Genomic DNA, 72,089 nt, shown 5'->3' on the forward strand with positions numbered 1-72,089 from the left:
GGTATTCCCAACAAGGGCAGGGCCAGGAAGCTCTGGGTTGTTTTCATTAGATGCAAAGTGAGGGCATTTCTTCATATGTAATCACCTAACCTTGCATCTTGAAGGCATGTGGCAATTTGGAAGACACTGAGATGGGCAAAAGAACTCACAATGATCATGTTAGTTAGGGGCTGTTAAAAAAAACATTATGCTTTGCACTGCCTTGGTCAACATGTAGTAACCAATTCCATTGCCTTGGTCGACATGACTACGCCCAGTTAAAGGGCATGATTCCAAATGCTCTTTAGAGCCGGGAGGCAGACGGTTTATAAAGAAGGGATAATCTCACCAAATATGCTACCCACTGTTACATCCAATGAGGAAGTTACAAGGTATAAACTCATGGTAAACACCCACAAGACTCTATATTTATCAGGTGTATTATTCATAGCTAAAACCAGAATTATTCGTTGAGGGAAATGCAAGGTATAGGCTCAAGGTAATCACCCACAAAACAAGATAAGCATTTGCTACATCAGTCGCTCAAGTGTATGGGTGTGTAGCTGGATGAAGCAATCATAGTCAGATGAAGTGACCAAGTGTGAGTGCGTGCGTCTATATACACGCATGTGCATGTGTGTGTTTCATTAGTGCAATTGGATAGGTATCAGAACAGAATGACATCCACGAATGTGGGCGATACTAGTTAAATAATATGAAATCAATGTTAGATCATGTTGACAAAAGTGAAGCATCATAAATACATTCATAATTTAGTTGTAATGCTCAATGATCATATGATAGAAAGCTTCAATTCACGCATTTTTCTTTTCTTTTTTTGCCTTCTTGCTTTGCGCGAGCTATTTCAAGCTATGTGCATGTTGAAACAGAGCTATGATGTTTTTTCTTAAATCATAGCTCTGTTTCAACATGCACAAAGCTTGAAATAGCTAATTGCCTTTGGAAGAAAAAAAAGTGAAGCATGATAGAACCTTTCAAAATGACAAGGTGGAGTCATTGTCAAGCTTGTCTAGAGCAAAGGCAAGCGGCTGACAAGGGAAAATCGATGCACGATGAAATAACAAAGCTTTAGAAGAAATGGAATTGTTTGAAGATGAGGAGCTTACACCAAAATAGATTCATCACATAGACTATAAGCAAACCAAGATAAATCATTGAGTGAACCTGTAGTAGAAGAAGAGATTAACAAGTAGAAAGGGATATCCACAGGGCTAAAAGAATACTTAATTTAAAGAACAAGAATCAAAAATGGCCAGCACGCTCAAAATTCCACTAGTATCATCTGTTAATATTTTTATTTGCATAAACTCAAATCTTCTATTAAATTAAGACATCAACTTTACTTTCTCGTGTACAATTGAGAACATTGTACATAAATGGTAGCTATAAATACCACATTGAGTGATATATCCTTGCACTCAATAGTTTCCACCTTGATCATTTTGAAATTTTTCGGGAAGATATTCCTCGATGCAAAATTATATAACTTCTATTCTAAGCTCTGACTTTGTTGTATTACTTACTTGATAGATTCAGAGAAGTTTAGCTTCACTTTCTATTAATATTAATTGTTGTATATTAGGAGACTGCATTCTATGGAGAGAGAGAGAGAGAGAGAGAGAGAGAGAGAGATGTCTATATCTCTTAATACATCAATGTGGATCAAGGGGCTATTATACATGTTTTGAAGGCCTCATTCAAGTATCCCTCTATGAAATTGTTGAGAATAAAATTGAATAATAAAGTTCTAATGCTTTATCATGCATTTAACATATACAGTTGTTAGATCTGCTTTGCAATCGATATCATTTAAGTCCAACCCTTTTTTTAAAAAACTTTTGTTAAGCTGTCTTTTCCACTAGGAAAAGTTTGTCATATTTCACGCTATAAGAAATGATAAAAAGAGAATGCTTTTCATCTGAAAACATGTAGAGAACAAATTTCAAATCCCAAGAAAACATCCAACCAATTTGCCATTTGCGTGGGATGGCACTTCTCGGGACCCCACATGAAGTCACTTTCAAATCTCTTGGAAATCGGTCTTCTAACTATCATTCAAAGCCTTTGTGAATTGGCAATTCATGATCGGTGGAATGTATATCAATTGGACATAAGACTAGGATTTTTAACGGTGATTTTCACGAGGAAGTGTGTAACAACACCTCATGGTTTTGTTCAAAAAGTGCAAGAAACAAAGTGTGCATGCTTAAGAAGCCTCTCAAGTGTATGTACGACAACGAATGCTCAAGCCCATCCCCTTGAGTCTAATATGCACTACCACCTCCATGAGCTCTCATTCCATGCGATGTGAAACAAGGCGTTCGGCATCGACTAGAAGTCTCATCGACTCCGCACTTGCTGTCCCCAAAGGTTTGCAAGTCCCAAGTGTCTCAGCCTACTTTGATGCTCACCTTCGGATCACATTAGAGCTCGATTTCTCCACATTTTCAGCCATGAACTCTTACTCATTTCCACAATCCTTGAGCATCGAGTCACCTCCATCACCCCGCATGATATTTTCTTATGATCCCATAGGTCAGGACAGTTAATGAAATCTCTCTCTCTCTCTCTCTCTCTCTCTCTCTCTCGGGGAACCGCATGTACGACAAGGGTGCACAAGCACATGGAAGCATGAATACATGTACACACACCCTACACTCACCTTTACAAGATGCCAATGAAAGCCACATCAACTTTTTCATATAATTTTTGGCACAGTGATACGCACAAGTCACCCACTTGTTCTGAAAAGCTCTACTCGCCTTTCACTGGCTTTAAATGGCAAGATTTGCACAAAAAGAGATTACAATGAGGTTCACTTTCGATGAAAACTTGACATTCATTGCATTCGTTGATCCTAATCCATTTTCCTCTCATTCGGAAGGCACAGAAATTCATTCTTCACATTAACAAAGCCTTGTGTATCTAGTCGATCCGTCAGTTATACTCCGTCATTCCTCTGATTTAAAAGCCACAGGGGTTCAAGCAAATGAGACAGATGCACACAAATGAATGGTCTGAGCCTTCAGAGAGAGAGAGAGAGAGAGAGAGAGAGATTTTACAAGGCAAATGGAAATAACTGGTTCCTGTTTACGCTGTATAGAGACTATATAACCTTTACAAAGAAAAGCCCAGGCGGACACTTCCAATTAAAAGAAGATCCTGTGCTTTTGACATATAAGGTGCTCCTATCCTTTATGAATACAAGTAAGGTGGTAAAGCAGACCAGCTCCATTGTAACGAGTGTTAATTTTTTCAGAACTTTTTAACAGCTGCTCAGATGCAGCTTGAAAAGTGTACATTTAACCACAATAGTTAGAAAGGTTAGGAAAGAAGGCTTTGGGGGTGCAGAAGAGCATAGAACCCCTAGCACTTCTTTCGATAGAATCATCAGAGAACCGTGCATATTACAACTTCTGTTCCATGTGTATATTTGTAACCAGTAACGTACCTTGAGCATGCGAGTGGCAGTCGTACATAGGTGAACTGAAAAAATAATTGAGCTCATATAGGCAGCCTTTCCGGCAGCATTGAATAGCTGAAGATGGGATTTGCAGTGTGGCCAGCTCTCCTTCGTCTTCAGAAGTATCGCAGTACTTTTCAAAGCACCTTGTCTTCTTGAAAGCAGGTTACATAGCCACCAGAGTCTCGTCCCCTCCCCCACTCCTTTTCCCCAAGGCCATTTACCCCTCGTTAGATTAGAGAAACCGACTGACCTTGCAGCCTTATCAGCCGAGGGCTCGATAGTAACAAGCCAAGATAATATGCCTTATGCATGGACTTGGTCTGCTGGCCCACTAGTTAGCAAGGCTAACATGGGGAGATGGTTCGACATTGCTTAGAGCAGCAGCGTCCAAGCTCAGGGTAGATTTGGAAAAGCTGCTAGCATTGCAGCTACTATCTGAGGATGACCTGTCAAGAGCCGCTTTTGTTTGCAGAATTTCCATCGGTAGCGTTGAGCTGGTGATAGTCCTTCCGAGATCGAGATTATCAGGTTGGCACTCAACCTCAACAACTAGAATAGGGCTATTTATGTCCAGATTGGCACAGCCCTCAAGTTCATCGACCCTCTTCTTCATTAAAATGGCGCTGCTGGTATCTGGACTTTCTGAGCCTCCACGTTGATCTGGGCTCTTCTCCACCAAACTGGGAAGAAACCCCTCTGATTTGCCTGATGAGTCACAGGAATCCAAGCTCCCTTCCACTAAGAGGAGGCTTCCTGACTCCGATTTGGGAGAAGTTTCTTGGTGATTTGAAACTATTTTTATCAAACTTGGGCTACTCTCTTGTTCAATCAAACTTCTATGAAAACCCCCTTCTGCCTGAGCGGAGCTGTTTATGTCCAATGTAGCTGACAGTTTCTGACAGTTTGAACCTTCAACAGATTTGGAGTCACCATCTGCCAAACTGGTGGCATCTTTTGTTAACTCACCTGCACTTTGATTTCTCCCTTCCATCAGATTTAAACAGGTCTTCTCTAAATTAATAGGGCTTCCAGAACAGTTATGGCTCTCATTTACCAGGAGGGGTAGTTTGGACTGGCTACCATTGGCAAGTTCTGAAGTGCGGCAAACCACGCTAGCAAGGTGACTTGCACAACCTTCCACTGAGTTAGATACTGGTCCTTTTGAATCCTCTCTTGCAGAAGAATAGAGACCATCCCCCTCTGTACGTCTTTGTAATGAAGTTGTATTTAGCTTGTGAAGATCAAGCGCCCCTTCTTCTCCCTCACACTTCACCTTAAAGAGCTTTAGGGGCATTGTCTCCTCCTTCGCATGTGGCATCAACAAGCCAACAGAGCTAGGCACATTGGGTGTATGCTGTTTATTTCGTTTTTGTGCTGCTTGCTCATCAGACCATGTCAAAGATAGCAGTGTTCCACTATATCCTATGCCAGGTAATTTCTTGCCAGGTGGGCAGCAGTTGGCAGGTACAACACTATTTTTAGTCACATTTGGAGACTGATGTTGGAGGATGGAGGTAGTATTGGTCCTGGCGCTAGTGGTAGTGCCAGGGTCCACCATTTTTAGTATGTCCATCAGACTTGGTGGCTTCTTCGGCAGGGTATTCAGATTTCGTATATGTGCCACGTTCAACAAATCTGCTACATTTGGTACCTGCTTTTGTATGTTTGCAGAGCTCCTTGATCGCATGCTGCAAGGGGCATTCTCAAGAAGCCGCTTTAAGCCTTGCACATCTAAGTTGAACACATCATTAGGATCATCTGTGTGCACCCTGTAAGAAAACAGAGATTCGTGAGTGACCCTGTACTACTTTAGATGCTTACGAGGATGACGTGTCGAATAACTTCTACATTGTTCACACCATTTAATGTATCAAGCATCTGACAAAGCAATTCAAGATGCATCTTAACATCCCAATTTTTGCTAGCATGCATGCCACATCAAATTGATATCGCAACACAACAGAAATTAAGTGTATTGGATAATTCGCTCCAATTCACTTGCTCTGACCACAGGAACTACTCTTCCTTAAAGAAAAGCACGCATCCATAGCCATTCCAGTGAGAGAGGCACTCATCAAAATACAGCATATGCAAAGCTAAATCCTCAATGCAAGAGTTCATTGAAACCGATAGGCCATTGATTAAGCAAAAAGTTTTGTTAAAACTTGATTAGCCCACATATACGCTGCTTTGAAACTAATAAGAAGCAAACTTCAAAGCAACTCTCAAAAACCTGCAGACCACCCACCAACTTCAAAAACCGACTTAAACTACAATGATCTGTTCAAATTCACAAGGTGATCTAGATAGGCTCCTGGAGCCAAAAATGAAACAAATAGCAAGTAGAAAAAGAAGCCACTATATACCTGCTTGCTTCAGCGATTACTGATCCATTGGTACGACCAGGCCTGATCTTGACTTCAGAAACTGCACTCATGGGGATGGCTTGTGCTAGAATAGGGGGTCTACCATTGGATTGCCCAAGATTAAGGGGTTCAGCTTGCATAGGGGACTGACTAATGGCCCAATCAAGGGGTTTGGATTGGATGGGAATCTGGCTAAGTGGTTCTGCAAGAAGGGGTTGAGCTAGGTACGGAAGATGGGCATGTGGCTGTTGGAATGTTTGTGCTGATCTTTGAAGCCACTTCAGGGGCTGGGCTGGAGCTGAAGGCTGTTGCACTGCATCAGGAGGTTGGCTAGGAGGTTGGACTGGAACAGTGAGGTGGTTAAGAAGCTGAATAAGGGGCTGATTAAGTGGTCTCCCTGAGCTGTGGGGCTGGTTTGTATCAACAGTAGGAACCTTGGCTAACTTAGCTGCTTTGGAGCGGCCCCGTCCTCTATGCATGTGCCTCTCGCAATACTTTTGTTCAGGCACCACTGCCCTTCCACACCTCCACTTTTTACCATCTGTCCTCCTGCACCTTCCGGGCTGCGGATCAGCCAGACCCAGATAAAAACTACCTATATTTTCAAAAAAGAAGTTCCATTTTCATCTCAAGATATCACTGTAACCGAGTTAGAGACTTATTATGCTTATTCTTTAGTCAAAGTCAGGGATGGAAACACACGCGCAAATCGCTATATAATTCAAAGGCAATTCCTTTTCACTTCAGGCAATCTGAGCAAGTTGTAACTAGAGACTTGATGTGATTATCCGAAGTCCTTAAAACTGGCAGACGTCGTATCAGCCCTTAATTGAAAATTCAAGTAAAAGAGGTAGCAGATGAGCATAATTCAAATTTTCATTCTAATCTTTAAACCACTAAGGCAATATGTGCTTGAAAGTCAGTAAAATTTAATATCTGAAAGAGTTGGGACCGACTTTAATCAGGAAATTAAAACAATGTGATTCATGAACTTGACTAGAAACTAGTGGTTCATGGAAGAAGGCTAAACGATAAGAATTAAACGTCAACAAGGGGAGCCAATTAGCTAATCAATTCAAAGTCAAAAGCCCCATTGCTTTTGGAACTGAGCCCCTTCTGATGCCCATCCATTGCCACATCAATTTCATCCTGCATTAATGCTAGATCTGCTGTGTTTTCAGCATCTGAGATCTGCATTTTTGCAGCCACCATTCACCCTTGAATACTCTCAAATCGGCAGCCCTTGATCTACCCCCCGTGGTGGCCATTCGCAACCACCATCAAGCCAGAATCCCTTGGAGTATTAAATTAGCCCCAGAGATGCTTCATTCTGAAGAGTTACAGCGGCTACATCATCCATACAGTCCAGAACAGTCTTGCATTGCCATTGGATATGTATACCACGTGACATCGGTAACGGTGTGGAGGGTCCTTAACAAGGTTGGTTGGGGCCCCATCGGTGCGATGCGCGATGAAGTATGGGTAGGAGTGGCTAATAAGTCCGGTAAAATTCCAATAGCTTTGTCTGCTCTTTTGTAGGACCGGTATGCTTTCAGAAAAGCACACGCTTGATGCTCTGATACCACTGTCACAAGACGGGCACCACGTGCCAATAGAAAAGAACAGACTAAACAAACTTTTAGCACTTCAATAACGACTGAACTGAAAGAGAGAGAGACGACACGCGACACGGAGTGGTGGAATTCCACCCCAGAGAGTATTGGCCCCAAACCTTGGCGCCCCTTTCGGTATTTCTTTATATTACTGCTGATTCACAAAGTACAACAGCCGGGGAGCACCTGCTCTGCAATTTGCGCGCTAAAAAGTGCCAGAGAGGGCCCCCAAGGTTCATATTTAAAGGCCCAAAGCCTAAAAGCATCAAATATGAAAAGATGACCCCAAAAAATCACTTTCCTAAAATTTCGGGATTTTCCTAAAAATCTGCCGCGAATTCCGGGACGTTTGTACAGGTGCCAAATCATCATATTTTGATGTGCAAAGTCTTTTGAGTGTGTTCTGCTTTATTTTTAATGCCTTTATGTCACTTTGGGCCCCATCGGACAGGGTCCCCATAAGTTGGTAGGACTTCTTCTTCTGTTACTTGTTCTTCTTAGGGTTTCTAGAATTAGGGTTTGCAGGTTTTAGGGTTAGGGTTTCCAAAATTAGGGTTTCAACAATTAGGGTTTTTGGCAAAAATTAGGGTTAGGGTTTTTGCTCTCGAGCAGCCACATCATCTGTAAGTTGGCTCCATTCTTTAGGCTTTGACATGTCAACATTTTGTTATAGGGCAGCTAGCTCTGCTTGAATAATGTCGTGGTAGTGAAGCCTTGGCTCTTATAAGCTGCGAGATCATAGAGATTAGAGGCTTCTCCATGTCTCCGCATCCATCAGTCCGACCCGACCTCCGGTGATGATCCAATGAAGGCCCCCATATGTGAATTCCATAGAGCAATGCGGAAGCCACCAAAGTGTCAAAAAGCCAGAGCTTCGTTCGAGTCTCCTGAAACTGAATCTGTGAACACATTCTCTCCAATCCACCCAATGTTGCATGTGCTCTAGTCAGTCTAGTGTCTGTTGCTCTCCTCAATAAATGGCTGGTCCACTAAAGACCACCCCAAGGTAGGTGTAAGCATCTGTATACTCCATTGTCTCATGGTCGTATGTGAATGTGGGTGTTGATCTTCTAGTCTATTGTGGGGTGGTGTTAAACAACATAACCTTGGTTTTACCAAGGTTGACAGACAAACCACTGTTGTGAGCAAACCTATGCAAAGCATCCGAGTGACTTTGCTTCCCCTTCGGAGAGTCGGAGATCAACACAATATCATCAGCATATAACAATAATGGAATCCATGTCCCTGCCAAGGTTTCTGACTATATTGAGAGAGAGGGTGATAGAGGTGCACATCCACATACATACCTAATAGAGTAGGAGAGAGCGGGCAACCCTGCTTCACCCCGATAGTGGAGTGCAGGGTAGTTCTCCTTCGACATATGGGACGTCTTGTTCCATCCGGTAGATTCCGTCCCGTACCATTCCTTGTGCTCGTTCCGTACAAGTGTTTTTTTGCAACCATTTGTAGCTGTTAGGATTTTTTGAACTGTTGACCACTGACCATTTGGGACAGATTTGGGGCCGTTTTGGAGCGCAATAGGATTGTTGTCGCCTTTGTACATAGTAGGACCTTCATGGATTGTATTAACTCTTGTACATACTATGGTTCTCATTGGTATGCTATAAGCAATTTTATTTATGGTTTGGCAATTGTCTTCATTTTGTGTGCAAATTTTTTTGAGTATGAGATAAGTTTAAAGCATAAGTTAAGAGAGATTTCATTTGGTACTAAATTCCACTAATACTCGTGTAAATAGCGTTTACACTGTTGCTCAAGAGAAAAAAATACTATTAAAGCAAGTTCAACTCCCTACTTTCAAGGGAGAGGGACCCAATTTAGAGCGAGATGCCGAAGGATGGTTAGATGCTATGGACGACTATTTTAAAAATTGCAAGAATTGCTCAGGAAAACCAAACAATGTTGGGTATGTTCCGTCTCAGCGGAGATGCCAAAGTTTGGTGGAAGCAACACTGCAGAGATAATCCCACGAGTAGTCCGTCTTGGGAGAAAATGAAGCATGCAATCAAAGAACGCTATCTCCCTCCTGCACATCAGGTTATCAAGATGAACAAATTCTTTGGTCTAGGTCAGCTAGGACTTTCATTACAAGAGTACCACACCAAGTTTGTGTCTTTACGATGCGATGCTCCTCAGATGACCATGGAGCAACAAATTGCCCGTTTCTGTCAAGGCTTCAATAAACCCCTGAGTACACGTCTCGAAGCCATGAGGCCTACATCAATACAGGATGCCCTTCTCAGGGCTAAGCCTCTTGAAGCCAAAGGAACCAACTCTACAAGGAACTATAATGGATTTAATAACTTTAGGGGAAGAGCCAGAAGAACTTTCAACCAAGGATATCAACAACGTGGAGTAGCTGCAACAGTGAACTTGGAGCAGACCTTCTTTCTGACATCTTCCTTCGGAGTGCAACTTCTGGCAGAGTGGGGTATCCTAAAATGCTTGCCATGGAAACCCTAGCAGATTATATCTTGAAATTTCTCGACATCTCTCAGTAGATGTCTCTTCACGAGCAGATGACCCTGGAGGTTTAGTGCGATTGCTATCTTGGGACTACCATCGCCGCCAAAGAAACACTGTCTGTCCAAGAGCTAATGGACCATGCTATGCTCGGCTACGACCTCATGGAAGGAACCTAACCCTAATTTTTGGTGCAAGTTTCAAGATGGAAAGTCAATCGACTTTTCGAGCTCGACTGATGTCGAGATTGCTTTTTAAGTTTGAGTTCTGTTTGATCTTGTTTGGTGATCCTGTTTAGAATCTGTTTGAAATGGATGGTATCTGTTTTGAACCTGTTTTGGTGCCGATTTGAATTGTTTGACTTTGGTTTGATACTCGTTTCATTGATTGGTGATTTTCACTCCCGGGTGGAGAAGTGGGAAATACTGTTTTGGTATTGTTTGAACCTCGGAACGACGCAGGCCGATGCCTGGGGAGCGGGAGCATTTCGTTGTATGCTAGAAAACCTCCGAACGACGCAGGCCAATGCCTGGGGAGCGTTTGGTTGTATACTTGAACCTCCAATCGACGCAGACTGCGGTCTGGTGAGCGTTTGGTTGTACAGTCCTCTGAGCTCATGGCCCGGACCTTTTTAGGTTATTTGCAAAGGGAGTGACGAAGTAGTCGTTGAGTAGCTTCATACCGCAGACCGTTTGTCTCGGGGGTGTGCTCAACGGCGCTGTTTGTTGTGTCTTGTAACATGCATATGTGAGCATTTGTGTTGCATTGTGATGTGTCAATTATTGAATATTCCTAATTGGATGAGATTGCCTAGGTATGTAATTTTAGTGCATCAAGACACTCGTGGAAGATCAGTACGGTCTGGGTGTGATGGCTAATTTTACTACGCCGGAATATCAAGAGTTCCGATAAGGACGAATGGAGAAGCTAACTCCTTGATCAAAACAGCCGAAAGGAGAAGCTAACTCCTTAATAAAAAGAGCAAATTGATTGTCCCTCGGAATGTCCCTCGGAAATTTTTGAGCTAATTTGAGTTGTTTTGCAGATATGCTGTAATCGTGGACGATTACTCTCTTTCAAGAAGGGGAGATGTAACAAAATGCTGAGGTGTCAAAGCCTAAAGACTGGAGCCAACTTACAGATGATGTGGCTGCTCGAGAGCAAAAACCCTAACCCTAATTTCTGCCAAAAACCCTAACTGTTGAAACCCTAGTTTTGGAAACCCTAACCCTAAAACCTGCAAAGCCTAATTCTAGAAACCCTAAGAAGAACAAGTAACAGAAGAAGAAGTCCTACCAACTTATGGGGGCCTCGTCCGATGGGGCCCCAAGTGACATAAAGTCATTAAAAATAAAGCAGAACACACTCAAAAGACTTTGCACATCAAAATATGATGATGTGGCACCTGTACGGACGTCTCGGAATTCGAGGCGGATTTTTAGGGAAATCCCGAAATTTTAGGAAAGTGATTTTTTGGGGTCAGCTTTTCATATTTGATGCTTTTAGGCTTTGGGCCTTTAAATATGAGCCTTGGGGGCCCTCTCTTGCACTTTTTAGCGCACAGATTGCAGAGCAGGTGCTCCCCGGCTATTGTACTTTGTGAATCAGCAGTAATATAAAGAAATACCGAAAGGGACGCCAAGGTTTGGGGCCAATACTCTCTGGGGTCGAATTCCTCCACTCCGTGTCGCGTGTCATCTCTCTCTCTTTCAGTTGTTATTGAAGTGCTAAAAGTTTGTTTAGTCTGTTCTTTTCTATTGGCACGTGGTGCCCGTCTTGTGACATGCCCCCCCACTAGTGGTTGAGGTGCTTACCAGATCGGTCTCCTTTTTACACCGCTTGTGGGACCTCTTTTTCTTCCAAGTCGTACTTACGTTCTATGGCTGCCACTTCTTCTTCGTAGTCACGATCTATGGCTGCCATTTCTTCTTCATAGGCCTTTCTTTCTGCTTCTCTTTCTTCGCGTTCTAACTTCCTTTCCATAAACAACTGATTCAACTCCTCCATAGGATTTAGTGCAATCCTTGGCGTAGATGGGGAAGGGGGAGGGTCGGAAAAACCTCCTGGTGGGGAAAATTCTTCTTCGCCTCTCTCATGCTCATAACCTCCAAGCGAAGTATCCATTCCGCTTCGAGTGACGACCATCCACTGAAGTCCTGGGTTCTTGTGGCTTCTTATGGTCTTGGGTTCTTAAGTTCACGAGGAACTTGGGTTCTTGGGGTTCTTGAGTTCTTAGGTTCTTGAGGGTCTTGAGGTTCTTGAGGTTTTCTTTCGATTGCAATCTGTGTTTGAGAAGGATCTTCTCTTCACTCGAGTACTGCTCTTTTCCGCGGGCGCACCCCTTGGTGGCCTTGCGCTCACACCAAGGTTGCTTTTTCCCACCTCACGTCGATTGGCCGGCCGCTAAGTGCACGGTCCGCTCTCAATGAGTGAAAAGAGACACAAGGGGAGGCTGGACTAGCCCTTCTTTCTTGCGATTCCTGTCACTCTTCAAAAACACGATTAGGAATCGACTCGCCCAAGCGAACTTGGGTTCGTGCGACCGCAACAAGCAAAAACATTTCTTGTGATTCTTGTGGTTCTTTCCTTGAGTGATACAGAACATTGCCAAAGCTCTGATACCAATGTTAGGTGCAGCGGAATGAATGTTTGCGCTTTGCTCAAGATGAGTGCTCCGAACTATGCTCAAAGGTTCCTTTTGTTCTTATGGAAGGTAGAGCCTTCCGTTCTTAACGAGAGAATACTATGATCATAAACACAGTGAATGGACACTGTGCCTGCAAGTATATGAGACTGAGAGATAGAGAGAGAAGAGAGATACGACACCAGAGACGTTGTAAAACCCTCCTCCGAATGCACAATCTGGTACATTGGTGATGCATGAGACTGATGCAAGTCTAGGTTATTTCCGCGATGACCATGGTGACGACAAGACATACCTAAGGGCTGAAATCTGCAATCTTTCTACTGCTGTCCAAAAACGCTATGGGCTGAAATCTGCTACAATCCAAAAAACGCTGATTTCGGGGGCTGTTTCTGTGGGTCTTTGTCGCTGAAAATCTGCAGGTTTAGGGCTGAAAACTGAGGCTTCTTAAGGCTGAAAACTGAGGTCTTACCGGGCTGAATTTGCTACTTCGTAAGGGCAGTTTTCTACTGGTCTTCATTGCTTGGAATTGGCAATGTCTGCAATCGATGGGGTCTTCAAAACGCTAGGCTGATGTGTTTATGAAAACGCTAGCAGAGGTTCTGTTTCTTCTTGCTTGGTGGGGGAAACCACCAAGGTCTTGATGAGAAGTTGCCTACTGAGCTTGGCTCCTGTTGCCTCTTCTGCCATTTAGTGCTAGCTTTGGTTTGCTTATATATTTTCTTACCCAAATTGCCCTACCTACTTTTGTTGGAAAGTCACTTAAATTAATAAGTGAAAAATGCCAAAAATAGGTAAAATAGGCTAAATGGAAAATTCCCCTGAAGGATTCTGATGGATTTTGATGGGAATGCTTATGATCATGCTGTGTGCAACCAAAGGATATGCATCTACACTAAGTGTCTGGTCATGCACAGTCTACGAATAGACTCACAAAAGTGCCAGATCACTTCTAATATAGACTGACTGGATTGACTAAACCCTTGTCGTACTGTAGCTTGTCCACGAACACATAGGGTTAGATGTGTCACGTGACAAAAAAGCAATTACAATGAAAAGCCTTCAAACTCAAAAGCATATGGTCCAAAAGCAAAACCAAAAAGCTGTCAGCGTAATTTACGAAAATCCGTACAACCTACCACGCCATCAGCCAACGCAAAACGCAGAACTCCGTACAACTTGCCACGTCATCCTGCCAGCGCAATTTTCGGAAATCTGCCACGTCATCAGTTTTTGTGTGTATGCGCTTTATTTTAATCCTTTATGTCACTTGGGGCCCCATCGGACGGGGTCCCAATAAGTTGGAAGGACTTCTTCTTCTTCTGCTACTTGTTCTTCTTAGGGTTTAGGCCCCTCGGTCGACATCTACAAGTTGGCTCCCTTCTTTAGGGCTTTGACACGTTAGCAGTTTGTGACATCTCCCCTTCTTGAAAGAGAGTAATCGACCGCGATTACAGCATATCTGCAAAACAACTCAAGTTAGCTCAAAAATTTCCGAGGGACATTCCTAGGGACATTCTCAGGGACAATCAGTTTGCTCTTTTCTGTTAAGGAGTTAGCTTCTCCTTTCGACTGTTTTGATCAAGGAGTTAGCTTCTCCATTCGTCCAGATCAGAACTCTTGATATTCCGGCGTAGTAAAATTAGCCATCACACCCAGACTGTACTGATCTTCCACGGGTGTCTTGATGCACTAAAATTACATACCCAGGCAATCTCATCCAATTAGGAATATTCAGTAATTAGCACATCACAATGCAACACAGATGCTTACATATGCATGTTACAAGACACAACAAACAGCGCCGTTGAGCACTCCCCGGAGACAAACGGTCTGCGGTATGAAGCTACTCAACGACTACGTCGTCACTCCCTCCGCAAATAACCTAGCCATGAGCTCAAAGGACTGTACAACCAAACGCTCCCCAGACCGCAGTTTGCGTTGTTCGGAGGTTTTCTAGCATACAACCAAACGCTCCCCAGGCATCGGCCTGCGTCGTTCCGAGGTTTTCAAAAAATACCAAAACAATATTTCACTTCTCCACCCGAGAGTAAAATCACCAATCATTGAAACCAGTATTTAAAACCACAGTCAAACAATTCAAATCAGCACCAAGACAGGTTTAAGAGAGATAGCATCCATTTCAAACAAATTTCAAACAATACTTTCTGAAACAATGTTCAAAAGTATCTAACTAGAAAACAACTAGAGAGGTCATTCAAGGTTTTGTTCGGACAACCGAACTTTGAGGACAACGGCTTGCCCTTCTGCATCACGGTGATGATTCGGTTCCGGACCTGGAGAGTTGCATCATTCTTGTCGTGCCATGGCATGCCCAAGAGAACGTCGCAATTGCCCAACTTCTTAATGTGGAAATCGGCTTTTCCATGATAATCTTGTATAGTCACTGAAAGTGCACCAATGAACGGTACCACTTTCTAGTTTGCCCCATGGCTAGCTCAGCTTCAATTTCTCCACCCTCTGCATCATAATCAAAGTGCATCTGCTTCAAGAATTTTGGATAGATGAAGTTCTTCATAGCTCCGGGGTCAAAGAAAATAAGGGCTTTCAAGCCGTTGACTTTTCCATAAGCTCTACATAATTCATTAAAAATCTCGAGGTGTATATCAGAAATATCGGATACTAGTCCAATAGCAGGTCTAGCCTTCTTGGCCGGAGGTGGCTCCAGGGATCTGCCTATCATGGGAGCAGAAGGTTGCACTGAGGACGTCGAGGCTCGCTCAAGACATGTATTGAACATATATACCTAGATGAATCCAAGATAAGCCCGGATTCACCCTTGAAGGAAAGTGCAAGGTATAGACCCATGGTAGTCACCCACAAGACGATATAACCATCAGCTCCATCATGCATAGTATTGACTAAATACCACTACATCCCCACTAGCGTCGTCAGTGCCCAATAGTGGGTAGAACCAGGTACTAACATATGCTCCCCAACACAACACACACCACGCGCACACACATGAGCATACATCAACACAAAGTTCAGCGTATTGAGTTTTTGTCATGACTCCAGAGATCAAGGGTAGACTCAGCCCTAATGAAGCCTAGCACTAAAAGAAGCATGAAATCGAAAAAATTAGCACAAATGAGGTAGTTGATAGGGCATACGCACCACAAAAAATAGAAAGAATTTGCACGATATCAACTGGTCGTAACTCGAACGAAAACTTCACAATGTGAAGTCTGCATTCCGCTATACGACTAAAAAATATACTGTTACTAAATTGGCTTTATCTTACAGAAAAATAATTCTAAATGAATTATTGGATTTATAAGTGAGAGGGTTTTCTTGCTTGGAACACCAAGGAAAAATAATTCTAAATGAATTATTGGAATTTTAAGTGAGAGGGTTTTTCTCACTGGAGACATCCGAGTACAGAATATTCCTAGTGCGTCATTCAGAATAATGACGAGAGCACTGTGAAAGGGAATATCTGTAAGGCCACCATGAACGAGTACTTTTGATGCGTCACATCGGATGGGTGACAGGGAGCATCGGGAAGAAGTATCCGACCATCCGGGAACGAACATCTCGGATGCGTCATAGGATGGGTGACATAGAGCATCGTGAAGGAGATTGTACCGTAAGTTCGGTAGGAAAGGACTAGGTGATGGGTATTCCTGATGTGTCACAAGGTGGGTGACGGGTGCATCGGAAAGGGAATATCCATAGTCAGGAGGAAATTCCGAACTGTGTTAGAATTGTGCACAAGGAAAAAGCAAGCACTTCAATGAAGATGGGTTCAAAGGAAACTTTGAGAAAAAACAAATGCTTTCTAAGAAAGCGGGATTGCTTTTCGGAAAAGCAGATGCTTTCCCGCGAGGAAGTCTATGTCTGCATTGCAACTGTGCATGTGATTGCATCCAAGGACGCCTGGGAAGTGCTGTGAAAGCATTGTTTTTAACTTATAAGGTTTTATTGAGTTTTTGGGCAGGTTCATACTATTTTTAAAATACGTCGGCCGCCCACTTAATAAGTGGGCAGCCATCTGATAAATAAGGCAACAGATCAGCCAGTGTTTTCTCTCTCTCTTTTTCAGGCAGAACAACGGAAAAAAAAAATTAAAATTATTAAAAAAAAAAAAAAACGGCCGCGATCTCTACGCGAGCAGCTATTCGTGCCCATGAAAGGAGCTATAAAAGCATCACATGCCCTCACTCAGAGAGAAGGACCAATCTTTGCAAGGAGGAGATGCTGCTGCAGATTTCAACCGTAAAGAAGACGTTGCCGGTGATGCTCATGGCTGCCCCAAGTGTACCAGATGTCACCAAGACCCAGTGCACGAGTTCCCTCGCGAAGAAGTGCCTACGAAGCGTATTTCCATCGCGACAAGTTGCTGTTTTTCTCTGTTTTCAGCCCATAAACGTCGTAGACGGGGTTGATTTACGAGAAGGAACCCAAGAACACACCTCTTTTGTGTGTAGGATTGGAAGAGAGGATTTTATATGGAGAGATCTCTTCCGGGGAATTGCTTTTTCGAGAACCGAGTTGCGTTTCGAGCGTCGAGACTTTTAGGGTAACGATTTTCATGTTATGATCTCTGCGTATTTGATTGCAGGTGTACTTCCTCTTCGTGAGGGAGTAGGAGCAGAGGAAGGTATGAGCCTCTGCAAGAGAAAAGCGCTCTGAGGAACTAGAGCCAGATCAGCACAGGGGTTTCGTACCCGAGTTTGGGAAGTAGATCCACGGATCGGAGAGAGGTAGTCTCTCAAGTTGTGATCCGGAAGTTGGGATTCCCAAGTAAGGACTTCGTGTCAGGGAAAGCAGAGTTGTTCTGCGGGAAGAGGACTCTGGAAAGAGAGTTGGAAAAGAGTTGCAGGGATGCCATGCCTTGAGTCTGGAAGGTGAGATCCAGAGGCGAGAACCTTGATTCTCGAGGAATTGGAATAAGGAACGGAAGTTCCTTGGAATAGGGTTTTGCCCTAGGAATCGGAAGCTGAGGCTTCCGGGAACCATCAAGTCTTATTCTAGAACGAACGTGGTAATACGTTCGGTTCAAGTGCTTGTATAGACTTCTCCTCAGTAATAAAGATACTATTACGGGGGGGGGGACAAGCCCATCTTCTAGTCCCCAGTACTGTGTCAATCTTCTCACTCTCTATCTCTCTCTCTATCTATTTCTCTCTATATCCTTTGGCTTCAGTACTAAGTGATAAAGTCTATTTATCCGAATGTATTTTATATTGTTATGCGCTCCCGTTTGTGACATATACCTAGATGAATCCAAGATAAGCCCAGATTCACCCTTGAAGGAAAGTGCAAGGTATAGACCCATGGTAGTCACCCACAAGACGATATACCATCAGCTCCATCATGCATAGTATTGACTAATATTGAACGTATACCTTGTTTGGAAACATTCGAAGCATCAGCCTTCCTATAACAAGGCGTCTCGTTGACGTTGTGTCAGACAAGGCCGTTGAGGTTGGTTTTCACGGGATTCCCGAGAATTTGTTTCTTGTTGTCGGGAGTTCTGGTTAGTGGCCGGAGGTTCTTCTGTGGCAAACTCCAACTTTCCTTTCATGAGCTTGTAGCCGACCACGGCATGGTCCATAAGCTCTTGCATGGTAGAGACTTGCTTGAAGAGACAATATTCCTACAAAGGTGATGGTAGTCCAATGGTGTAGCGCTCGCACTGGTCCTCCAAGGGAATGAACTTAAAGAAGGACACCGGAAGTACACGTCGAGAAACCTTTGGTTATAGTCGTCCATAGTTTCAGTGGCAAGCATTTTCAAGTTGCCCCACTCTGCCAAAATCCGGACTTCAAACATCGAAGTCATGTAACTACGTACAAAAACTGTCTTGAAAGCTTGCCAGGTCCTTGGAGCATGCCGTTGTGTCGCGATTGAACTCCACCATTGCATAGCATTATCTTTAAGAAATCCCGCTACTCGAGAAATCTTGGATTCTTCTGTATAGTTCCCCAAAGCATAGATGTTGTCGAACTGCTGTAGGAACTGCAATGCTTTCTTGCGATCTTTCGCCCCGAAAAAAGTGAAAAATTTGATTGTCGTGCCACCATCTTTGAAATCTTTGGGTTGGTTAGGCGCATGTCCCGTGTAAGGATAATAAGGGTATCCATATGGGCTCCAAACATTGTAGCCTGGTGGCGGTGGTGGTGGAGGTGGGGGCAATGGCGGTGGCAAAGGCGGTTGCACTGGATCAGGGTCAGATGGCTGCACCATATTCTTGAAGACTCCCCCGATCCAAACAGATGGTTGAGAAGGTTGGAAGCTCTCGTACTTTCTAGTGCCGGAGGAGGAGGTACCACCTGAGGCATCAGAGTGGGTAACATGTAGCTCAAAAATTGTTGAAAACTTTGCAGCATGGGAAGATTCTGTTGAGGATGTCGCGAAAGAATGTCGTGAAGCTCGTTGAGCAGAAACTACAAATATTCTGTTGAATCCATGAATTCCAAGTCTTGGGTTCTTTGTGGCTCATGCCCTATTAGACACAGTGATGAAGACAGGAGCGCGCCCAATGCGCGATGAAGTAAGCATGGGAGTGGCTAATAAGTCAGGGGTCGGAGGCCAAAGATACCTCAAATAAAATTCCAATAGCTTTGTCCGCTCTTTTGTAGGACCGGTATGCTTTCCGAAAAGGACATGCCTGATGCTCCGATACCACTGTCACAAGACGGGCACCACGTGCCAATAGAAAAGAACAGACTGAACAAACTTTTAGCACTTCAATAGAAACAGAATTGAGAGAGAGAGAGAGAGAGAGAGAGAGAGAGAGAGACGACACGCGACACAGGGTGGCGGAATTCCACCCCAGAGAGTATTGGTCCCAAACCTTGGCACCCCTTTCGGTATTTCTTTATATTGCATCAACACAGTACAAGCTGATACTCCAGACTCTGCACCTTCTCGACATGCCAAAGAATGAGCCCTAACCTCATAATTAAAGACCCTTGGCCTAAAAAGAAATTACAGTGAAAAGCCTTCAAACTCAAAAGCATATGGTTCAAAAGCAAAGCCAAAAAGCTGTCAGCATAATTTACGAAAACGCCATTAGCCAACGCAAAACACGGAATTCCATACATCTTGCCACGTCATCTTGCCAATGTAATTTTTGAAAATCTACGACGTCATCAGTTTTTGCGTGTGTGCGGGTCCTGCTTTATTTTAATCCTTTATGTCACTAGGGCCCCCATCAGACGGGGTCCCCATGAGTTGGTAGAACTTCTTCTTCTTCTACTACTTGTTCTTCTTAGGGTTTAGGCCCCTCGGCCGACATCTACAAGTTGGCTCCCTTCTTTAGGGCTTTGACACGTCAGCAGTTTGTGACAATACAACCGTCTCAAGAGTTGGGCACGAAGATGGCTTTGTATAAAGAGCATCTTTGTATAAAGAGCATCTTCTCCAGCTTACTGAGGATGGTTTTGTGACGAGGCCAAGATACATGGACACCCACTTATCTCATGAGATACAATGCGCTAATGGCCAGATACGCGCATGTTCATACCAACTTTGGATTGAGACTGGTAGATACAGGGGAGTACCAACAGAGGCCATGACATGTCCCCTATGTCACATGGAGCCTGAGCAGTGTTGCCAAGAAATGCGTTTCTTCACTCATGAAACCTACGAAACGTTTCTGTATGAGTTTGGACGTAAAGTCAAGGCTCGTAAGTTTTCGCACGTCAGGCTGTAGCGTTGATTTTTTTACGTCATGAAATCCTCAATGTCATGAATGTAGCTTTTGTCTTGCTTCTAATGATGAAAGTTAGTCCTATTCTCCCTCTTTTTCATGTCTAAGATGTCAGCTTATAACACTTAAACTTACGTATATATCTTTAGTTTGCACGAAACTTCTGTTTTGGCGTTTCTTTCTCGGACGAAACCATTTCGAAACTTTTGAAACTCGTTTCAAACGAAACGTTTCGAAACTCCGTGGCAACTATGAGCCTGAGACAGAGTTGCACTACACATGCCACTGCCGAGTTTACTATGAGATACGAGGCTCCTTTCATTGCCTGTTGAGAGAGGGCTATAAACTAATCTCTAGAGTCATGGGGTATGAGGACCAGAGATGTCTGGACTCTGGGTCTGTTTTTTGCTCGAGCTGCGCAGACATAGAGAGAATTGGCATGCAACCATGGCGAAAATAAGAGAGGTAGAACCAGGTCGCCTCGGGTAGCGAGAGAGAGAGAGAGAGAGAGAGAGAGAGAGAGAGAGAGAGAGAGAGAGAGAGAGGAATACTGAAAAAAAAATAGAGAGGCGAGGCTAGCCAGTCTCAGAGACGGATCACAGACTTCTTTAGAGTGGACACTGGGCAGCACAAGTGCAGCTACCACAGCAGAGCTCACATTCTCCTCACACCAGAGGCACGTTGATCGATCGAGCGACCGAGCTAGGGAGATCTAGACGCCCACAACTACGGAGGACTACACAGCATCGACGGAGGCTGCATCAAAGGATTCGGATCACTTTGACCCGACATGCACGACGCTCAGTCATACTATTTACCATGGAGGAGATTGATGAGATCCGCCAACGACCGATGATAGATCTCCTATAATTTAGCTCTTTTGAGGATTGTACATCCTACTCATCTTGTATCAACCTTTGTATCAGCTCTCACCCATGATATTTCCACATGCACACCCACATTGTGTTGTAATAGCCCCCAGTCACTACTTTCACCCCCCCCTACTCATATTTTACACAGTTCCAACTAGCTGCTTAGTTTACATCTAGCAGTTAAGATTTTAGTTTTGCACTTTACTTCATTTTATCTTTGTACCCAGACATTCATCTCATCTCTCTCTCTCTCTCTCTCTCTCTCTCTCTCTCTCTCTCTCTCTCTCTCTCTCTCTCTCTCTCTCTCTCTCTCTCTCTCTCTCTCTCTCTCTCTCTAAAAGAACCATCAATAATGCAAGTTACATTCATTCAAAGCGTTGAAGGCATTAATTTCCTTCAAAGTTTGACTAAAGATTTATGTTGTCATTGTCAAATCATGAAATGGAGAAGCGATAGCGGTAAAGTTCCTAGCCAACGATACTAAGAAGCTAGTACAAAAAAGAACTTCGCACAATGACTTCAAATTTGGCCACTCCTAAATTGCTCTAACCTTGAACACTGTCATAAGTATAATATGTTCAAGATAGTGAATCTTTGTCACTAGCTCTTCTTCTCCTTGATGACCAATTCATGATTCCAAAAATTTAGCATAAACTAGAGATCAATGGCATCAATATCTTGTCTCACCCCAAGAAAAGATGATCAAGTCATCAAAGAGTGTGCTCATTGCATTACTCAATCTAAAAGGCATAACTTAAAACTCATATACGCCAAAAGTTGTCCAAAAGTCTGCCTTGGGAACAACTTCTAGCTTGATTAAAACTTGGAATCCGCTCTTTATAGCAATGCAACGATTGAAGTCAATCCAAAATACCAGTAATGCGTGCATAGCACAGGAAACCAGTTCTTGATAGCACTTTCGTGCAAGGCACGATAACCAATAGCTTGTGTCATGAACCATCCTTCTGCCGCACAAGTAAAATAAGGGAGTTTCACATCTTTGAACTCTCCAGAAGTGACCCTTTTGGATTGCTTATGGAAAGCACTCGATTCAAAGCACATTAAGCGCCACCCATGTTTTGAAAAGATACCGTGCCATTTTTCATTTCGCATTAAAAAAACACGGTACCCCTCCCCTATTTTAGATCACTAGAGAGGGCACGAGCAGGAGCACGGGAGAGAGAGAGAGAGAGAGAGAGAGAGAGAGAGAGAGAGAGAGAGAGAGAGAGAGAGAGAGAGAGAGAGAGAGATTCCCTCTCTAGTCTGAAGGAGAGAAAACACGGTTTAAAGAGAGGAAGCTCTCTTTTAGAGACAAAAGATTCTGCAAAAATTTACAAAGAGAATCTCAGTAGATTCTAGAGAGAATCTATTAGGAGAGAAAATAAGCTAAAGAGAAATCAGGTTTAGAGAGGAAAAATCAGCACTCTCTAGAGATGAGAGAGAAGCTAAAGAGAGTCATTGCACATCTAAGAGAAATCTGGCCATGACTAAGAGTTTGGCATGGACCACCTTTGTGGAGAGAGTATTTGTGACTGGCAGAAAAACCACCATGATCACCTATAGCTTTGGCCTTCACGCAGAAACCGTACCCCAAAACCATCACAATCAGCCCAAAAGTTCAGAATCTAGGAAGCTAGGAAGAGCTTCACTCAGACTTCAGGTTTTTCACCCATGATGCATGCCTACATGACCTCCCTACTATAACCTAGGGCACAATGCCATTCAGAGAATGCCTTTTAGCAAATACCAGTAGAGTAGCACCTTCCGCAAAAATCCCCTTGCGGATGTGAAACTAGCACCAGTTACTCTCTATCTCAACATGATTGAACAAAGAATTGTGTGTATTTACAGATGTTTGAAGAACTTAATTTGTGTATTTTGGAAGTAGATGGAAACTAGCACCAGCTACTATCTATGAACAAAGAATTGTGTGTATTTACAGATGTTTGAAGAGCTTAATTTGTGTGTTTTGGAAGTAACGCAGATGTACGCTTAAGAATACATGCAACACCTTATGAAATATCACTTGCGAAGGAACCTGGCATTAAAACCTAACCATGAACCATTCTCATTCCCACACAGTCACAAAGCATGAATACAATGTACACAATTTATGTTTAAAAGCTTAATCACTCCAAAACATGAGACAATAGAGGCAAATGCACAATCCAAGCAAATGATTATTCTTTACAGCTCAATTCTGACAAAGCCTTACAGTACCTGGATTACTGCCAAAATTGATGGGCATTTTGTCTACTTTGCAACTCATCGGCAAGAGCAACGTTGAAGAAGGGGTGTTTCCAGAACCAACATGCTTGAAAACATAGGTTTGCTGTCTCAAACCCGACCATTGATCCTGTGTAAAAAAGTTTTGTGTTGTCCCTGAAAAACAGAGGAATGTGGGGCAGAATATCAACAAAAAGTCAACATGTGTATCTAAAAAAGCATCTGCAGTTTATGTAGGCTAATTGGCCATCCTCTCGATTGAAACATGAAATAATCACTTGACTCGCTAAATCATTATCCCACCCTAAGACACTTTTGAAAAGGTGTATTGAGAAAGGACTTAAGTTACTGAAGGCAAATCTTACCGACGAAAGCTTGATGGCAAGCATACCATTAGCACAAGCCTCAGCATATTCAGCCATGGCCACTACGACGACTATGCTCTTATTGCGAGCACCATTAGTGTGAAGCGACGATACATGCCCTAGCTTACTTTTATACACCAAGACGCCTCACAATGAGCCTTGGGGAAACCAAGGTCGTGATATTATTTATATACATTGAGGCAAGGTAGTATTGGAGTATAGTATATACACCACTCTGCCACTACACATTGGTGTAGGGCATGCTTGTACGGCTATTGTGGTCTATAGACTCAAGTGGAGCTTCAGTGTGTCACAAGACGGGCACCACATGCCAATAGAAAAGAACAGATTGAACAGACTTTTAGCACTTCAATAACAACTGAACTGAAAGAGAGAGACGACACGCGACACAAAGTGGCGGAATTCCACCCCAGAGAGTATTGGCCCCAAACCTTGGCGCCCCTTTCGGTATTTCTTTATATTGCATTGAACACAGTACAAGCCGGTACTCCATACTCTACTCCTTCTCCAGGAAGCATGCCATAGAATGAGCCCTTAGCACATATTTAAAGGCCCTAGGCCCCAAAAGCAGTTTACAGTGAAAAGCCTTCAAACTCAAAAGCATCTGGTGCAAAAGCAATGCCAAAAAGCTGTCAGCGTAAATCACGGAATTTCCGTACAGCAGTCAGCGCAAAACATGGAAATCCGTACAACCTGCCACATCATCATGCCATCGCAATTTCAAGAATTTCCGTACAACTACCACGTCATCAGCTTTGCGTGAGTGTGTGTGTGTGTGTGTGTGTGTGTGTGTGTGTGTGTGTGTGTGAGTCCTGCTTTATTTTAATCCCTTTATGTCACTAGGGCCCCATCGGACAAGGTCCCCATAAGTTGGTAGGACTTCTTCTTCTTCTGCTACTTGTTCTTCTTAGGGTTTAGGCCCCTGGGCCGGCATCTGTAAGTTGGCCCCATTCTTCAGGGCTTTGACACGTCAGCAGGTTGTGACACAGTGCATTGGACTTCCTTGGAGAGTTCACTCGCGTGATGCGGGGAATCAAGCATGTCATTCTTGCATCTCAAATCAACCCGAGCTAGACTTGGTTGGCAATATTGTAGCTCTCCTACTCTCCTCAGCGTTTGGAGTTCTGCCTTCAGAGTTGTCTACGCTCAACCTCAGTCCTCATAGCATATATATCCCTTGACCTGGGTAAATGTTCTCACGACTCGTGCAAGGTAGAGATACAAGCATATCGGTGCAGAATGCTTACACTAGCTAGAAGCTACCCTCTTCTCAAAGGATGGCCATGGTGCAAATTGTTTACTCTGGCTTTCCCTCATCATGGAGGATGGTTACAAGCTGACTGCATAGTCGAGTGCTCCCTCATCTTGGAGGACTTTACCTACTGTCAAGACAAGTGATGGTCCATTCAATCTATAGGTGACTGCTACAACACATGGTAGATTCTACAGCATACACCGCCGAGTTTGGCGTTTCTTGTTATAGAGGACTTTTGCAATACAAACTAACAAGTCTGACCTTCCTAGAGTTTTGAGGCATGCTTTCCATAGCCCCCCTTAGGGCAACCACCCTCGCCTATCAATAGCTAAGAAGACTCCCAAAAAAAATATAATGCAAAGCAGAAGAAGCTTTAGGTTATTTTCAACAGATCTCATGCTTAGCGTTGGGGAGATGCTCACTCTCGAAGTGTGTTACTTATAGGTTATGCCCGTTATGGCCATGACAAGAAAGCTCTGAGTTGTTTTTTTTATCAAAAGGCAAAGTGGTGGTTTATGGCGAGAGAAACCCTTGGAAGTATGCCAAGTACGGTGCTTTCGTAAAGACACGAGAAGTTCTTGAGAGATTTCCGCTGGAGGGTCGTCTTTCAAATCAGTTTAAATAAAGCATATACTAAACATAGATATGGCACGGAAGCAATGGGTTCGATTCGAATGCGAAAAGAAAGTCTCTCTCTTAATTGAATCACCAATGCTTGCCCCTCGAAGGCTTGGGACCCTAACACAATCTTCACAGTGGTAAGAGTTCCCCATGAGATTGCTAGTCAAGGTGATTGAAGGAGCGTGTTTGGTAAGGCCACATGAGGCAATAATCTCTCTTTTTCAAATTCACAAGCATTTGGTCCCCAAAAAGCTGGTGCTAAAAACTGTCAACACAATTCATGAAATTCAGTACATGCCAACACCATCAGCCAGGTCAACGCAAGTCTTCAGCCTGTGTGAGTCCACTTCATTTTATTAACTTGGGCCTCATCGGACAAGGTCCGATAAGTTGGGAGGTGTTAGGATTAAAATCCTAACCCTCTTGTTATTTTTGGGCCCCATCGGCAAGACTTTGGAAGTTGGTAAGTCCTTCTGATTCTTCTGCCTTGGCACGGATCTGCAAATTGGCTAGGGTTAGGCTCGAGGAGCCCTAACCCACTGGATCTTCAATGGCTTGACATGTCAGCAGTTTGTAACACCCCCCCCCCCCCCCCCCCCCCCCCTCCTTGAAAGAAGAGTGATCGTCTACGATTACATCTCCAAAACAACTCAAGTTAGCTCAAAAATATCCGAGGGTCATTCAGTTTTCTATATCAAAGTTCTTGATATTTTGACATAGCAAAAATAGCCATCACACCCAGACCCCACTGATTTGTAACGGGTGTCTCGATGCAATAAAATTACATACTCAAGCAATCTCACTCAAGTGGCACATCACAATGCGGCACAGATGCTTACATATCCAAGTTACAAGACACAACAAACCCGTTAAGCACTCCTCCCAGACAAACGGTCTTAGGCATGAAGCCACTCAACGACTACCTCCTCACTCTCCTCAAATAACCTAAAAAGGTTCGGGCCGTGAGCTTAGAGGATTGATACAACCAAACGCTCCCCAGACCGCAGCCTCGTCGCTTGGAGTACCCAACATACGAGTAAACGCTCCCCAAACACCGAGTCAGCGTCGTTCAGAGGTTTCCAACATACGATTTAACACTCCCTAGATGCCTGGTCTACATCGTTCAGAGGGTCATAACAAACGTGAACACTCCTCCCACGAAAACCCGAGACGAAGATATTCAGACATTATCAAGTAACAATTTTCTATGCGGTTCTCCTCTCGGAAGTAAATGTAACCGGCACGTAGGGCGGTAGACGTAGGCTTTCACCCGAAACTTTACTTTAGACTTTAGGACACAAAGAAACTTTACAAATAAACATGTGACTGGAATTCAACACTTCAAGACATTTCACGACTTGGTAGCTAGAGCGCTCCCAAGCAAGCAGCGACACCTTGTTGGCCCCAAAGACTGGCGCCCCTTTCCATATTTTTTTATTCTTATTACACTTGAGAAAAACCTGTAAACTTCTACAACTTTTATCAGGCTGAAATTCCCCTACTCTAACCCAATTTCAGCAACATAACCGCAATAGAAATCTCCACGGACAAAACCCCAAGTACACAATGACTTTCCACGCACTTTAGAGCACTTCACAAAACCTGGCGAGAAATTGCAGCACACTGAATTCTCTGTTTTGCGCTCCGATTCGCATGCTGATCACTTCTATGGATAGCCCTCAAGCTCTCGCACCTATAGGGTCACGTGCCCCTTGAATTAGACGAGATTCCTCGCGGGAAATCTCTCTGAATTGTCCTGTACAAGCACCCGATGCTTTCCCAAGGCTCCCCTCACAAATAAACGATTCGAACGCTTTCACCTAACCCTCAACAAGCTGTCCATGGCTGTAATCGCAGGTTTTTGACCCAATTTCGCCAACATAACGGCGCAAAAATCCCTACAAGTCAAAGTACATGTCAAGGACACTATACCTTGCAATATGGAAGCTTTCTAGTGAGCTACAGGTCAATTTCAGCATGCTGTAATTCCCAGTTTTGTCACTGTCAGGTGCCCAAAGCCCTGTTTAAGCATTGCACTGCTTTCTCGAGGCTCCCTGGCAATGTCCTGCAATTTAGGTGTGAAACCCTAAACCTGCAGAAAAACACAACAGGCTGTAATTTTCTGTTTTGAATCGTTTTGGGTGGAGCGAACACGTCTACGCGTGTGTCAAACGCTCCCGCACGTAATGGGACAGATCCCCTATAAACCGGACAAGTTTTCACGCGAGAAAACTCTCCATTTTCGCATTCCTTCGCGATGGGACTGTGCGTACATGAAGGGGATTAGCAATTAGCTAATCCATTTCCTATACAAAAGGCTCTTGCCTTGGCAAACGCGCATAAAACTCCAGAATTATACATGGTCATCTAAGAAGCCCAACTAGAGGGGCATTCCCTTATGTGCAAAGGGGAGAGAGAGATGCGTGAGAGCAAATCATCGCGTAGCATAAGACAAGGGAGAGGCAAGCTTTCCATTTAAGCTGTGATCACCTGCACCCACTACTCACACACACATTGAGGAGCACTTATAAAAATCAACCTCCAGCCTCATTTTTGGACGCCCCCTTTTGGATGAGACCTCTGGAGCATGTGTTGACCTGCAGGTTGCTCTCCTACTGCCATGTGTCCATTTTGCTTCTTTTGGTTTAATTCCTAGTACCCACCAACTTATAAGCGTAGAAAGGGGCCTAAATGACTTTGAACTGAGCCTAGACACCCTTTTACTGCTCGGATTTTAGTGTTGATTGGCCCAACCATCTTGTGGCGACCTACCCTTCCCGTTTGCGGGTGAAACTCTCAGCCGTCGGCCGTCTCACACTGGCCATACAATGTCTGACCATTTGCAACTTCAAAAAGAGGATCCCAAAACTTAAATAAAAATCATCGGAAAGAAACCAACAATGAAGGTTAGCAGTTGCCACGCCCTCGTGACAATACATCACAAATCATTGAAACCAATATCAAAACCAAAGTCAAACAATCTCCAATCGGCACCACGACAGGTTTAAAACACATAAAATCCATTTCAAGCAAATTCCAAACAGTGTTTTCAAACAAAGTACAAAAAGTATCTAAATACAAAGCAATTAGAAAATTCATTCGGGGTTTTGTTTGGACAATCGAACTTTAAGGGCGACTAGCTAGTGCTTCTGGATCAAAGTGATTGTACGGTTCTGAATCTGAAGTGTCGCGTCATTCTTGTCATGCCGAGGTATGCCCGAAAGAGCGTCGCAATTATCCAACTTCATGATGTGAGAATCTGCCTTTCAATGGTATCCTTGGATGGTTACTGAAAGAACACCAATGAGAGGTACCCCCTTTTGAGTTTTCCTAGTAGCTAGCTCGGCTTCAAGTTCTCCACCTTGTGAATTGTAGTCAAAGTCCATCTGCTTGAGGAAGTCGGGATAGATAAAATTCTCGAAAGCTCCCCAGTCTAAGAAGATAAGGGCTTTCGAGCCATTGATTTTTCCATAAGCTCTGTACAATACATCAGAATTTTCGAGATTAGTGACATAAATATCAAGTACAAGTCCACTTGCAAGTCTAGCTCTCTTAGCCGGAGGTGGTCCTACGGTTCTATCTGCTCTCGAAGCAGGAAGTTGCTTTGAGGATTTGACATGAAATGTAATTATGCGCCTTTGAGGTTGACTGTCACGAGATTCCCTAGGGTTTGTTCGTTGTGGTCGAAGATTCTGATTGGTTTTCGGAGTTTCTTCTGTTGCAAATTCTAGCTTACCTTTCATAAGATTGAAGCCGGCGGTAGCATGGTCCATAAGTTCTTGCATTGTTGATACTCCTGTAACGGAGGTGGCAGTACGTGCACTCTCACATGGTATCAGACGCCAGGTCACATGGTATCAGCAACTTCAGGCTCTACCTATTCTGAGGCGCTACATCGCGTCAGGTTCTTCTCCCAAGGGCTGGATCAGCCAACGTTTTTGCAACTAGAGCCAGATCTGACGTTTTTACATCAACCAGGCAAGCGCACAAACAGGAGCCATTTCTGTCGCAGAGGACCTCACCTCAACCTATGTTTTTTGCAAGAAACATCAGATCTGCTAATTTCCCTGCTAGCGCTACCGTTTCTGGACATCTTTGTCACGGAAAACCCCTCCAAATTCATTTGTGTTTTTTACCTTCATCTGCGTTTTTGGATTTTCAGCCCATTTTCGGTGGTTTTATTGGTCACATTGTGTCGTTAACACCTTCCACAAGTTGCTTAGCTTTTTCAGCAAACAGAAGGTTTTTGGTGCCAAAAGGTGCAACAAAAGTGGGCTGCAAATTGACCTGCGTTTTTGCAACAGGAGGGCAACGCTCAACTTCTGGACCCCGGATCTTGCCACCACTTACCCGGCTTTGCATCTGGTGCATTGCCGACAAGTATCCTTTCCGTCTTCACCAAATTTCAGCCATTACCCCTTGCTGTTTTCTCTGTTTCCAGCCCATCTGGGGCAGTGACAGTGATTCACCACCCCTCCCTACACCCTCTGCACCGCTCCGGACCCTGCCGGGAGCGTACAAGCACACTGAAAATCGCTGGACAGCAGCATTTTCATCACCTCGCAGTTGCATTTTTGGGTGGACAGCAGCCACATGGCTTGTGTTTTTCATGGAGGATGAAGTTACCTCCTACCAGGACACCATCCGGTGGTGGTCCGTGCGGTCTCTCAATGATTGTTGCAATACACGGTATCTTCAACATCGGCTTGATCATCTACGGGCGTACGATCCTTGGGAGATCCATTCATTCCAGCCATCATTCGGCGGTTGCACACTCCACAGGGGGTGGTGACTTGTGGTTTGCTATGGACACACCTATGCACTCATCAGAGGAGTTCACACGAGATATGGCCATGCTCATGGCATATAGGATTCCTGCATTCCCAAAGAGGACACCACCATCTTGGGTGGACAGACACTTACCACTTGACCTCAACACATCAGATCACTTGCTTACACATCATTTGGATTGCTACCTTCAGAGTTACTTACACTCACCCTCGATAACCTTACAATAGACTTTCCCCCCGACCGGGACAGTAGGCCACTCCCAGCTCATTCACATTGAGAGCCACACCGACTTGCGGTTTGGTGACGTTGGCGGCGCAGATTCTGTTTTGATTGACACCGGAGGATTGGAGGCAGGAGATACAGGCAAGAAGATACAAGCAAGACGGCACAGATTGGTCTAGCCTTTCCTCTTCTCCTAGGATATTGACAGCGCAGACTTCTTAGTTTGGCTTCCCTACTTCTACGGATGACGGTGCAGACAGCTTGGTCTAACCACACCTCTTCTCAGAGGCCCTTCACAGTGCAGACTGTTGAGTTTGGCTTTCCCCTCATCTTGGATTACCCTACCTACTGACAGGACACCATCCGATGGTGGTCTGTGCAGTCTACAGTGATTGCTACAGCTTATGGTAGCTTCTACAATGTAGACTGTTTAGTCTGGCTTTCTAGTAGCGGGATATTCCATTCGGGATGGCTACTTGATGAAGAAAACAATGTTGTGCATTACACAGCCGTTGAGGGAAAAGGTTCTAACCGAATGCCATTGTCCACCATTAACAGGTCACAGCGACATTGATACCACCTTGAAAGGTGTGGAGCAGAAGGACGTGGACGATTTTGTACGCAGTTGCTTGGTATGCCAGAAGGTCAAGCTTGACAGGCATAAAGCACAAGGATTGTTACAGCCTTTACCCATTCCCACTAGCCCTGGGAAAGTATTGCTGTGGATTTCATTTCTGATCTCCCGAAGACTCAGAGTGGGCACAATGGTATCTGGACTGTTATTGATAGATTTAGCAAGCAGGCTCATTTCATTTCAGTGAAGAAACGGTCAACCGGATCATTTAGCAAGATTGTTCATTGCCCAGATATTCAGCTTACATAGCAAGCCTGAGATAATTGTCTCAGACAGAGATCCCCGATTCACGAGCTTGTTTTGGAAGGCTATTTGGAAGAACATTGGCACACGGTTGCAGTTCTCGTCATCTTTCCACCCGCAGATAGATGGGCAATATGAGATTGCAAATTCAATCGTACTAGATTTATTTAAGTCTTACATTTCGGATAAGAAGACTCAATGGGAAAACTTTTTGCCTTTGGTGGAATTTGCCTACAATAACACGATTCACTCCTCGACGGGGAAGGCGCCATTTGAGATTATTGAAGGTGCTCCGAAGGTTCCACCCTTCCTAAGCACGAAAGATAAGATTTTTTAAGCCGACCAGTACATGAGAGACTTGGACACTGCTTTTGCCAAGGTCCGGGAGGCTTTAGAGAAATCTCAAGAAAGACACAAGAAGGCAGCAGATCGACACCGTCGCGATTTGAAATTGAAGGAAGACGATTGGGTGCTCTTACTTTTTGAGAAGGCACGCCTGAGAAAGAAAAAGGGAAAGGAGCGGCTTTTTCCAAAGCTTAGCATGAGATACTATGGACCTTTCCAGATAAAAGAAAAGATAAATGATGTCTCCTTTGGACTGAAGTTGCCCAATACTTGGAGAATTCACAATGCTTTTCATATGAGTCTCTTGAAGCCTTTTAAAGGCGATGTGCCCGATGATGGGGAGCCAGATGAGCAACCCGAAGTGGAGGAAAGCGAGAAGATACTCGTTCCAGAACAGATATTGGCACATAAGGATATAAAGATTAAAGGTAAAGTGATGAGGCGGTTCTTGGTTAAATTCAACAACTATCCCGCATTGGATGCGAAGTGGATGGAGAAGAAGGACCTAGCAGATACTCCTCAAATTGTGAACCTTTACCTTGAAGCATTCGGTTTAGCATAGTCTACTCCGATAGAACCCCGATTTCAGCATGGGCGAATCTAGTGCAACGGGTTTGCACAAGAGGGGAGTCACTCCGCTCCTTTGTCGACAGATCGCCCCGATATTTTGATATAGAGTCACTGATGTCCCTTTGGGTTTCAAGGATACTGTTGAGCTGACAATATTCTGTTGTATGACTTTATGAATTGGAATTCCCGATAATGAAAATGATACTGATTGATTTGTACTTGACTTGTTTAAGTGCAAGAACCGATAGACGAACTGACTGCAACATTTTGGCCACATAAATCTCTATAGACATGATTGCAATATGGATTAGTTAATCAGGCATCTGTGAGGTCCTGACTGGATCTAGATGCGATTGCTAAATACTTTGCCGATTAATCATGGTCTGAGATTTGGAATGAGTTTTGATTGTGATTTGTCATGTGATGTCCCGTGATGTCAAGTGATGTCCTGTGATGTCTTGTGATGTGACTGTCGATTGGTACATGTGCTAGTTGTGTTGTTCCTAGTGCATCGGTACTAACGGTAGCGTCACCATGAAAGGCGTTTCGACAGGTCAGGACAGGTGAAACATTTCGGGCCTTGAAACGTTTCGCTCACCAATTGAAACACAAGCCGTTTCACTAACAACAAGTTACCATAGTTCTAGTTTCAAAATCGCTAAATACACGTGTCGGTCTTACGTTTCACTGTGCTCTCATTTTGGACTGAAACGTTTCGTGGTGAAACGCCGCATTTCAGGGTGAAACGTTTCGGCCTTGAAACGTTTCGCGGTTACGCTGACTAACAGTCAGTGTCTGCTAAGACAGTTTATGGCTTTTGTCTGTTTTGCAGGCATAATCGAGGGCGATTACAATGCTTTGAAGAGGGGATATGTCACAAACTGGTGACGTGGCACTGCCCCATAAAGACACACACTGCCAGACATGACACGTGGCAAACAGTACGGTTCCCCGCAATATGCACCGACAGGCTGACATGGCATCCGTACGAAAATCTTGGAAATTGCGGCGCAAATTCCACTGACATGCTATCGTGGCAGGCATACGGACATTAGTACGAAATTTCCTACTTTTGTGCTGGCTGAAACCTACACAACCTGAATTGGCAACTTTTGGGATGAACTGCTTTATTTGAAAAGCCTTTAAAGCTTTTGATTTTGGGGCTCTGCTTTTGGGTATCCCTTGTAACCAATAAATAAGTGGTTAGGGCCTCACTTCTCAGAGCATCTGGACGCAGAGTCTGAGAGTGAGCACCTACCCACTCTCTTGTACTTTGAACACAGATTAATACAAAAAGAAATACCAAAAGGGGCGCCAGAGTCTTTGGGGCCAATATCTCTAGGCATGGAACTACGTCGGGCTGTGTCGACTCAAGTGTGAATTGTGAACTGTTTTGAAGTGAATCTCAGCTGTGTCACGGTAGAATCTTGACTTGGGGTGTCGAAGTTTGTTACACTTCGAGAGAGGGCCAATTATATCAGAGAGGGGAAGTGTTTTGGTTGCGGGGAGCATGGACACATCTCCGCAAAGTGCCCCAAAAGGCACAGCAAGAACAAACTGATGACGGGCCAAAGAGTTCAAGAGCAGCAGAGGGACGTGGCAGAAAAGGCAAGATGAAAGCAGGATTGGTACCAGATTGCATGGGTAATGACCCAAGCCTGATTGATGAAAGTACAAAAGTTTGTTGAGCTTGGGGCAAAGTGAAAAATCAAGAAGCCCTGATTTTCTTTGATGGAGGAGCCAAGGGCACCTTCATTTCACCTGAACTGGCGGCGCGTCTCGAGATTGCACCCGACAAGATAGGACCACCAACAGAGGCAGTTCTAGCAGCACCCGAACAGGACATAGCCATTACACCTATCATTGGCAAACTTCGGTTTGCATTGTCATGGGTATTTAGGGCACGAGGACTTTTACATAATGCCCTTGGAAGGTTGTGACGTCCTCCTAGGAGCACCATAAGAACAACACCGTGGTCAATTATCGGGCAAAGAAAGCAACGTTGACGAATGAAAAGGGCCAAAAAACTGTACTTGATGTAAAATTGAAGGAAAGGTCCGTCCCTATAGTTTCGGCTTCAACCATTTCCAAATTAATGAAATCCAGTCTCTTTGTTCACTCGATGATGAACACAAAACGAACATGCCTGAACTTGATAGAGAACGCCAAAATTTTCTCCACACTCATGCCGATTGCTTCTCTGAGGGCCTGCCAGGCGAGCTGCCCCCATCTCGTCTTGAGGATCACACCATTGATCTGATTCTTGGAAGCACGCCACCGAACGGGCCACCTTATCGTGTTAGCCGAGCCCAGAATAAAGAGATTATGAACCAAGTGAAAGACCTTCTAGAAAAGGGTCTTATCCAGCCGAGTACGTCACCCTACTGCTCTCCGATGTTGGTTTTAAAGAAAGACGGATCTTGGAGAATGTGCATTGATTACAGAGCTCTCAATAAAATCACCATCAAGAACAGATTTCCGATTCCAAGGATCGATGAAATTCTTGACCAACTTCAGAGATCCTCTTGTTTCAGCAAGATTGATTTGAAAAGTGGATATCATCAAATCCGAATCGCGCCAAGAGATGTCTACAAGACAGCCTTTTGGACGAGCATCGGTTCGTATGAACTTTTGGTGATGCCTTTTGGCCAATGCTCCAACGACTTTCAAACGAATGATGGAAAGGATTTTCCAAGAGATTCATTTGTCGGCACTTTCTTTGTAACTTATAGTCTTCTCCAAGGATGAAGCAGAACATAGACACCATTTGAAAAGTGGATATCATCAAATCCGAATCGCGCCAAGAGATGTCTACAAGACAGCCTTTTGGACGAGCATCGGTTCGTATGAACTTTTGGTGATGCCTTTTGGCCAATGCTCCAACGACTTTCAAACGAATGATGGAAAGGATTTTCCAAGAGATTCATTTGTCGGCACTTTCTTTGATAACATTATAGTCTTCTCCAAGGATGAAGCAGAACATAGACACCATCTGCTACAGGTCTTTCATGCATTGCGAGATCACAAGTTAGTTATCAATGCCAAAAAGAGTGAATTTTTCTTGCGGGAGATACCTTTTTGGGACACATCATATCAGTAGCAGGAGTACGGATGAGCCCGGCAAAGATTGAGACTATACATGATTGGCCCTATTTGAAGAATGTTCATGAAGTTAGAAGCTTCTTTGGTATGTGTTCTTACTACCGGCAGTTCATTCGAAAGTTTGCAAAGGTAGCTTCCCCTTTGCACATTCCGACACAAAAACGAGTCCCTTTCTCGTGGGGACCCAGAGAGGTGACTCCCTTTCAAACACTCAAAGAGAAATTGACTATTGGACCCGTATTGCCTTTGCCGGATTTGCAAAAGTCATTTGAAGTATATTGTGATGCTTGTGGTCGTAGTCTAGGAGCGGTCTTGATGCAAGAAGGCCATGTGATTGCCTATGAAAGTCGATTGTTTTCAAGGCAAGAATTGACAGCACAGATCTATGAGAGAGAGCTATTGGCAGTGATCCATGCTCTTACTCAGTGGCAACACTACCTACTTGGAGCCGGCTACACAGTATTCACTGATCATCAGAGTTTACGCTACTTCTTGTCACAGAAGCAGCTTTCGGAAAAGCAAATGCAGTGGGCTAACATCTTGTCACAATTTCACTTCTAGATTGTCCATGTTCAGGGACAGAAGAACTTGGTGGCAGATGCTTTGTCTCGGAAACCGCTAGTCTTGGCTATTTTTGTGAATCATCATAGAAGCTTCGAGGACATGGTTGATCAGTACCCCACAGATCCGGATTTTTCCAATGTATTAACTCGAATACAGAATGGGGAGGTAGAGCGGGATAATCCATACGCAATGGCTACTTGATGAAGAAAACGATGTTGTGCATTACAAAGTCGTTGAGGGAAAAGGTTTTGACTGAGTGCCATTGTCCACCTTTACGAGTCACCCCGGCATCGACACAACCTTGAAAGGTGTGGAGTGTTACTTCTTTTAGCCGAGACTCAAGAAAGATGTGGACGACTTTGTACGTAGTTGTTTGGTATGCCAGAAGGTCAAGTTTGACAGGCATAAGGCACACGGATTCTTACAGCCTTAACCCATTCTCACCCGCCCCTAGGAAAGTATTGCAATGGATTATCCGAGACTCAAGAAAGATGTGGACGACTTTGTACGTAGTTGTTTGGTATGCCAGAAGGTCAAGTTTGACAGGCATAAGGCACACGGATTGTTACAGCCTTAACCCATTCTCACCCGCCCCTAGGAAAGTGTTGCAATGGATTATCTCTCGAAGACACAGAGTGGGCATGATGGCATTTGGACTGTCATCGACAAATTTCGCAAGCAAGCTCACTTTATTCAAGTGAAGGAAACAGTCAAGCCAAATCATTTAGCGAGACTGTTCATTGCACAAATTTTTAGACTACATGGCATGCCTCGGACAATAGTCTCCGATAGAGATCCTCGATTCACGAGTCTGGTTTGGAGGGCTATTTGAGAGAACATTGGCACACGGTTGTAGTTCTCGTCATCTTTTCACCCGCAGACACATGGGCAATCTGAGATTGCAAATTCAGTTGTTCTGGATTTATTGAAGTCTTACATTTCTTATCAGAAGACTCAATGGGAAAAAAAACTGCCCTTGGTGGAATTTGCCTACAATAACACGATCCACTCTTCGAAGCAAAAGGCGCCATTTGAGATCATTGAAGGTGCTCCGAAGGTTCCACCCTTCCTTAGCACTAAAGATAAGATTTTTGAAGCCGACCAGTACACGAGGGACTTGGACACTGCTTTTGCCAAGGTCCGGGAGGCTTTAGCAAAATCTCAGGAACGACACAAGAAGGCAACAAATCGACACCGTCGCGATTTGAAATTAAAGGAAGACGATTGGGTGCTCTTATGTTTTGAGAAGGCACGCCTAAGAAAGAAAAAGGGAAAGGAGCGGCTTTTTCCAAAGCTTGGAATGTGCCCGAAGATGGGGAGCCAAATGAGTAACCCGAAGTGGAGGAAAGCGAGGAGATACTCGTTTTACAACAGATATTGGCACAGAAAGACAGAAAGATAAAAGGTAAAGTGATTAGGCGGTTCTTGGTTGAGTTCAAGAACTATCCTGCATTGGATGCGAAGTGGATGGAGAAGGAGGACCTAGCAGATACTCCTCAGATTTTGGAAATTTACTTTGAAGCATTCGGTTTAGCATAGTCTACTCCAATAGAACCCAGACTTCAGCGAGGGTGAATCTAGTGCAACGAGTTTCCACAAGAGGGGAGTCACTCCGCTCCTTTGTCAACGGATTACCCCCATTTTGAATAGAGTCACTGATGTCCCCTTTGGGTTTCAAGGATACTAAAAGGCTGAGTAGTATTCTGCTGTATGACTTTATAACTAGAATTCCTAAAAATTAAAATGATTGATTTGTACTTGACTTGTTCGAATGTAGGAATTGAAAGATGAAATGACTGCAGCATTTCAGTCTCATAAATCTCTATACACATGATTGCAATAAGGATTAGTTAATCGGGCATCCGTGAGGTCCGGAATGGATCTAAATGCGTTTACTAAATATGTTGCCGATTGATTATGGTCTGAGATTTGGAATGAATTGTAAGGTGCAGCGAAATGAATGTTGAACTTTGCTCAAGATGAGCACTCGGAATTGTGCTCAAGGTTCCTTTTTCTTATGGAAGGGAGAGCCTTCCGATCTTAATGAGAGAGTGCAATGGACACAAACAAAGTGAATGGACACTATGAGTGAAGGTGCATGAGACTGAGAGATAGAGAGAAGAGAATACGACACCAAAGACGTAAAACCCTCCTCCGGAGGCCCCACTCTCAATGGCGAGAGTGGTCTACTATTGATTGCACAATCTAGTACAAGGCTGATGCAAATCTAAATGCTTGCTATGTCGATGTCGACGGATTGGACGACGAGGACGATGCTAAGGCTGAAAACTGAGTGCTTCGAATCGGTATTGTTGCTCCAAGTTGGGGCTGATCTGCTAATGTGTCTTTGCATGCCAAAAACGCTGTTTTGCTGGGTCTTCAACTGCGGAAATTTGTTGTTCTTCTTACTGCTGCAAACCCTTGCTGAAAACGCTGCCAAGTTGATGTAAAACGCAGGTCATGGCTGGCTGAAAACGCAGAACAAAATGTTGGCTGAGGCTGCTTGAAAACGCTGAATGCTGTGGTTTAAAAACGCTAGTAGCTGGCTGCTGTCATCGCCATGGTGCTGGCTGAAATGGCTGTGCAAAATCGCCAAGCAAGGCTGGGGAAAACGCAGAAGGGCTGTATTTCTCCAAGGGCTGAAAACGCTGAAGGGGCTGAGGTGAGGGAAAACGCCAGTTGGAGTGTTCTTGTTCTTGCTAAGAGTCGGCCTGCTGAGCAATGCTCCTGTTGCCTCATCTACCAGAAAGTGCTAGCTTTGGTTTGCTTATATATTATCTTAGCAAAATTGCCCTACCTAGTTCCCAACAAAAGTTGCTTAATAAATAAGTGAAAAATGTCAAAAATAGGGAAAATAGGTTTGATGCACTGGAAAATTCCCTTGATGGATTATGATGGAAATGCTTATGATCATGCTGTGTGCAACCAGAGGATATGCATTAATCTAAGTGACTGGTCATGCTCGGTCTGCAAACAGACTCACAAAAGTGCCAGATCACTTCCTACCCTAGACTGACTTGACTAAACTAAACCCTGGTCATGTTGTAGCTTGTCCAAGGACACATAGGGTTGGATGTGTCACGTGACATGAATTTGTATGTGATTTGTCATGTGATGTCAAGTGATTTCTTGTGATGTCCGGTGATGTGATTGTCGTTTTGTACATGTGCTAGATGTGTTGTGTCTAGTGCATCGGTATTAACAATCAGTGTCTATTAAGACAGTTTATGGCCTCTGTCTGTTTTGTAAGCGTAATCGAGGGCGATTACAATTTTTTCAAGAGGGGGGTATGTCACAAACTAGTGATGTGGCAGTACACGGACACATTAAAAACCTAATAAAAACCTAATAAATAGTGATGTGGCAATACACGGACACATTAAAAACCTAATAAAGTTATCTCAACTTTAGGGATAATTGCCGAGAGGCCCCAAAGTGAAACTCAGGTCTAGGACATACATGTACGGCTAGTCGGGCTGGCCACCCATGGATAGGTTGTACCTTTGTCCGGCGACCCAAGTTTGGGACGGCCGCCCGCCCAGTATGGACTCCCTTGGGCACTCATATATATGGGGCCATGGGGATACTCATCTCATTATCTACTTATTGTGTATTGGGTCTTCTGCTCATGGTAGTCATGGGGGGCTGATCGGCCCTTCTTCACACCATTTACGTTTGTGGTCTCTCTCCTCTCTTCTCTCTCTCTCTCTCTCTCCTCTCTCTCTCTCTCTCTCTCTCTCTCTCTCTCTCTGCAATCTTCACATGGTATTTTCAAGCTCTTCATTGATCGCACATCTCTCAACATCACTCCATCTCCTCCAGCTCGTCCCCACCTTTCTCTTCTTCAAACCTTTCCATTTCTCTCCTCTCATCTTCGGACTTCTTTTTGTAGGAAACCATCAGATCTGCCGTTTTTTCTTCTACCGCTAGGATCTGGGACCCTTTTCCTCGCCGGAAATGCCCCTTTTCCACTTGCTTTTTTGCAGCACATCTGCGTTTTTGGGAGCATCAGCATTTTCAGCATAGAGGGGCAGGCTCAGCTTCTGGACCCTATAAATCTTGCCTTCCCACCCGGCCTTGCATCCGGTGCATTGCTGGCAAGATTCCTCTTCATCTGCTACACACTTTAGCCATATACACCTGCTGTTTTCTCTGTTTTCAGCCCACCTAGGGTTCTGACATTGATTCCCTACCCTCCCCAGACCCTCTCGCAGTTGCGTTTTTTGGGTGGACAGCAGCCTCTTGACTTGTGTTTTTCACAGAGGATGAAGTTACCTCCTGCCAGGACACCATCCGGTGGTGGTCCGTGCGGTCTCTCACTGACTGCTACAGTACACGATCTTTTCGACATCAGCTTGATCATCTACGGACATATGATACCTCCTGCCAGGACACCATCCAATGGTGGTCCGTGCGGTCTCTCACTAAGTACTGCAGTACACGGTCTTTTCGACATCAGCTTGATCATCTACGGGCGTACAATCTTGGGAGACCCATTCATTCCGGCCATGTAGTCCGTGCGGTCTCTCACTAAATGCTGCAGTACATGGTCTTTTCGACATCAGCTTGATCATCTACGGGCATACAATCTTGGGAGATCCATTCATTCCGGCCATCATTCAGCGGTTGCGCACTCAAGAGAGGGTGATGACTTCTAGTTTTCTATGGACACACCTATGCACTCATCAAAGGAGTTCACACGAGATATGCCCATGCTCATGGCATATGGGATTCCCACATTCCCAAAGAAGACACCACCATCTTGGGTGGACAAACACTTACCACTTGACCTCGACACACCAGATCACTTGCTTAACAGTAGCTTCTACATGGACTTAGGGAGAGGATCTTGGATCTCTTCTTCGACAGGTTCAGCTTGGATCTACAAACTAGAGTGGAACTTCAGTGCTTTGGACTCTCTTGGAGAGTTACCTACGAGATGCGAAAGATCGGGCATCCCTCGACTACATCCGGAGTCACCCGGAGCTTGGCTTGGATGGTAGTGCAGTTGCTCTTACACTCCTGATCATTTGATTGCTATGCTTACACTCAACCTCGGTAACCTTACAGAAGACTTATCCCCCGACTTGGGCAATAGGTCACTCCCAGCTCATTTACATTGAGAGCCACACCGAGTTGCAGTTTGGTGGCGGTGTTGGCATCCTGTTTTGGTTGACATCAGAGGATTGGAGGTAGGAGATACAGGCAAGACGACGCAAACAGATTGGTCTGGCCTTTCCTCTTCTCAGAGATTATTCACAACGCAGATTGCTTAGTCTGGCTTCCCTTCTTTCATACAGGATGATTACGGTGATAGCTTGGTCTGACCACACCTCTTCTCAAAGGCCCTTCACAGCGCAAAATGTTGAGTCTGGCTTTCCCCTCATCTTGGATTATACCTACTGACAGGAAACCATCAGGTGGTGGTCCATGCGGTCTCTCGGTGACTGCTACAGCTTATGGTAGCTTCTACAGTGCAGATTGTTTGGTCTAGCTTTCCTTGATTTGGAGGACGTTTACGGCGCAGATTTCTACATCTTGCCTTCCTGGAGTTTTACATAGCTTAGCCACCTGGCCACACATGCATTGGCAGGCTTCCGGTCACTCTGAAACCAGCCCGTAGGGCGGTAGACTTTGGCTTTCACCCGAAACTTTACTTAAACTTTACGACACAAAGGAACTTCACAAATAACCCTGTGACTGGAATTCAACACTTCAAGACATTTCACAACTTGGTAGCTAGAGCGCTACCAAGCAAGCAGTGACACCCTGTAGGGGCGCCCCTTTCGGTATTTCTTTATTCTTAATATACTTAAGAAAAACCTGTAAACCTCTTCAAGCTGTCCCACTTTTATCGGGCTGAAATTCCTATACTCTAACCCGATTTCGGTAACATAACCACAGCAAAAGTCTCCACGGACAAAATCCCAAGTAGACATTGACTTTCCACGCACTTTAGAGCACTTTGCAAAACCTGGCGAGAGATTGCAGCTCGCTGAATTCTCTGTTTTGCGCTCCGATCCACGTGCTAATCACTTCTGTGGATAGCCCTTGAGCTCTCGCACCTATAGGGTCACTTGCCCCTTGAATTAGACGAGATTCCTCACGGAAAATCTCTCTAAATTGTCATGTACAAGCACCCAATGCTTTCTCGAGGCTCCTTTGGCAATTAAATGAACTGAACACTTGCACCTTACTCTCACCAAGCTGTCCAAACCTATCCATGGCTGTAATTGCAGGTTTTTGACCCAATTTTGCCAACATAACGACGGAAAAATCCCTGTAGGTCAAAAGTACGCATGAAGGACACTTTTCCTTGCGGTATGGAAGCTTTCCAGTGAGCTGCAGGTCAATTTCAGGATGCTGTAATTTTCTATTTTGCCATTGTTAGGTGCCTACTGCCCTGTACACGCATCCCAAGGCCTTTTTGGGGCTCCCCTGGCGATTCCCTGTAGTTTAGGTGCGAAACCCTAAACCTGCAGAAAAACACAGCAGGCTGTAATTCTCTGTTTTGGACCATTTCGAGCGGAGCAAGCACACCTACGCATGTCTCATGTGCTCCTGCATGCAATGGGACAATTCCCTTTCAAATTGGACGAGTGCATGAAAACTCTCCGTCTTCGCATTCCTTCACGATGGGGTTGTGCGTACCTAAAGGGGATAAGCACTTAGCTAATCCGGTTCCTGTACGGAGGGCTCTTGCCTTGCAAACACGCAAAAAAACCCCAGAATTGTACATGGTCATCTAAGAAGTCCAACTAGAGGAGCATTACCATATGTGCAAAGGGGAGAGAGAGATGCGCGAGAGCCAATCGTCGTGCTACATAGAGCAAGGGAGAAGGCAAGCTTTCCATTGAAGATGTGAGCACCTACACCAACTACTCAGACACATTGTAGCACACTTATCGAGACAAATCAGCCCCTTCTCTTGAAATAGGCGCCCCCTCTTGTTGATGCTTCTGGCAGATGCATCTGGAGCCGCCATGTGTCCAGTTTGCCTCTTTTGAGTTAATTTCCCAACACCCACCAACTTATAAGTGTAGCGAGGGGACCTAAATGAGTTTGAACTGAGCCTAGACACCCTTTTACTCCTGGAATTCCAATGCCGACCAACTTCCCATCTGCGGGTGAAACTATTGTTTCACATTGGCCATACAATGTCTGACCATTTGCAACTTAAAAAAGAGGGTCCCAAAAATTGAACAAATATCATCGGAAAGAAACCAATAACTCGAGTTAGCAATTGCCACGTCCTCGTGACACACTCTCATGACGGTTCCTATGCTTCCCCATTTTCTCCAAACGGTTTGACTAGAGGCACCACAGATCCTATTGGGCAAGACATTTGCAGGTCTATTGGTACTTCTTTTGCGACAAGTAGTTTTCACACTCAATTCGAGACCTTCACGCAGTATCTTCACCCTGTATCGACGAAGTACAGCAGTTTACTACACAACTCGTGACGGTACTTTACCATGGAGATCTCTCGGAGGTTGGGACACCCCAGACTGCTACAGACATCACAGCAAACATCTTCATCATTTGCCTCACATCTTCGGCTTCACGCAATTTGTTCAACATCAGGTGCTGAGAGGGGGTGTTAGACTTACACCACTCTGCTGCTTCACTCGGGTCTAGGACATACATGCACGGCTAGTATGTCTCGGGGCTGGCCACCCATGGATAGGCTGCACCTTTGTCCGGCCAACCAGGTTTAGAGCGGCCGCCCGCCCAGTATGGACTCCCTTGGGCACTCATATATATGGGGCCATGGGGGGTTACCCATCTCATTATCTAGTTAAGTGTATTGGGTCTTCTGCTCGCGGTAGTCATGGGGGACAAACCATATCTTGCATTTGTGGTCTCCTCTCTCTCTTCCACAGACGCGCACTCTCCCACTAAGGATGCCGCGAAAGTATGTCGTGAAGCTCACCGAGAAGAAACTGCACGTACTATATAGAACCCAGAAACACCATTGCGCTCTCTGTGTTCTCGGTAGGACCGGTATGCTTTCAGAAAATCACAGGACTAGAGCTCTGATACCATTGTAACGGGAGGGCGACACCACGTGCCAACGAAAAAGAACAGACATTGAACACGCTTTAATTAAGCACATCAAAACAAATGAACTGAGAGAGAAACACTGCACACGAGAAACAGAGTGTCAGAGTTCCACCCCAAGAGAACACTGGCCCCGAATAATGACACCCATTTCAGTATTTCTTTATATTGCCTAAACATGGTACAATTCTGGTAGCACTCCTCTGCACCTCCATATGGTAAGATGCCAGAGGCACATATTTAAAGGCCCCTTGCCTACCAAAAGCAGTTTTCATGAAAAGCATCTAGTTCCAAAAAGCTAGCACTAAAAACTGTCCACGCAATTTGTGAAAGTCCATACAGCCTGCCACGTCATCAACCAGGTCAGTGTAAGTCTTCAGTGTGTGCGTATGCTTTATTTTATTATATTGGGCCCCATCGGACGAGGTCCCATAAGTCGGGAGGCGTTAGGATCAAAATCCTAACCCTCTTGTTATTTTTGGGCCCTATCGAAAGATTTTGGAAGTTGGTAAGTCCTTCTGCTTCTGTTAGGGTTCAGGCCCCTCGGCCGGGATCTGCAAATTCGCTAGGGTTAGGCTTGGGGAGCCCTAACCCGCTGGGTCTTTAGAGGCTTAACATGTCAACATTTTGTGATATTATCACCGCAATTCACTAAAGATACTTAGCATTGCCTTCCCAAACATCCAAGCTATGGGCTTGTGGTATGGGACAGCAGTACTTGAGGTGAGACACTAGGCCAAAGAAGTTAAAAGCTCTCAACACTCGCATGAGCCAAATAAGCTCTATGGCCCGGAAACGAGTCAGACTTATAAACCCTTCACGTTGAGCTCTTCTCATAGAAACTCCCCTAATTGAAGGTATCAAAGACAACCTTTTTCATCAAAGACTATTTGCCAAGTTGTCCCTTTCCAATTCTAACTTCAAAAAACCCTACTCGCTCTTGACAATCAGAAGTCTAGAAGATCCTTCTCTCAATCTGTCAAATAAAGTATCTTGTTTGATGCATGTGTTTAGGTAGTGTGTAGTAATGCACAACCATCATGTGCATGAGATAGCATGCACTATATGCTTAAGGCCAACTTTAGGCACTAGCTTCACAACTCAAGAGGTAACCCACAGCAATATCTATCCATTTGTTCTTCAAGGTTGACCATCTGAAAGGAAGCCACTAGCCAAAATGTATTTCAAAACCGTTGGTTGTCGAACTTGCAGATCCCACTCAGCATCCCTAGCATTTTGCATTTTCAGCCCTTAGCCTTGCAGATCCAAGCATCTCCCACAAGATCCCATCAGCATCTCAAAATCTAGGACCATTGTAGCAACATTTGTGCAATCTAAAGCAAATACCTCTCTAGCGATAGAGAGGGGGCCCTTGGAGGGTGGTTTGAGACCCCATCTGCTGTTAGTCTTCTCACAGAACCTTCACTCACAGTATCATTCTCTCTCTAGTCTTTGCACATCTCTCACATGAATTAAAAGAAACTCTCTCATTCAATAAAAGGAACCTTGAGTACGCGCTGAGCACTAATCCTAAGCATTCACCATCAATGACTTCCACTGCACATTACAATTGGTGGCAACATAAGCTTACTTTCGGAATTATTTCAAGAGGGCAAACTTGTCACCAACTAAATGCAAATCTTTGCTTTCAATATATGAGCATTATCTTATGCACATGCAGCCTACCTCAATAAGTACAATTTGACTGGTTATTGGGGACAAAAATTGCCACCACCACTCTCAAAACTAACTACAACTGTCAACATGCTCATTCCCTAGCGTCACGTAATACAACAAAGTACCACCTCATATTCTCTCCAAAGCCTTGACTCATTTGCAAATACCACACATCATCTCAATCTGCTAGACCCACTGCCCAATATGCACGACCTGTATATGCTATCCACAAGCAACGATGAATCCCTGATTACCTATAATAACTAGTGCTAAAACTTTAAAAGAAATTATGCAACCTTCAAACACCTCTACAAGCAGCAGCACTACACAAGCTTCAGAAAATCAAAACAAACTATACTTGGTGGCAGGTGAGCAACGATTAAACTTCCTCACATCATTTCCTGAAATCCTAAAAGTTGAGTAAATTGCCAAGAGGGAAACACCATTGAGAAGCCACCACCCATAATGTCAATGCTTTAATGACTGCAGTTCATGCTTGCCTCCAAGGGCATTGCCTCTGAAGCTTTAGAACCATAGCAATATAATCAGGACGTAAAAGCATCCTAACAAAGCTAGTGGTGAGCTAAAGACACCATCTATAGGAAAGGCATGATAACTAACGTACTATGAGAATTTAATTAGCATCAGTCAATCTGAGTGAAGGATGCACAGCAAAAGTCGGATCAAGAACACCTTACTATACTCAAAAATTTATACATCAATCAATACAGCATGACACCTGTTCGCTTCATGCGCAATACAAGTCAGCACTTCTGGCAATGGCACATGGCAGATAAGAATGTAACTGGAAGCAAGTAATAGCTTACCACCTGTCCATTTCATGTGCATTACACCAGTTTTCACAAACCCTGAGGTGTTCAGTACACCAGCCGTTTTGCTTGCTCCAATTTTCTCCCAAAGTCCTCATCAGAATGTTGCAACGGCCAAAAACAACAAGTTACAGATATTTAAAACTTTTGAAATTCTCAGCATCAGGTGCAGCATTGGCAGCGTGTCAATCCTTTGGTATGTTTAGATTGATACACTACAAAATTCTCAAATTCGAACGCATTTCTCGGGAAAAAACAAAATTAAAGGTCCAATCCCTACAATCAGGCTGACGAAGCTAGTAAGTAGGGCTACTCTCAATGGACCAGTAAATTGTCCACATCAGGATGTTGGGGCAGCCAGAAACAGCCACAAAGAGTGTTCATATGATTGAAATGTCACCTTCAGGCAAAGCATTTGATTCTACCTATCACCCTTCACAACATTTTGAGAAATTTGATAGAAATCTGATGTTGGAATCGATGTTGCAGTGATTACCGCTCTCAACGTGCAAACCGTGTGCAGAGATCTACGTGTGTGAAGCCATACCTTCACCTATTTATTTGTCTGTCTATCTTACACAGCCCCTGTGTTGGTTACAAAAATTTAACAAAAGAAAGCGGCAGATATGAAGACAACATAGTACCTAGATAAGGTAGTCCTCCATGAGGCGGTCTTGTAGCAGATGCAACTTGAGGGGGAACGCCCCTGCAATCCTCCAGTGTGGAGGGCGCATAAGATCTGCCCTGAGAAAGAAGAGTGGAGCTGTGGAGGCCATCTGAGCCGTGGACCGCACCTAGGACATTATGTGCATACGGCACAGTAGTTACACCTTGAGGGTTGGTCATAGCAGAAGCATGATAATGACGGTGCCCCGAAGGCTCTACACGAGCAAGTTTGAAGGGTCGGGTATCCTCCGTGCCATCATGCGGGCGGCCATGGCCACCTACCTGCAGAGAATTTCCTCTCGGGCATAGCAGGAAAGGGTTTGTTCCATTCGAGCTATTCGTGCTGTCTCCATCGCTCTGTGTGCAGGAAGAGCTCTCATCAGATTCATGAGTGAAGCTCTCCATAGGAGCTTCACTCTCGAACCCTCTGTCAAGAAAAGGATGTAACAAATTTTCTATCTTTCTTGCTGTATCGCCCTTTATGCTTGACTGGTCTGTGGGGGAGAGAGTGTGTGTAGCAAGCACGTGTGGGGATGAGCGACGATAATGACGATCATGATGATGGCGATGTTGGGCGAGGGATCCCGTGATGAGGGCAGCCGTGTGACTGTGTGTGTGAGTGCTAAGCAGTGTTGGGTTGTGAAGGGGAAGGCGGGGACGTGTGTGTGTGCATGTACGTGGGCGTGGTGTGTGGGTGTGAGTGGAGAACTGTGAAGCCTGCGTGATACCCTTGGCAACAGAATTGTGTAGGGAGCTTTTGTTTTGTTGCTGTTGTTTCTTTTTCCTTTTTCTCTTTCCATGCGCGCGAGCGTGCGCGCGTGGGTGGGTGTCTGTTGCGTGTGGGTGAGTGGGGATGTGTGTGTGTGTGTGTTTGGGAGGGGATCTTAAAATTGGGGCAGAGCCGCGGGGGGGGGGCGTGGCAGGGCAGGTATGACAACTCTGATGCAACCTCTTGCAAGGGGGGAGAATGTGTCCAAGGCCGGGACCCGCAAGCAACAGGAAACTCCAGCTGGGACAGGCTGTGTGCGTGTCAAGGCTCTGGAGTCTCTTTGCAGGTGTGCGGGCGTGGGTCTACACTCTGCACTGAAGATGATGTGGGTAGTGAAAGAGAGCTTCTGCCTGTAAAAGGCGGAGAGAGAAAGGGGAAGCGAAAGAACGAGCGACTAGAGAGTGTAAAGGGCGAGCGAAATGGCTACATGGCGCACACAGAGAGAGAGAGAGAGAGAGAGTGAAGCGGGTTCATACAGAGAATGCGGAAATGGTCTCACACTAGAGAGAACATGCGGACATGCGTCTTCATTCTAGAGAGAGATATCACGGTACGTGGTGTCTCTAGAGAGAGAATGTGGGTGCATGGCTACGGAAAATGTTGAAGCATCATGATAGAGATAGAATGTAGTAAGCAAAAGGGTATTCATAGTAGATAGAACGTGAGTGTCTCTAGAGAGAGAGTATGTGATGCATTTACGTAGAGAACACTATCCAATCCCATGGACACAAAAATGACACCCCTGGTCATTTGAGAGAGATCATTCAAAAGGCCTGAGCAGTTGGCTATAATTACATTTCCAAAAGGTGAACATGAGGTTTCATGGGTTCTGACCCACAACCAAGCCAACATGTACCTTGGCAAGCCAAAAGTTGGTTTGCCATAAGCTGATGGGAGGAAGAACCTAGGCCTAGCTAAGACTCCATGACTTATGGATAAAAGGCTTGAAAGGGGTTCCCATTGTCGCGCATAAATTGTGGTGCATGCTTTTCTACAAAGGTCTTTAGAAGCATTACCTTGCCTCTTGTGTATAACTTGGTCTTCTACAGTCCTCTTGCCTCCTCCGTATACTTGGTCTTGAGGGTGCATATCAAAGGATGTCAAGATTCTTACGTTGCTCACCTATAGTATGCCTGATGCATGGCCATTGCATCTCATGGCAATCATGCCATACAATGGACTTCAAACCACTAGCATGCCCTCCATTTCATTAGAAGGATGGATAGGAGGCTTCACCCAAAATACATCCACCAAATCTAATTTTGGTAAAAGTGACCCTACTATCATCCAAATCCTCTCAACTTTTAAGGTATGTGGTAAAAATTTCGAGCATTAGGCAACATGTTTACTTTTGAAGAAGGACCCTACCAATCAACTCAACAAAATGTATCGTTCAACACCTATATGAAAAGAGTTTTACATTTATCTATCAGTTGTATCCTCTTGGAAGATAAAGACTCCCCTCCCCATATGCTTGCATCTTCTTGGGTTGGATATAAAAAGAGTGCTACAAGCCCTCATAGATAATTTATTTTCAAATACAAATTGTCTTTCTGCGGTAAGAATTTTTCTCATAAATATTGTTCATTATCGCTAGTTTGGTACCAAAACACCACACTTAAGTGTTCTTTTTTCAAGGTTTTAAATATAATGCCATGTCAATTTAAAAAGAGTCTCAAATTTTCATTTTTAGGGATTTTTATGCGATAATCATGGAGTATTTCAAAACTTCCTCCTTATACTTTTGAGCTTATAATGATAGGTCATTGGGTCCATAAAGAGTGCTCTCACAAGACTATATGTAATGAATTTAAAGGATAGATACAATAAGCTTTAAAAAAAGGTACCAAGGCTTAGCCCCACAAGTTTATATATGTTTTAAGCAATAAAAATTTTATTTATTGTTGTATTTAATTATATTGAGCTAGGTGGCTCCATGGGATTATACACAAATTAAAGTATTCTATTTGTATAGTTTGAAGAGTCTTCTTGTTATATAGGCACGTATGATGTCCAACTAATACATCAATGAAAATTTATAGAAGTTATAAGTACGATATATTCTTGTATTTTAAAACTGCACTCAAAAAAAGAAAATCACCCTAGAGATATAAATTACAAAAATGACCATAACGTTGAAACTTTTCATCAATTTCAATAAAGCATAGCTATTTCTTCAATTAAAACACAAAAAGAGCATATATAATCTCATTTACATGCTTTTTGGTGACAAGTTTGTATTCTTGATAGATTATGCATGACAAAAATTTGGAATGCAACTTGATTTATGGGATTTATGTAAGGTCAAATGCCCAAAAAAAATATGTATATTCTTGTTTTTACTTATAGATTCACTTTGGGTCATAGCTTTGCACTAGGATCGCATCCATTATTTGAAACAAGCTTTTGAAGACCAAAATGTTTCCCCTTAACAGCATTTTCAAGATTGCCTACTACATTTAATAGGCATGAAAACTAGGCTTTTAAGGTTAGTTTTCTTATTTTCATAGTAATTATCTATTACCAAAGATTTACAAACTTCAAAAATAGATTTTTTCAAGACTTGATAAGGCTTTTATGAATTTTTTGAGAAAACGTCTTAAATTTGCGATGAAGATTTCAATTTCAACATTATGATCAATCTTTTAGTATAGTGCTCATTTTGACATTGAAAAAATCCTCATTTTTCTTTGGCTCGTAAGCTAACTCCTTCATGAGCAACACTAGTTTCTAGCTTTACAAAATGAATCCAAAAAGCTGGAAAGAAAACAGGACACCAGTTGTTCGATTACAGAAGTAGTGATGTCTATGTAGTAATACAACGTCATCACCTACAAGGCCTTTTTTATGGGTTGCATAAAGCTTACTGATCTTTTTGTGTATCTTATGGAGCTCATAGTGTGCTTTTGAGATGGTTCCTTTCCTTTCTTTCAAGACTTTATTAAAGAGAGCATGTTGAACTTTTTTTCCTTGTTTTGTGAGACTATAATAATTTCAATGACGCTCAAGATACATGTGAACGAATATTATTGCATCAGAAAGCTTGACTTTTGACAGTTACCTTCCATTTTTTTGTTATTTGGCCATCCTATGTGAAACAAAATTCTCATTTTAAAATCATGTTCTCGGGATAGGCATACCCACCATAGAACTTAGTCCATTGTTAAGCTTTAATGATGTGGATATCATATTATCGTAAAAGTAAACTCTTTATGTTATGGTAATTGTAACACTTTTGCTAAACATGTATATTTATGTTATGGTAATTGTAACTCTTTATGTTATAACTCTTTATGTTATTTATGTATATTTATGTTATAACTCTTTATGTTATGGTAATTGTAACACTTTTGCTAAACATGTATATTTATGTCGTTAAGACTACATTTTATTATGAATAGAGACCCTTTCTCTATTTGGGAATCGCACTATTTTTGCAACCCTTCTCAAACAAATAATTAAGATTCAAATGGGTTCATTGAGGGACCATTGGGGGGGAGCACCCTTTGCCCGACACTTATGTCGCGTCTCCTCCTCTCTCCATCTCATCCCCTCGCTCATCGGTGGTCTCTCTCACTCTTGCTCAATTTCTCTCCCTCTCTCCACTTTTGTGTCTGAGAACTGAGGTACATGGCATGCTCATCTCCACCCAACCTTGCCCTAAATAGACCCCTATTCCCTATTTTAGAAGCCCCCTTGACCATGCATGTGTAGATTAGGGCCGTGCCCATCGGAGTCCTACCTTAGGCCTGATATTACTCCCCCCTTGGAGAAGCGTTTTTGTCCTCAAAAACAAAAGTGGTGATATATTTGTAAGAACACTAATGTTTTCCATAGTGACCTCCATCATTGATCTAGTTGTCCATTTGACCGATGGTTCAGTAAGAGGTTCAATGAAATCAAGAAAAACATCTTGATTTTCCACATTGTTATTCCTTTGCAACCATTTGGTGTAACTGAACTATATCCAACATAGTGCGTAAACTCTATTTATAACTCACTTGAGTATATTAAATGAATTACCACACCTAAGAGGTGAGGTTTCTAAATGAATGACCAGGTTTCAGACTTCCTGAAAGTATTGAAACATGCAAGAATACCTCTTTTAAACTTTCCATGAAAGTGACATGCTGACATAACTTATCCACACAAATTACGTCCTTGATTTTGCTATCATTTCTCATCAGTAGGCAACCCCACCATAATTGGTGATTCAGGTTGAGAACTTGACCTTAGTCTGAAGAGACTAAATCTAGTTGCCACATGCTTTGCATCTTGGCAAGCAACTGCAAACTAGAGAGACAAACTTTGCAATTGGATTGCTTCTGGCTAACGTACGCTCTTAGCATGTCCTCTAGCACCACATGATTAACTCTTGTAAACTATATATTCGTCTCTCGATGACTGACACTACTGATATTTAGTTTTTTTTTCTCCCCAAATGTTTACAGATAGTCCTCCAGAATTGGCTGATAAACTTGGGTGACAATTACTCAGAGTATTGTTTTGGAATCTATAATCCATACAGATTATAAACAACTAACTTGGCTAACTTTAGAGATTGAATAGTGAACTCAATAAAGTGTAAAAAGTTTAGTCAACTGATCTACAAGCACCCAAATCAAGTCATGATCTCTTATGGTGATCGGTAAACCCACAATTAATCTCATAGAGATACTTCACATATAGTGAGAAATGCTTCATAAGCTATCAAATTCATCAATTTGCATGCCGCTCCAAATATATCTTTGTTAAACACTAGGGCCCATAACACCTAGTGCACATGTATTTTAGCAAAGACTGATCAGAACCATCATTTCATGATAGTGTGCTCTTCACTCACAAAGATATCCATGCTTGGTATAGTGGTATCCGAGCATGAGCTTTGCTCCAATTCATGCTTTGGTGGAAATTGAAATCCTCACAACCTAAAGTATGGTTACATCTTTCTTTTATGAATACACGATGTACGTATGCATGAGAGCAATAAAAAGATCTTGTTGTTGTGCTTGAGGTAATCATTGTGTCTTATTGATCTTATTGAAGCATATCCTTCATTTGTATTGAATTAGAGAAGAAGAGAAAAAAACAGCAACATACGAGGTCATAAATTAAAGAGAAAAAACAAGAGCAACATATAAGGTCATAAACGCAAAGAAAAAAATTTCTTGATTTGGCTTGTGTACTAGGTATTGGTACATATGAAGCTACATGCTTTTGTGAAATCAGACAAGTAATTGCTTGGCTTGCTACAAGCCATTGTTAAGAGTGTGTACCTGATGCATGTGTCCAAAGAGGGAAGAGAAGGTCTTTGGTGGAGCTCGAAGAGACTAGCCATCTCTCTCTCTCTCTCTCTCTCTCTCTCTCTCTCTCTCTCTCTCTCTCTCTCTCTCCCCTTATTCTTTGTTATATGCAAGAATAAGTTGATGGGTTAGTGTACAGGTTAGTGAGTGTAGGAGGCGTGACCACATCACAACCTTTACCCCAATGATTTCCCAATTAAAGGCGATAATATATGTAAGTGGTTATGTACATGCAATATGTACAATCGTGAAGCACGATAGTACCTTCACCCTTGTACAAATGTGTTCACTCTCCACCCATTAGCTCAATGCAATGTGAAAATAGTTATGTAGCAATGTTCTTTGTAAGAGCATCCGTTGGATTGTCATTAGCATGGAGCTTGATAAGCTCTAATTGCTTATCCATTAATGCATCTCAAATGTAGATGAAATCTCACCTCAATGTGCTTTGACTTGGAGTGAAATATGCAATTCCTTGCCAAAGCAATGGCACTCTGACTATCACAATGCAAAACTGGAGGGCCTATTGAATTTCTCTCCCACTAGACATGCCAACCATTTAACTTCCTTGTTGGCATGTGACTGCAATGTAATCAGTCTCTATAGTGAAAGAAGATGTACAATCTTGGAGACATGACCTCCAAGAAATGGCTCCTCTTGCAAATATGAATATGTAGCAAGATGTAGACCTCCAGCTATCTTTGCAAGCTACATAATCCGCATTTGTGTAACCGACAATAGATGCATCACTATTACCAAAGTGTAAGTACTTGTCAATGTACCCTCCCGATATATAAGGATGTGTTTCACTACTATCCAATGTTGCATGTCAGGATCAGTCATATATTGATGAATCACTCCCACTGCAAATGCAATTTCTAGTCTCATAGCTACCCGACATACATTAGGTCGCCTACAACTGAAGAATATGGCACATTTTCCATTTCTACTCTCTCAACGTCTCACTTGGAAGAATGTTCTTATTTTAGTTTCAAATATGATGGTAGTGGGGTACTCACTACCTGCTCCCCCTGCATATTGAATTGCTACAAGACTTTGTGGATATAAGATTCCCAAGACAACTCAAGAATATTGTAAGGACATGGGTCCTACGAGCAAGGCCATCGACACAGTTGGACAGGCTGTACACTAAGGGGAGGCTATAAGATAGCATAGTTGGTTGGAGACTAGCACATGCATTACCACCGCCCTTTCACTGGGATCCGAGCTATTTTTGGAAAAGAAGTAAGCGGGCTGCATGTGCATGCGGCGCGCTGCTTCCGTCCACGATTCGTAGACAGGGACAACCACGTCTCTGCTGTGCAGCAAAAAGAAGGCAGGCGCACGGTTTTGTGCGTGGCACGCGAAGGCAGGCAGCGATAGCCGGCCGCACTAGCCCCACCTACATTTTGGGAAAGGGAAAAAGTGGGTTGCATGTGCATGCGGCGCGCTACTTCCCTCCCACGATTCACAGACAGGGACAATGACGTCTCCGTTGTGCAGCAAAAAGAAGGCAAGTGCAGGGTTCTGTGTGCGGCACACAAAGCCAAGCAGCGAACAGCTGTCGCACCAGCCCCACCTACGCCCTCCACAACACTATTTTTGGAAAAATGGAAAAGCAGATTGCATGTGCATGCGGCGCGTTTCTTCCCTCCCATGATTTGTAGACAGGGAAAATGACGTCCTGGCTGTGCAGCAAACAGAAGGCAGACGTAGGGTTCTGTACGCAGCGTGCGAAGGGAGGTAGTGATGGCCGGCCGCACAAGCCCCACCTACACCCTCCACAACGCTATTTTGGGAAAGGGGAAAAGGAGGTTGCATGTGCATGTGGCACGTTGCTTCCCTCCCATGATTCGTAGACAAGGACATGTCACCATATACATGTGGTAGTGATGTGTGTGAACACACTAGGACCGCCGGGGCATTTTTTCCCTGTTTAGGAGGTTTTTTCCCCCGTGCATTGTATATACGCCCATCACTCTAGGGCTATCTATCTTTCCATTGCACACTAAGTAACACACTCTCTATTGTGTGCCTTGAGCTTCCTTCGTCTTCTCCAAGCTGTGTGTGTTTCTCTGCAACCCTAATTCCAACAATTGGTATCAGAGAAGGTCACGTCCTCCTGGGCTTAGTCGCCAGCTACTCTAGCACACGCCTGCTCACTTTATCCGATTTCAGTGAGCTTTGGTGAGCGTTCGCAGGTCGACAAAATTTCAGTGAGCTCAGAATTTTGATTTGGGCTCATTTCGGCCTCCGTTTCCACTATAGGCAGTACTGCATAGGCTATTTCGTCATTTTGTGCAGAATTTTTGTCAGTGCCGTTTTCTACATAACATGTGCCTTATAGTCTTCTACGGTTTGTGCTATATAGCACAGGTTGTTCCCGCTCCGTTTCTCCTATTTTCGGGCAGTTTTCACATCAGGTGCAGCATTTACCATGGCTGACAACAACAACACAGATGTGTTCAAGATGTTTGCTGCTGAGGACAGGTTGGATGGGGACAACTACCCTATGTGGGCTTATATGATGCAACATGTTCTTGTGTCAAAGGGTGTCTGGAACATTGTGCAAGGCATTGATGTACGTCCTGGTTCTGAGGATGTAGGCGATGTTGAGGATGTTGCAGGTCTTGTTGCAAGGATTGCAGCTGTTAGAGTTGTTTTGCCTACGACAGAACAAGCTCGTTGGGATGTTAAGGATGCGCATGCTCATGCATTGATTGCGTTGTCTGTGAAGCGCACCATTGTTCCTCACATCCGTTCAGCAAAATTTGCAAAACAGGCTTGGGATATTCTAGCAGGTATTTATGCAAGCTGCAATGAGGCTAAAATTGCTTTGCTGCGTAAAGAGCTGGAGTCGAAGATTATGCATGAGGAAGATGATACGGACACTTTCCTTGCTAGTGTCAAGGATATCAATGAGCAACTTATTTCTGCAGGTGAAGTCATTTCAGACAGTTCCCTTGTGCAGACTGTTCTTGATGCCTTACCAGATTCTTTCGAAACTTTTGCTAGTACTTGGAGACTTATGACCCAAGGAAATCTTGAAGTTGTCAAGTTTGATGCATTATGCACATTGCTGTTGCAAGAGTCACTTTCCTGAAAAAACAGGACTAGGCAGCGTGCAGTTGAATAGGCTTTTATTGCTTCTCAAAGAAAGGGTGGTAACAATAATGCAGCCACTTCTTATGGTTCTGCTGCAAGTGGCAAAACTTCTGTTTCCAATGCTTCTGCTAGAAACACTTCGTTTGGCAATTCTGGTGATAAGGGAAAAAGAAAATGCGTTGCCATTATTGTAAAGATAATGATCACTTGATCAAGACGTGTCCTAAGTTTGAAGGCCAAAGAGGCTAAGAAGAAAGAGGGTGGTTCCACTGCAAATGCTGGTTCCACTACAAATGCAGCCATTGTTGAATCTTCTGTGAAAGGAGACTGTGTTGCTGATGCTGATGCAAAATGGGCTTTTAGCGCAGAGTGCACTTACAATCCTGCTGTCCATAATGCATGCTCGTCAGTTGCTGCAGATTCACATGTGTGGTATTTCGACAGTGGTGCTACAAAGCACATTACCTCACATCGTGAATTGTTTACCTCTCTCGAGTCAGTCCCTCATGGGAATTTAGTCACTTGTGACAACAACGCCTCTTATCTAGTTCAAGGAGTTGGAAAGATTGTGCTCACTGCTGCTAATGGCAGTTCCTTCACACTTGTTGATGCACTTTATGTACCTGGGATCAAGAAGAATCTCTTGTCTGTATCCGCACTTGCTAGACTTGGACTTGTAGTCAAATTTGTGGATGACAGATGTACAGTTCATGATCTCAATTTTGGTGATGAAATTGTTGCATCTGGCCTTTTGTGTCATGGCTGTATAAGATCACTTTGTATGACAAGTGTGGACAAAATTTTGCAAATGTTGTTGCAGATTCAAGGGCTATTTCAGATGCAAAACTTTGGCATGCATGTTTTGGTCATCTGAATTTTTCTAGTTTGCTGCGTTTGCAGAAATTTGATATGGTTGCTTGTTTGCCGCCTCTTGAAGCACCTGTCAAACATGTTTTGTGAAGGCTGTATTTTGGGTAAGATGCAGCGTTCTAAATTTCCAAAGGATGGTTCAGTTCGGGCCACATGCAGGTTGCAGCTTGTGCATAGTGATGTTTGTGGGCCCATGCAAACTCTGTCCTTGGGCAATTACCTGTACTTCGTGAATTTCATTGATGATTACTCCAGGCATGCATGGGTATTTCCGCTTAAAGCGAAGTCCGAAGTTTTTATGTGCTTCAAACAATTTCTGGCTATGGCTGAAAATGTCTCGAAATGTACTATGGGCACCCTCCGTTCCGATTGAGGGGGGAGTATATGTCTCATGAATTTAATGCATTTCTGGCTAGTCGTGGGATAAAACACCAATGTACAGTGCCTTATACACCTCAAAAAAATGGTGTTGCTGAGAGGAAAAACAAGTCACTGACGGAAATGGCATGATGTATGGTCAAAAGTCAAGCTTTGCCGCATTCTTTTTGGCTTGAGGCCATTTTGTGTGCCACTTATGTACTTAACAGGTGTCCTACGAAAGCTTTGCAGTCTATTACTCCATATGAAGCATGGCATGATAGAAAACCTTCTATTGAGCACATGCGTGTTTTTGGTTGTTTGGCATATGCTTTGGTGCCACAACTGCAGAGCAAAAAATTGGATGATAAGGCTGTCAAATGTATTTTTGTTGGTTATAGTGCTGAAAGCAAAGGTTAAAGGTTGTATCATCCGCAAACAAAACGTATTCTGGTTTCTCGGGATGTAGTGTTTGTGGAAGATTCTGTTCAACCCTTGCTGTCATGTACTAGAGACAGTAATGTAAGCTCACAGGACATTTATGACACTTTGTTGCCTCTTTTCAATGGTGGAAATACGAATGTAAGTTCCAATGAGGAAAATGTACAGCCTATGGGGGTTTCTGAAAATGTTTTAGATCAGTCTATTATTGATGCAGATGTACATGATGTACTTGATGAGGAAAGGGCTGAAAATGAGCAGGCTAGAGGTATGCCAAAATGGTTGGTGCACACTTTGCGTGACAGTAAATTGGATGCACCTTTGTCTAGTCGTACTCGTTCAGGCTCTCGCCATGCATCTTATGCATCAGATTGTTATGCTTTGGCTGTGTCTAATTTACATGATGTTGAGGAGCCTCTATCTTTTGATGAAGCACAAAATTCAGAAAATTGGATGGCTGCCATGCAATCAGAATATGATGCACTTATAGAGAATGACACATGGACTTTATGTGATTTGCATGTTGGCAAAAAGGTCATTGGTACGAAGTGGGTTTACAAGTTGAAACGCAAGTCGAATGGTGAGATGGATCGCCATAAGGCTCGACTTGTTGCAAAGGGTTATGCACAGCAAAAAGGCATAGATTATGAAGAGACTTTTGCTCCCGCTTGTCGTATGACTACTGTGCGTTTTCTATGTGCATTGGCAGCTCATTTTGGTTGGGATGTACATCAATCAAACATCGTTACTGCTTTCTTGAATGGTGACATATTTGAGGAAGTTTATGTAACGCAGCCCCGCGGTTTTGTGATAAAAGGACAAGAGGACAAAGTGTGCAGATGTAAGAAGGCTTTGTACGGGTTGAAGCAATCTCCTCGTGCTTGGTATGAGAAAGCTGACACTCATTTGGTTAAACGAGGCTTTCGTAACAGTCCAGCAGAAAGCACATTGTATGTAAAGCGTGAGGGTGATGTACTTCTCATTGTGGTTCTTTATGTTGATGATTTGCTGATCACTGGACCAAATGAGAGACATATTGCTGAATTTAAGGCTGATTTGAATGCTACTTTCAAGATGAAAGATTTGGGGCTGTTGCAGTATTATTTGGGTATACAGTTTAAGCAGTGTGATGGTGGTATTGCCTTGTGTCAGAAAAGTTACATAGAGACATTGCTATGTAAGTTTGGACTTGAGGATTGCAAACCTATTGCCACTCCCATGGAAACAGGTTTGAAGTTGAGTCTACATGATGCTAGTGATCCTGCTGATGTCACTCTTTACCAAACTGCTGTTGGCTGCCTCATTTATGTATGCAACACGAGGCCGGATATTCAGTTTGCAGTCTCACAGGTCAGCAGATTTATGCATAGCCCAGGGTCTAAGCATTGGCAGGCTGTCAAGAGGATTAGTGTTATTTTTGGAAAAGGGGAAAAGAGAGTTGCATGTGCATGTGGCACGCAGCTTCCCTCCCACGATTCGCAGAGAGGGACAACAACGTCACCGCTCTGCAGCAAAAAGAAGGCAGGCGCAGGGTTCTTTGCGCGGCAAGCGAGGGTAGGCAGCAACAGTCGGCCGCACCAACCCCACCTGCGTCCTCTAAAGCATTATTTTTGGGAAAGGGGAAAAGAGGGTTGCATGTGCATGTGGCCCGCTGCTTCCATCCCACGATTCGCAGGACAAGGAGAACAACGTCTCTGCTATGCAGCAAAAAGAAGGCAGGCGCAGGGTTCTGTGCGCGGCACGCGAAGGTAGGTAGTGACTACCGGCCGCACCAACCCCACCTACGCCCTCCACAATGCTATTTTTCGGAAAGGGTAAAAGCGGGTTGCATGTGTATGCGGAGCGCAGCTTCCCTCCCAAGATTCGAAGACAGGGACAACGACATCTCCGCAGTGCAACAAAAAGATGGTAGGCGCAGAGTGTTGTGCACGGCATGCGAAGGCAGGGAGTGATAGCCAACTGCACCAACCCCACCTACAACCTCCACAATGCTATTTTTGGGAAAGGGGTAAAGCGGATTGCATGTGCATGCCGCGCGATGCTTCTCTCCCATGATTCGCAGATAGGGACAACAACGTCTCCGCTGTGCATAAAAAAGAAGGCAGTTGTAGGGTTCTGTGTGTGGCACACAAAGGCAGGAAGCGACACTCGACCGCACCAACCCCACGTACGTCCTCCACAACGCTATTTTTGGGAAAGGGGAAAAGCGGGTTGCATGTGCATGAGACGCGGTGCTTCCCTCCCACTATTCGTAGACAGGGACAATGACGTCTCTACTGCACAAAAGAAAAGAAGGCATGCGCATGGTTCTATGCGTGGCACACGAAGGCAGGCAGGGACAGCCGGTCGCACCAGCCCCAGCTATGCCCTCCACAATGCTATTTTTAAGTAAGGGGAAAAGCGAGTTGCATGTGCATGTGGCATGCTACATCAATCCCATGATTCGCAGACAGGGACAACGACGTCTCCGCTATGCAGCAAAAAGAAGGCAGGCGTAGGGTTTTGTGTGCAGCACACGAAGGCAAGCAACGACAATCGACCGCACCAGCCCCACCTATGCCTTCCACAACGCTGTTTTTGGGAAAGAGGAAAATCGTATTGCATGTGCATGCGCGCACTACTTCCCTCCCATGATTCACAGACAGGGACAATGACGTCTTCGTTGTTCAGCAAAAATAAGGCAGGTGCTTGGTTCTATGCGCGGCACGCGAAGGCAGGCAATGACAACCGGTCGCACCAGCCCCACGTACGTCCTCCACAATGCTATTTTTGGAAAAGGGAAAAAGCGGGTTGCACGTGCATGCGGCGTGCTGCTTCCCTCCCATGACCCGTAGACAGGGATGACGAAGTCTCTGTTGTGCAGCAAAAAGAAGGCAGGCGTAGGGTTCTCTGTGCGGCATGCGAAGGCAGGCAGTGACGACCGGCCGCACCAGCCCCACCAACGTCCTCCAGAGCTCTATTTTTGGGAAAGGGGAAAAGCTGGTCGCACGTGCATGTGGCGTGCTGCTTTCCTCCCACGATTTGTAGATAGGGACAACGAGGTAATCGTAAGTGTTCTATGTGTCCATCTTCAGTCTTACTGTAAATGAGAATGTCATCAAGGAAAACCACAACAAATTTTCCAAGATAGGGACGTAAGACACTATCCATGAGTGTCATAAATGTAGCTGAAGCATTGGTTAAACCAAAAGGCATAACCAAAAATTCAAAATGCCTGAACCGTGTTCTAAAGGCAGTTTAGAGATATCTTGCAAAAGGATACGCATCTGGTGGTAACCTGAACGAAGATCTATCTTTGTGTAGTATCTTTCCCCATGGAGTTGATCAAACAACTCATCCACTAGAGGTAGAGGATACTTGTTCTGGATGGTTATGGCGTTTAATCCGTGATAATCTATGCACATGCGCATAGTATCATCTTTATTTTTTACCGATAGAATTGGTGATACCCAAGGCAAAGTGCTAGGTCAAATGAAACCACGAGCAAGGTAGTCAGCCAGGCTCTCAACCTCCTTGGCCTCACTAGCACTCATACGATAAGGTGGTTTACTCACCGGTTTAGTGCCCGACAGGACATCTATGCCATGTTGCACATCACGTGTAGGGGGTAAACCCGACGATAAATCACTTAAGAATACATCACTATACTTTGTGAGAAAGTGAGTCACTTTTTCCATGCAAAAGAAGAAAGTAAACTAGAGTTATGCTGGGATGGAGAATCTTGTAATTTCTGTAATGTTTGTTTCACAATAGTTGCACGTTGCTTAATAGAATTAAAATTGAGAGCACTTTGCTCTTGAGAATTGTTAACACTTTGCTTATCATTAAATTTCATTGCACTTTGCATACCATAAATAAAATTCCCAGCACTTTTCTCTTGAGAATTCACAAAACTTGGAGATAAGCAATAACACAAAAATACTTCATCTATTATATCTGCTTTTTGTAAATTAGAAAGCTCGGTTGTACATATAAGAGGTGCAGATGGTATATTTTCCTCACCAAGCAAAAGCACATGTTTACCATTGGCCATAAAGGATAAGGAGTTGTGTTTATAACTAGTGTGCAATGTGTTTCCTAAACCATGCAGCCACTCCCGTCCGAAAACTACATCAGCACGGTCCATGTTCATAACTTAAAAGTCAAGGGTCATCGCATGATCTTGGACAATAAGCTCAACCCCTGGAAATATCGTGTCCCGTACTTCTTTATCATTCCCAGACATCTTCTCTACCACATACTTGTGGGTAGTGTGCAATGTGTTTCCTAAACCATGCAGCCACTCCCGTCCGAAAACTACATCAGCACGGTCCATGTTCATAACTTAAAAGTCAAGGGTATCGCATGATCTTGAACAATAAGCTCAACCCCTTGAACTATCGTGTCCCATACTTCTTTATCATTCACAGACATATGCTCTACCACATACTTGTGGGAGCAGGGAGTCTGTGTAAGCTTCAATTTCTTTATTAGCTTATAGTTCAGGAAGTTATGAGTTGCACCATCATCCACTAAAATACAAACACTTTCTCTGTTAATAGAGTCATATATGCAAATCAAATCATGGGGGCCAAAGGTGGGCTTCCACATTGAAACCGGCTGTACAACACTTGTGCTTTTCTTCCATATGAAGAACCTCTACAGCACAATATTTAGGAGATGAATCTAATGTGAGGTGTTGCACAATGTCCATGGCCTTTTCTTTGCCTTGCAAAAGAGGACAATCCTTCTTGTTATGTTGGTCCGAAAGACATTTGAAACACAAACTATGTTTCTTTGCAAGCTGAAAATCAACAGTGCTGAGAGACCCACGTGGAGTATCTCGTGATTGCTTAGGCTTCTTAGCCTCTTGTGGGTTAGAGAGGTAGATTGTCTCTTATTCCTTTTGAAACGTGTGAAAGATCTACATCGCCATTGGCTCTTAGCCACATTGCTCTTAGCAAAATTATTCTTAGAGTAGGGAACATTTCCCTTCCTCTCTTGGTCATCGTCATATCTTTGGGCATGACCGATGGCTTCTTCCAAAGTTTTTGGATGTTGGGTCTTGACAGTCTTTGTCAAGACCCCTATTCAAACCTCGTATCTTTTGGAATTCATCTAGACCTTCTAGTTTTAATATGATTTCCCAATAATTCGAAAGGTACTGCGTGAGAGAGAGGCCAGACTAGCGGCATGCATTCCATGCTAACCAATTCTTATCTTCTTCATTGGAGTCCAAAAACTCTTTGGAGAAAGATGCTTGAAAACGCAACCCAAGACAAAGGACGAGCATCTATTGGAAATGTCATCCACCACTTATAAGCCTCGTCTTTAAGAGATAAACTTGTTTCCACAGCAGTCTTTATATCTAGGGTGTGTCTCAACCTATGAATATCACTCCATTTGTGTAAGAACGTATTGATCGCATCCTTGTTGCGATCACGTTCTTCTCGATGAAACTCAAGAATGGTGATATTCTTAAGCAATACCATTGCTACCTTCTGCATCTACTGAAGCACTTGTCTCTTGGACTCCTTGAGTCGTGCGAGATTGGGTTCCTTGAACCGTGCCACTTGGGGCTCCTTGAGCCGTTTGTGGATTCATAAATTTCACAAGTAGCTCAGTAAGATTGGTAACATTTGTATTTAGTGCAGAGAGGTTGCGTTCAAGTATGCTTTGGTGATTTTCCAAAGTCTTGAAAGCAGTCATACCTACAAGGCCATGATCTCCTAGACCATCATCGTCATCCATATTAATGTCGGTAGCACCCGTGGTGCTCTGATTTTGATGTACGTGCTCAAAATCAAAAGTGTGCATAGGTGGGATATCATCACTGGCCATGGTAAACACACACTAATGTAAAGAGAGAAAAAAACGTCAACTTGTACCTTGTAAAGCTTGAAATCTTTGTGTCTTTTATGCTCGGTGATTTGTGCTGCATACAAACCTCGCCTTGCGAAAATTTTAACACTTCACATACACTACAAGAGGTTGTGTGCTCTTGTGACGCTGTGATCGGGATGAAAACACACACAGCGCCTCTATAATGACCCGACACACACTCTTGGGAAGATACACACACACACTATGGGGCACCACTCGGCTTACACAACACACCTGGCCGAGACAGGGAACACACCTCTGGAGTGAGAGGAGAGAGACTATCCACTTGCCCACTCCACACAGACACACACACACACACATACACACCCAAAAAACTCAGCTCAAAAGAGGAGAATTTCTGATGTTTAGATACAATTGAGCTTGGGCCAACACCAATGGGGCAAATAGCTCACACAATATGGGTAAAATAAGCCAGATACAATCACAAAACTAGAGCAGAAACTTCGCTCATAGGAGAAACTTACACAGAAAAACAGCAGGAAAAGAGTGAGAAATTTGGCAAAATGGACAGCGCCATCGCGTCCGGAACGGCCCAAAACCCCAATCTACAATGTCAAAGTGCTCAAATCCGACCTCGGATGAGCAGTTTACGGCCAAAACAGGCTCCAAAATGGGCAAAAACACACCTGCGGCTGTTCCTCCTCTCTTCTCCACGTTTTTTCTGGTCTTCTCTCTGTTTTTTCAATTCCCACACTTAGATTTTTTAGTTGGGCACCCTTGGCCTTTTAGATGACCTCAAACGGACCCCGAACAGGCCAAAAACTGACCTCGCAGTGCATAGTTGTCACCTTTTTGCATCATTCGCACACTTGGCACTCAGCTTTTTTCCAATAATGCATCTCGCCACCACGTGAAGTGGCCCCGAAAAAAGGTCCTCATGATGACCTTTCTGCATAATTCTCACAAGCAAACACCCACGTTGTGTCCGTCCTCATCCGCGTGCAAATATTGACCTCGTTCGCCCTCCTGACGCCACTAGATGCCATCTGACGTACCTGCTGACCTCACGTCGTCGGCCCGCGGATAGCTTCCTTGAGAAGTTTTACGCGCTACCAACTCCTCCTTATTGTAGAAAAAACACACTAATACTGATAATAGAGAAAATCGCTGCACTATGTACATGTTGTCCTACCTGTACACATGTGGGCCCCACGTAACCACCTGGCTCTGGAAAATGGGCAATCCTTTATTTGATGCACCATGCATGTATATGTACATATGCGCAATCCCTTGCTCCAAAAAACTCCTAACATAATTTGCCCATCCCCTAGCCTGCTAGATCATTCATGATCAGCAGTAGCAAAGAGAGATATGAGACTCGCCGCATCACAGGTCTCCTCATCCCTCACCAACACTGCTTGATCCACAGACAGCTCATCTTGCTCCACCATCATCAATCTAGCATGATACAATTTAAGACGCAACCCATTTACCCTTGACTTATGTAGAACACCATCCAGGTTAGCCAGCTGATATGTGCCATTTGGAAAACACTCCACTACCATGAAAGGGCCTTCCCACTTAATTTGAAACTTCTTTTGGAAGGTGTTGTCCAGTTTACTGTTGTAACGCAAAACCAAGTCATGTTTCTTGATACCCTTACTTTTAACCTTTTCATTTATCTTTGCCAAAGCCTTATCCTGCATCTGCCCATAATGCTCCAATGCGCTCATCCTATCCAACTGGACCTCTTGTAACTGCAAGAGCCTCTCTTTGAATGCATCACTAGGCGACCCAAGCAACTTCTCTAACATCTTGACCGCAGGCAACTCTACCTCCACAGGCAATAGTGCTTCCTTTCCATACACCAAATGAAATGGAGTAAACCTTGTACCTGTCTTCACCGAAGTACGGTAAGCCCATAATGCACTAGGCAATTCCAAATCCCAATTCTTTCCTTGGTGCTCCGTCACTTTCGAAAGAATCTGTACCAACTCACCATTGAATCTTTCATTTAAGCCATTACACTGTGGGTAATAAGGAGTGGTATGCTGGTGCCTAATCTTCATCTTTGTGCATAAGAAGTCTAGCAGTTTAGCTCTAAATCCTGGCCCCTTATCTGAAAGTAGCTCTAATGGCACCCCAAACTTGCAACATATTTCATCACACACAAATTTTGCCACATCCTTTGCAGTGATCTGTTTTACTGCTATAGCCTCTGCCCATCTAGAGAGATAGTCCACTGCCGTCAAGATATAGCTTTTGCCCCTGCTTGTGATAGGTAACGGGCCTATTGCATCAATCCCCTACTTTTCAAACACATCAAACGCCATAATGGTTTTTCGTAGCTCTGGCTTCAACACTCTCTTCCCAAATGCTTGACACCTATTGCAAGACCTACACCAATGGTGAACATCCTTGTGCAAACTAGGCCATACATACCCCTCTTGCAAAATCTTATGCAAGGTGATCTTTAGAGCAAAATGGCCACCACATGCGCCTTCATGATTCTCCTCCAACACTCTGTAAAGCTCCTCCCGCCAAGGTACACGTCTCAACACGAGATCAGCCCCTTTCATGTATAAGACATCACCAATCAATTTGTACCTGTATGCTCTACGCACAAAGCCATACTTCTTAGACTTCTGAATCTCCTTTGGAATGATTCCTGTTAGCAAAAACTCCTCTTCTTGAGCCAAACTTTCCCGGCCATGATAAAGAGGTAAATTGGTCCTCAACACGAATAGCTCCCCAATCATGCCTTGAGCTGCTTCATGTGCCTCTCCATTTAGAGCACGTTCAATGTGTCTGATGCTCCATGCTTCGATCTTTTTTAGCAGGCCTTTAATTCTGAAGCACATTTCCTTCAATGAGGTGTTCTTGCTCTTCCACACACCCAGTACTTGCTTCACCACTAACAAGGCATCACCTTTTATGCTCAACCTTCGAACCCCATGCTTCAAACAAATGTGTAATCCGGCTTCCAATGTAGCATATTCAGCCTCATTGTTACTATGTGCATCCAATTTGAACCCTCTCTTGCATACTAGCTTCCCCTCTGGATCATAAAGTGCTATACCCCCTGAAGATGCATCGTGGCTCTTTCTGTATGAACCATCAAAGAACAACACATGTGCATTGCTGATCTGTGGCACTTCTTCAACTACCTTTCTCACCACCTCTTCCTTAACAATAAGGGGATTCTCCTTGTAGGTCAACAAATCAGCTAGGGTAGCCCTTGTACTATCTTCCACTAGAAAAGAGAACTCAAACTCTTGCAGCTCAATTACCCATTTCTTCACCACATTTGACATGTTAATACCATTAATTAACTGTGGCAAAAAGGCATAACTCGTCAAGAAAACAAAAGGCCGTGGTAGCAAGTAATGACGAAATCGTCGACAAGCAAATATTACACTGGCCATCACTAGCTCTACTTCCGATAACTTTCTCTCCGCTACCAACTTCACTCGGCTTGCACAATACACTGGCCTCATATAATGGCTGCCCTTCCCCTTTTGCAATAGCATGGCTCCAATGGCATCATCCCCTACTGATGGATTTACATAAAAAACTTTCTCCCAATCAGGAGCCTGCATGGCTGACAACCCCCCTAACACCTCTTTCACCTCTTGAAACACTTCTTCACACTTGTCATCCCATTGCAATGGATCATGCTTTGCCACTTGCTGTAATGGATAAAGAAGCTGCGAAGACAATGGAATAAACCGTGCCATGTACTTCACTTTGTGTATAAAGGTTGCCAATTGCTTCGTACTCATAGGTGATGGAAGAAGAATAATAGACTTCACCTTATCTGGATCAGCCTCAATGCCATTTTCTGACACCATATGGCCCAATAACTTCACCCTTGGCTGTGCTAGATGACATTTCTTTGGATTTAGTTGTCCTCCACATTCATCATATCGAGCCAATACCATCTGCAGCTTCTCATGGTGATCAGCCCTACTGCTATAGACACAGAAGTCATCCATAAAAGCTTTAACACAACTACCAATGAATGGTTCCAACACCCAATTTGCTCTCTCTTGATAGAAGGAAGGTCCATTTGACAACCCAAATGGCAATACTGTGTAGCAATAGCAGCCCCATGGCGTAATAAAAGTTGTCTTTGTGCGGTCTTTAAGAGCAATCTTCAATTGAAAATAGCCTGAAAAACCATCACACACACTGTACCTCTCATAACCTGCCACTGAATCCAAGATCTGATCGATGAATGGAAGAGGATATGGGTTCTTCTTAGTGGCTGCATTTAAGGGTTTAAAATCTACACAAATCCTCCACTTCCCATCCTTCTTTGGACTGACTACTACTGGACTCACCCATTCTGTGGTCTCCACAGGGACTATGAACCCTGCCTTCAATAACTTGTCCACCTCTACCCGCAAGGCTTCCATTTTCTCTTGACCCATCCTTCTTAGCCTTTGACGCACTGGCTTAGCACCTTCTTTCAGCTCTATATGCATCTCTTCACCCTTGAACCCTCTGATCTCTTCATATGAAGTAATGAACAAATCAGGAAAACTAGCCAGCATATGCAAAAATATATCCTTCTCCATAGCTGAGAGGTCTCCACTAATCATTTGCGTCATTAATTCCTGCTTCTTTGACAACTCAACTTTGGTTTGCATCAGCCCTTCAATCACTTCATAAGGCCCTTCACTTTCATCTTCAACCTGATTCGCAAATGCAACTAAACCAATCTCCTGAATTTCTTTGTCCATCAAAAGAAATGCAACATCAGCATCCTCATCACTGCTGGTAGTGCTATCACTATCCTCATCTGTCACCGTGGAAGAGTCTTCATCACTAGACTCATCCTCATCTTCATAAAGCTCCTCTAATCGTTTCCTTGTGTCCATATTATAAAGCTTCTTGGTACCTGTCTTTCCATAGAGGCTAATCGGCATGTCGCCAATCTTGAACAGCTCCCACTGCACGTAACCACGGTCTGCCCAGTATAATAGGATATGCTCCCAACCCTGCTGGCATCACATGAAAATCAACCACTGCCTTTGCATCATATGCCTCCACTTCTAAGCTCTTTACAACACCCAAGCATTTTACTTTTTGATGGTTTGCCAATCTGATCCGAAAACCTGACACCCCAGCCACTGTGAGACCCATCTTCTCAACGCATGAGTGTGTTATGACGCATATTTGGGCTCCGCCATCCACATAACCTTGTCCCAAATTTTTCCTTTTATGCCACACATCTACTATTGGACAAATGTCTGGTAGCTCATCCATTGCCAACACCTTTACTGAACCTCTCTCTGGCTCTTTCTCCATTGGGTTAACCATCCTCTTCCACTGTCGCTTTAGTTTAGGAACCATTTCTATGAGCTGCCCAAAAGTAACATCTGCCTTCCTGCTCGTCAGATCCTCCTTCAAGTCATAGCTTAATTGCCCATCCCCTAGTGGAAAATCTGAAACATGAAACTTTCGACGAGCTCTCCTTTTCCTCTTGGCCTTGACATCCTCGCCTTCATGGCTCTTTCCTTTCTTCTTACTAGGACCTGGGGCACTTCTTCCTTCCTTTTCCTCTGTGGTCCTCTTCCCAATAGGCATCACTAATGTATCCTCTAGCTTTGATGCCTTCTCCAAGGTGACTACACTTAGCACTTTTGTCTTTCCCTTTTCCTCCTGGGTCAGTCCACTGGTTCCTTCGTCTCCCTTAATTTCGATGCCATAATCATTTGACCTAGTTAGCACCTGTCTTGGCAATGGATACATGTCTCCCTCCATCCTTGGTGGCTTATCACATTGCGGGCTGATGTGACCCAACTCTCCACAATTATAACATGTGGGCGTCTGCCTCCAAAACCTACCATTGCTTTGTCCAACACCATTCCTAGGCCTTTCTTCACCTCCTGGCTGATTTGCAAACCGCCCTCGACCTCGATTATTTCCCACTTGACCTAGCATGTTTAGACTGAGATTCTTCATCAAATCAACCACTTGCCTCATGTCTTGCCTTAGGCCATCATCTTGCACTGCTGTAGTGACCACTGCTGGCATAACCTGAGTAGTAACAGGAACCACTGGTTCATGATGAACCCCTGACATACGACCTTGTAAAGAGTCCATAGGCTGAAATTCAGACCTCATGGGCAAAGACTCCACCCCTAACTGGCTCATTTTCCTCAGCTTCCACTCTTTGTTCCTTGCTACCTCTAGTGCATCCTCATATGTCCTAGGCTTCTTTAGCTCCACTCTCCAACGTATATTCTCCCAAAGACCAGCTAAGAACCTGTCCTTCTTCATCATGTCAGGCGGGGGTACCTGTGGTGCTAAGGCCTTGCACATCCGCTCCCATGCCAATGAGAACTTACGTATGTACGCATCTACTGGCTCACCTTCCTTTTGCACCAAACCTTGTACTTCTTGCCACACCTTGTCAGGATCTTCTATCTTCACAAACTCCACTTCCAACCCATGTCGTAGATTGTCCCAACTCAACCTTACAGGTGGATCAGCCACACGCAACTCCTCTTCAAATGCTTTAGACCAAACTCGTGCATCACTCTTCAAACGAATTTGGAGAAGGCGTAACATTTGCGTAGGGTCATGAATCTGGTTGCTAATGCAGGCAACCTCCATCTTTTCCAAAAATTCTTCCACATCTTCATCACTTCTTCCATGAAACTCGGGATAAGAGAAAGCCATGGCTACCCAAATTATGATGCTTTGAGAACCCCTTCCAACACATGTGCAAGAACCCAAAACTTTTCACTACCCAATCCCCAGAAACTTCAATGGAGCTCAGCTTTAAATGAGAACAAACACATGCACATCAAATGAGTTTTCATAGTTGATCATTGGAATTACCACAGGCAAAGGACATTCCAGGATCTCTCTCAATCTTCTTGGCCCAAACATAAAGACTATGCGTTGCTGGAAAAAGATCTTCCTGGACACATGAACATTAATCTGAATTCTTTGAGTTAAATGAAAAGGAGTGAACTGAGGGCCATTTTGATCATCCATTAAAGCCAACCATGAAGCTCCCAAGAAGGCACACCTGACTCAACCTCTGATTTTGCCAAAATTTCAGCAGCATAACAGCATAAATGGCTCAAAATACCAAAAAACCAGCCATCATAACTTGGGAAAATTTCGACAGAATTTCCCCAGAAATAGAGCAATGAGAACCCAAAATATAGACTGTATCTGTATGCATAAACTGCCAACAATAGAACCCGAGCATCAAATAGGACTCACTAGTACATAGCCTATGGCGAGGTCACAAAAAGGGTGCTCCAGCTACCTGTATCACCGAAAGGATCTCCACATTTGAGAATCCCCCAGCTCAATAAAAACCTCACGCTATCGACCCTCACACGAAGGCTAATGCAAATCGCATATAATCAAGTCTCAGAAATGACTATCTTCCAGACCAAGTCTCAGAAATGGCTGGGACTGCCAAATACAACCAAGTATGGCTCCACAAATGCGTACAATGGCAGTTTCCACAAGTAACGTACAATCCAACAGACAATGCGCTCAAATAGGCGCCAAGTGATGCATGCCCACAACAACTGCAAGTGACATCACTACTAGTATATCACTGTACTCCAGCTAGCTGTACCTGTGTTAATCACCTGCACCTGTACCTGTACCTGTAACCTGTAATCTCCAACCTGTAACCTGTAATCCCGAATCTCGAAGCTCGAAGCTCGAAGCAGAAGGTACTCGAAGAAGATCCTCCGTGGGGGCGCCAAAAGAATGTGATCGGGATGAAAACACACACAGCGCCTCTATAATGACCCGACACACACTCTTGGGAAGATACACACACACACACTATGGGGCACCACTCGGCTTACACAACACACCTGGCCGAGACAGGGAACACACCTCTGGAGTGAGAGGAGAGAGACTATCCACTTGCCCACTCCACACAGACACACACACACACACATACACACCCAAAAAACTCAGCTCAAAAGAGGAGAATTTCTGATGTTTAGATACAATTGAGCTTGGGCCAACACCAATGGGGCAAATAGCTCACACAATATGGGTAAAATAAGCCAGATACAATCACAAAACTAGAGCAGAAACTTCGCTCATAGGAG

At 44.0% G+C, this 72,089-nt stretch overlaps 1 protein-coding gene across 1 annotated transcript; it reads right to left on the reverse strand.

The window, feature by feature from the left end:
• Positions 1 to 3,070: 3,070 nt before the first annotated feature.
• LOC147417900 (uncharacterized) lies at positions 3,071 to 48,189 on the reverse strand. The gene is made up of 4 exons (XM_086507404.1): positions 47,298 to 48,189; positions 23,347 to 23,508; positions 5,833 to 6,427; positions 3,071 to 5,235 (listed from the first exon to the last, which is right to left on the reverse strand). The coding sequence occupies exons 1-4, from the start codon at positions 47,722 to 47,724 to the stop codon at positions 3,798 to 3,800; spliced, it is 2,622 nt and encodes an 873-aa protein (XP_086363530.1). The 5' UTR covers positions 47,725 to 48,189; the 3' UTR covers positions 3,071 to 3,797.
• Between the last annotated feature and the right edge of the window lie 23,900 nt (positions 48,190 to 72,089).

The sequence above is a fragment of the Adiantum capillus-veneris genome, chromosome 30, assembly GCF_014529385.1.
Source record: "Adiantum capillus-veneris isolate H3 chromosome 30, ASM1452938v2, whole genome shotgun sequence".
NCBI lineage: Eukaryota > Viridiplantae > Streptophyta > Polypodiopsida > Polypodiales > Pteridaceae > Adiantum > Adiantum capillus-veneris.

What these genes read in the sequence shown, in the direction of transcription:
- LOC147417900 (XM_086507404.1), bottom strand. Translation starts at nt 47,724, where the DNA reads ATGGAGAGCTTCACTCATGAATCTGATGAGAGCTCTTCCTGCACACAG. An exon ending in CAATTTTGGCAGTAATCCAG is followed by an intron (nt 6,428 to 23,346) that starts GTACTGTAAGGC and finishes TTGAAAATATAG; the next exon opens with GTAGTTTTTATCTGGGTCTG. An exon ending in GTAATCGCTGAAGCAAGCAG is followed by an intron (nt 5,236 to 5,832) that starts GTATATAGTGGC and finishes GTTTTCTTACAG; the next exon opens with GGTGCACACAGATGATCCTA.